This window comes from Apteryx rowi, unplaced genomic scaffold (genome assembly GCF_003343035.1).
Source record: "Apteryx rowi isolate R43461 unplaced genomic scaffold, aptRow1 scaffold_16, whole genome shotgun sequence".
In the NCBI taxonomy this organism is placed as follows: Eukaryota; Metazoa; Chordata; class Aves; order Apterygiformes; family Apterygidae; genus Apteryx; species Apteryx rowi.
Window position 1 is genome coordinate 1,515,179 of NW_020447863.1, and position 72,089 is coordinate 1,587,267.

Sequence of the window (72,089 nt, forward strand, 5' to 3'; positions counted from 1 at the left end):
AGCCCTCCCTGCCGCCTGGGAGTCTCTGCTAGGTGCTGAGTGTCTCTTCTTCACCGCTGTGTGGGCACAATCTCATCTGCTGCAGGTGGTCAGCAGCTTGAGGGATGCGAGTGGTTTTTTTTGGAAGCAGCATCTCCTGGCAGGGAGGGGTTCTCGCTTCAGTCCTTGGGTAAAAGCCACCAGCATGACAGTAACGACAGTGACAATGGCAATGGCTCACCCAGCTGCCTCTGGGCCACTTTCAGGTGTGCAGGTCTTGGAGGTGTTAGCAGAGCATTGGTATGTTGAAGTGGTGGCCTTTCCCTTCCAATGTCCGTCACTGAGATCATTTCTCTGTTTTTTTTCCCCAGAAAGAGTGCAAGTTGCTGAAGGTTTTGCACTTCCATTAGTTTCCTGAGTCTCAAAGAGAAAGTTAAGAGTTTTGCTCTTCTGCTTTGTTAGGGATGCAAAGAAAGACCTTCTTGCAGGCAAGGGTGTTAGTGCCCTTTGCTACCACAGAAATGGAGCCACCACAAAGGGAAGAGCTGAGCAGTTTAGTGAAGTATTCCTGGAGGAAAAACACGTCCTGAACAAGGCCAGCAGAGCCCACCCTCCCCTCCTGATAAAAGTGCCACTGGCCATTTCATGCCACAAGGCTTGCTGAAATGTCTGTGAAATTCCTTGCTCTGCAGTGTGACTCTTTCAAGAACTAATTAAAAAGGCTAAAAAGGAACATTTCTAAGTTTAATCTGAAGCACCATGTGATTACAAAACAGATTTACATGAACGTCTCAAGCGAGGAATTTTGAAAACACAGTGGGAGTGGGAGGAGGGAAAGCAGAGGAGACCATAATTATAGCAAAGCACTGACACAGATGCTGAGACAGATGCATGTGGGCCAGGAAGGAGGTCAAGCTAAAAGAGGATGGTGGGGAACTTCCTGTCACAAGGGAAAAGTACATGTGTCCTGGAAACCGAGAGTGGGAATGGCGGGGGGAGAGGACCTACCCCGAGACCCGGGAACGGCCTGAGMTGAGAAAGAGGATCTTCCCTTCTCATTGCAAGTGTGAGAGCTGCCCCCAACAGCAGTGGGTGAAATGTGCCTGTTGGAGAAAGTCAGAGATGGTTCTGTGAGCAAGGGACTGAAGGGAGCCTGATCCCGACAGATCTGTGTCTTACGGACTCGTGCTTGAAGCTTTTCCCGCAACGGGTGCATTTGCAGCATCCCTGTTCAGGGTGGATGCTCTGCTGGCTAATCCAAGGGCTGAGGTTCGCTAATAGGGCTCTCTCCTTTGCCTGGTGACTTATTTCCATGAAACATGTCAAAGTCTCTTGTTCTTGCCCATTCTGACAGACAGACAGTCTGAGACAGATTACCTAAGCCTCCTGTCATTTGGAAATCAGGTTAGAAATGAAAGGCGCATGTCAGATGTTACCACATAAAGTCTGGTCGGGAGGGACTCAGTGCACGGACACAGCGAGGAGGATAGCACAGGAGTTTAGACTGGAATTATTACGGGAGCTTTTCCGTGACATCATGACAGGCTTTCGGCATGCCTCAGGCTGCTGAGCACAGTGGAAATGGGAGCAGAAAAACCAAGCTGTCTGCCAGGCTGGGACATGGAGTTTGAGAGCCTCTGCCACTGTGTGCACTCATGCCTATGTGCATGCTCACATATGTATAGATAATAGCCTGTGTGTGAATAAATAGATACACCTACAACACATATATGCATATATTTGTATTTGTTTTTCTAGACACACACGTGAACTTGTGTGTGTTTTGTGCATTCATGAGAGAGAGTAAAAAAGAAATCTCCAGTTCCAAACTCAAAGCACAGAACAGCAAAACGCTTGTAACACTTGATTTAGCTTTTTCCTGCTTTATTGCAGTGCACAAAGAAGATCTCCAAATTCAGGCTATAGTTTCCATGTTGCACTGATGTCCAAGACTATGAGGACGCTTCTTTTCTTTAAGGCCTTAAAGTGTCAGGACCGAAAATTATGCATTCTCAAATCACCACCAGGATGAGAAGAACAATAAAACATCCCTGAAAGATGGTGGCATTCAGAAGAATTTGGTACTCCGTCCCATTAACAGCAGGAATGGATAATTAGGCTGGACAAAACAGCATAAAGTGTGCACCAGGGAGCCATCCTGAGAGGCAGAGAGAGGGACTGCATGATCTAAGAGGTCATTTCTAGCTGTAACAGCGATGAACCTGATGTTTCTGAGAGCCTGTTTTCGCAGCAGTGCTCAGTAGTGGGTCAGGGAAGGAAGACACATGATACATCTCCRACTAGCATCTGGCACCTCCAAAGTGGATTCCTTTTCTTTTTCCCTTCTCCCTCTTGCAAATGTTCTCAAAAAGACATCAATGGGTTTTTAAGGGAAAGTGGCAAGAAAAAATAAGAGACACCCGCTCTATGCCAATGGGAATGAGTGGAAGCAGGCCAGGAGATGGTGTCTGGTGTGCTAATTAGAAGATATCTCCTGCTATGGTGGTGCTGTTATTTAAAGGATTGAGTGTGATAGGGTGTGAATCAGTGTGATAGGGTATGAATGAGACACCCCAAACTGGGTGCCTGCAATTAGAGAAACTCTTTGATGTATTGTAAACCTGGCCATTAAAACCCAGTCACTTAGAGGATGGGGGCACATACGTATGTATATAAAGTCCTATTTACGCAAATACCTGCTGGTGTGAATAAATAAGCTGCACGCATGAACTCCCATGCACACGGCCTTTTGACATACAGATATGAGAAAACGTGGCTCTTTTCAGTCTTGGGTTTAGCCCTTTTCCTCCCAGGAAATGCCGGTCCCCTTTTAACACAGGAGCTAACCCACTTTAGCATCCTTTTTTAACCAGCACAGGATCCGCAGCTGCTGAGTTTACCAACCAGTGCAGCCTTCCCGGTGCGAAGCCCTCTGAGCATTCGGGCAGGCTCAGAACGAGGGGCCAAGTCTGCGCGTCTCACGCAGTCTGCTTGGCGGGGCTTGGAGAAAGCAGATGGCAATGCATGCCTCCGCAGGGGTCATAAATCCACGCTGAACAGGCCTTGCCACTTGGAACGACACCCTGTTCCTGGAGCTGGGGATTTATTTGCTGCATTTTACGCATTCCTCATGTCACTGGCACAGTTAAACCTGTGCAGGCTGGCACTATTATGAAGTACCCCGTTGGTTTGTAGTTAAAATTGGGGTTCGGATCTGAAAGGAGATTATGCAGAAGCAGCCTGCACTTGCTCATCAGGTCTGTTCCTTCTGGGTGTTCAGAGTCATAGCAGTTTTTGCTGCTAATTAATACAAGCGTATAGTGCTTTTGATTCCCTTTAGCACTGTGGAACTGCCATTGTGATAGGAGCATGAGCTGGCATCCCATCTGCCCCATTTCCCCGAAATTCTGTTTGGAGGGATAAATCTGGCTTAACATTGCTTACCTGAGGACGGATGCAGCAGGGAGGCAGATATCTGCTGGGTTTTTGTGAATGATGATCACATGTGATTAAAAAGAAAAAAATTAGTTCCTTTTCAGAGCCCAAACACTGAAGCCAGTTGTGGGAGCAGGTTTTTTTCCATTCCATCCCAGTTGGAAGAAACCAGATTAGGGAACTATTATGCATGCAGTTGTGCTGGTGGGTCTGGAGAGGGGGTGTTCTCCACCGAGGGTAGTGAGGATGGCTGTGGGTATTAAGGGGGAGGCTGAAGGGCTGTAACCTCAGCCCAGTTCAGCTGTGTCCAGAGGAGTAAGTCAGACTATCGCCCACAGGGAAGTGCGGGGGAATGGCTTTTTATGTTATCTGAACCCACATAGTCTATTCTTACTGGCAAATGATTCCTCATTAACAGCAGAGAGCAGGGAGTGGGTATCCATTTAGGTAAAAAATGATGCTGGAAGGAGACTTGATGTCTTGTCATTCTGCTAGAAATACTAAGAACTTCCTTTCTTGCTCATGGGTAAGGCTGATGCAAAAAAAAAAAAAAGGGCAGCTGCTGAATCTCAGCACCCCTCCTAGGGAAGGATATAGCCCTCCCTCGACTGTAGCGTGCAGGACTCCTCGGGGAACACAGATATCAGCTGCTCTCTCCCTGTCTGAAGGGTAGCGGACACGCGCATGCCTGCGAGAGGTCACCCGTGCGCAGGGCCGGTGCGGCCCGTCTCCTGGGCTGAGATGCGGTTTCCATGCCTGCTGCAGAGCCCGGGCCGGGTGACACGCAGCCGTAGCAGTGCCCGCTGCAGAGCCCCCCGCACCTGCCTTTCCATCCAGGGCTAATGTCGCTGTTCGGAGCGGTGGTACTGCCAGGATATGGAGACGCTCGCTGGCATCCCGAACAATCCCGGTGCGTTATGTCCTGCAAGGCCATTCACAGGTTCGCAATGGAGCGTGTAAAACACGATTCCTCGTCCTTTGCTCCTGCTAACAAAAAGAGCTGCTCTGACTCCGGCTTGCAGTGTGTGTGGTGCTAAGTCGGCGGCAGGCAGTTAGCGCCGGGTGTGGGATCCAGGAGACTTTTCTTTTTTCCTCCCAGGTTGCCAGGTGCTTTCTCACGCTTGGAGCCATGAGCCGTGCTTGCAGGAAAAAAAAATGCCCGGCTTTCCCTGGCCTCTCCGCAACCTCAAGGGGGACCCGAATGACCCCTTCCCCTTGCGCAGGGCTGCTTCCTGCTCGTTGATCAGACTTTGGGCCGTTACGTGAGTCATTTGATGTAATTTCTTGTCTTCTTCTCTGAAAGGAAGAGACAGACTTTGTTAGATTAAATGTCTTTGTTTATGGAGTCTTTTTTTCCTTCCTTTTCTTTCTCTCCTTCCCTTCTTCCCTTGATTCTCTCTACCCTCCCATCCTCATTTTCTCGCAGAGTCAAGCTACACTTCCTCATCAGGGAGGCTCTAATGGGATTGCATTTTTGACCAGCTGCCAGGGAAATTTCTAGTAACCTTTGAAACCCTAAACATTCCGTTTTGGAGGATTACAGGGAAAATGTTTCATCTTTCTGATAGAGAAGCACCAAAAATTGAGAGTCGCCAGCTCATCTTCTGCTGTTCCGATGGAAGGAGCTTGGGCGGACTATTTTTAGGTTACAAAGCTGTACTTTGCTAAGATAAAAGCTGGGGCTCTTTCAAAGCAAAAGCCTTAAAGTGTGAAATCCATCAAGTCCGTTATCCCGGGGAGCGCTGCGACATCGTTAGGCTGCGGCGGTAGCGAGCAGATGCCTGGGTGAATGTAAGCTCCTGCCCTGCGGAGGCTGGAGTCTCTCTCCTTGGCACAGGGATCCTCTTACCCACTTCTGGCAAGCCTCTGACACTCATTTAGGAATATGGTCTTGGAAATCAAGGCCTGGGTTCTCTCCCCATGAAGAGCGATGACTTTTGGGGTTTTCTTGCCTGCCACCCTTGCTCTAATGCAGAGAGCGTGCACGGCTCCTCGTCGGGGCCCTTGCAGACTGGGAGCTGATGGTCCACATGGTTTGGGAGCTTCTGCTTCTTGCTAGGAAGGAAGGAGAGGCACACATCCAGGTATTGCCTACCCAAGGGAGACTCCTAATTAATTTACGGTACATATATGAAGATTAAATCCTGTGGGAAAGGACCTATTTAGCCCCTCTGAGTGGAATTCTGCAATGAATGTGTCAGTACTCAGTAGGGATGGACTGGGCAGGCAGGGGGTTGGGGGAAGATAGCGCTGTGTGGGGGCTGTGTGAATATACATAGGTAACAGCTAACCTGAGAACATTTAGCTTTATTTACACTAGAATTTCTGATGTCTTTTTTATCCCCAGGAAAAAATCTGTTTTGACAAGTTTATCAATTCAACAAACACTAAAAATATAACTTCCCCAAACATTTTGAAATTGTCAGAAGTGCCCCAGTTAGGCAGTTTGTGAACAATAACGTATTCACATTTTTTTTCATTTTGACGTTGTAGTGAACTCAAGGGGGAACTGCAAAACAAATATATGGTTCTGAAACAATCTGACCTGACCTGACCCATTCTCCTCCCCCTTTCACAACCAGGTTCAAATTTTCGTTCCTGTTCACACCAAAAGATAACGCTCTTCTCCTGTATAACCTCAGAAACGCTTGCAGCACAGGACAACCGCTTTCCAACTAACGCTACCCTTAAATTGCCCCATCCCTAGATTCGCTCTCATTTAAAAATAAGACCGCTTCTTCTGGAGATGGCTTCACTTTATTTCTTACCATCTTCTCGCACGGATGCAGGATAAGCGTTTTGCAGCCACCCACACCCAGTCTGCGGCGCTTGGCTCGAGATCTCAGCCGCAGCACCCAGCTCTGCGTCCCCGACACATCACGCAGAGCTGCTGGGAACGCGCGGCCCCAGCTCTGGCAGATCGCTCAAGCCTTTATGTACAAGTAACATATGTGACATTTGCATTCTCTCTCTTATCATACGGCTTTGTACTTACGTGAAGATGTCAAAGCACTTTATAAATATTAATTAATGGGTGCTAACGGCCTCTCAGTGTTTTACAGATAAAGGAGGCTGAAACAGTGAGAAGCAAAGTGGCAAAGTGAGACGTGGCCAGTGAGGCACAAAGCTGGCGAAAGATCCTCAGGTACTAAATTCCCAAAGTGCCACTCCAAACACAGAGCCAAGGATGAGCAAATAAAATATTTTGGTTGCTATGAAGTGAGTGAAATGTAAACAGCTCAGGTAACTGTGTGCTCCCTCAAAAAGGAAAGAAAATAAACAAATTGCAATGATTTATTTAACACTCATGTCAGAAACAGAAAATAGAAAATATGTTTTTCCTACGGAAATACAATTATTGCTTATTCTGTTGAACTGATTTCATGTCTAAATGAGGGTCACAGTCCTCTGCCTAGGAGAAAAAAATCCTTCCAGAAATGGAGTTGAAAACCAGCAAATTACAGAAAGCAGATGAAGTTCTCATACGACTTAAGCTTCAAGGATGGGATTTTCTAAAGGATTTAGCAGTCTGATTTCCCAATTTGAAGCCCAATTGTCCTTGAATGAGATCTCCCATGGTCTGGGGGAAATAGATCTACTGGAAAGGAAAAAGAGCTGCCAACTCTACAAATAGGCCTATAGAAAAAAATATCTTCTAAGTAATGAGGACTTTCAAGAAGCTATGATATGTTACACAGGCAGCAGCAACAGATAAAACCCACAAGCATGTTAATTTAAAACATCAGTGCTCAAGAATGAGCTAAAAAGGGGGGGTGGGATGCTGTTCATTTCAGCTGACAACATCCAATAATTCTAAAGTGATAAAAGATCCTGAAACGTGGCAAAGCTATTGCTAACTTTGCTTTGGGGAAAATTCTGCTATCACTGACTTACTGGTTAGAAAGACATATCTGGGACCAGGATTTGAGGGAGGCAGCCCCCACATTTAGGGGACCTCTTCCAAGAAGTCTCACTAAGATTGTTAGGATAGGTTAAAGGAATCTTCTCCTATAGCTGCTATGATAAAACTTAGTCCTGTGGCCCTGACTGAAATTGCTGACTTTTTGATGACGGGTGTTTTATGTGGAATGAGTTAGTGACAGAGTCCAGTTTTCACTCTTGATGCATGTTCAGGCCTTACAAGTCTCTAAAGATGAAATATAAGAGCACAAAAATGCCATCCTAGGTCAGGCCAAATGCCTATGCAGCCCACTGTCATCTCTCATGTCATGCAGGGGAGACTACAAGAATAGAGCAATCTTGGAGTGCTGCTTCCCCTCTGAACTCTTCCTGCTGCTGGCAGTTTTCAGCTCAGAGTCTTCCTGGGCTACATGTAGGCTCTTTTTTACCTAATAGCTGTTGATAGATTAATTTTCCATGGACTTATTCAGCCCACCCTTGAACCCATGTAAACGTGCAGCACCCACAATGTCCTGTGGCAAGGAGTTCCACAGCTGAACTACACACTGTGTGAAGAAAATGTCCTTTTAGGTTTTTTTCAACTTCTGCTAGTTTCTTGTGTCAAAAGAAAGAACGAACAACTGACTCCTGCCCACCCTTGCCATGCCACTCAGAATTTTGTAAACATCTCCAGAATGTTTTTGTGCCGGGAAGTACTCAGATGGTGGAGGTCAGGGTGCTTTCCTTCCATTTGCTTTTGAGCCATCTCCTCACCCCGGTGCACAGAGTTGCTGTCCCACAGGCAGYGTGAACCGGCAGAGTCAGGTCCATGGGCTTGATAGCATCCAGGGGATCGATCCTTCTGTCTCTATTAAGCCAGTTGGAGGTGCACTGGAGGGGTGTATGGGGAAGAGGAATCCAATGCCACTGCTGGTACCAAGCGTATGGGGAGATGAGTGTGCTGAAAGTCTCATTGCAGTGACTGTGGAGCAGTGCTAAACTCACATGTGGATCCCGGCTTTCTTTTCTCCCTAGCCAATGCCCACACACGGATCTGTGCCTGTGCTGGAGACATGGGTTTTGAGCTGCAAGCACGAAGCTTTGTAATTACACTGGGAATCTCATTCCAAAGGGGAGGAGGAAAGGGAGGCAGGCAAGGAAGGAACTGCCAAGTATATTATCTTGGGTTTTTTTGTTCTGTTTTTTTTTTTTTTGGCTATAGATGACAATCTACATGAAAGTCCCTTTCGTACATTCATTACTGGAGATTTTATAGCCTAATGAATGTGACTCATCTGCGTAATCGCATTGTTTTCCAGTACTCCAGATGTTCTGTGGAGCACCTCTGGCTCGTGATCTCCCATTTAAACATTTCTTGTAAACACCAAAAGCTGTTTGTTTGTTTTAATGTTCCATCACATCCCATTACCCAGTGAAGGTGAAAGATTGAAATGCAACATTGTCTTGCCAAGAGATTTTTTTCCCCTCCTCTCTCCCTCTGCTTCCCCTGATGTATCTATGTCTAGTGTCTAATTAGTATGCAATGGGATGCAGAGATTCCTCTGTTAAATAGCTTGTTGCTTTCTGCTTGCCTTGATCTCTATAGGCAGGTGGATGCTAAACAGAGATGTGGGGCCTTGCACATCTCAGGTGCTGAACAATTTCAGTTCTTAGTACTTTATGTGAGAGTTCAATATATCATTGCATGAGGGATACACTCCCATAGGACTCAGCCCCCTTTCTTGCATAGTTGTTCGCAGCCGGGAAGAATAATAATCAGAAGCAAACACTCCGGTCAGTGGCACTGAATATTTGCTGCAATGACAATAGAGTTTGCCTAGAGGCTATTTTCCATCCTGTAGGTCAGTCAAGCCAGCTTAATTCTGTGAGAGCTCCTCTTAACAACAAAGTAGATATGGTTTAACACCTTTGGCTGGATGTAACAGGTTGAATTATAACCGAGATGCATATAACTCAGCAAGCAAATGCTAAGCATAAGTTAATTGTAGGTAATAGCAGGATGGTGCAGCAGACTCTGGGAAACAAAGAAGGCTCCTGTTATTTTGCAGGTTAGAGTAGTGTGGTTGCTGCTGTCAAAGGTATCTGTTTATATCTATTACGGGTCTGAACCTGCTACAAATCTGATCCTTTGAATGACATGGGATCTCTGTGCTGTGGGAAGACATTTCTAGTTTTACAGGATTCAATGCACGGATGTCCAGCCAAAAGAGATTTTTCTTGTAGTCATCATAATAGTAGGTACTGACTGTAGTCAGTAGGTACCCAAAGACCATGGAGCATCAGGGACTGGTTGGAGGAAGGCAGAGGACACTTGATATGAAGTATAAAAATGCAGATGGAGAAATGTAATGGTAGAAAGGAAATTCTGAAGCAAATCCCAGGATGGGAAGCAGGAGCGTAGAGGAGTCTTTGGCCAAGAGACAACAGAACAACCTGGGAAAGTCTGATAGGGGAAAAGGGAGCACCAAAATAAGAGTCCAGAAAGTGCCAGGAGTGAGCTGGGATGGTTATTTCAGTGAAGCATTCAGAAGAGAAGCTTTAAATATTTCAAAATGATTACCAACATCTTAGGGATGAGAGATTGATTTAGTCTTATGTTCTTGTGAGAAAAATTATGAAAACTAATAGCAGGTCTAAAGTATGGTAAAACTGCACTGCTTGCTTCAGTCTTAACAGATAAAGCTTAGAGGATTGTGGGAGATTAACAGCTGATGAAATGGGTCTTCAGAGTCTGTCAAACATGGAGCTGAGAAGCCATCTGAGCTCTCTCTTGCTTAAGCTCTGCAGGGTTTTCACCAAGGAAAATGTGAATTAGAAGCCTAGGGGAATACTGTACATAGAGAAGAAAAACAGACTGATCCTCGGAGAACTGGCCGAGTAGGGAAGGGCAGGAGACACTGGGAATCTGATGTGTTACATGTATATAAAAAAAGGACTCTGCAGAAATCTTGTAGATTAAACAGGACACCATGAATGTGAAGACTGAACGAATTTATTTGTTTCTGAGAAGGAAACTGAGAGACTCCTCCCTGCAGCAATTACAAGAATTGTCTTTGTGCCTCCAAAAGTGGTTCCCATAGCCCGATCTGTCAACAGCAGCTGTGATATTCAGTAGTGATTTTGTTAATAACGTCAGCAGAAATGCTTATGACACAAGGTTTTGTTTTGTTTTTCCTGCCCATATATGAAAACAGTGGGTGACATATAAAAATGAAGATATATCTGCTTCAAGTTAAATGTTTCATGCAGTGGAGCTGAGGCAGTGAGTGTTAACCTTTCAGTTTTGGAGTTTTTTTAGAGATGCAAAGGAAATAATTTTAGATTTTTCTTCTAAAAGAAGTCTTCTAAAAACATAATTTGTAGTTATTCAGTGCACTATTTTTGATGTATTCCAAGTACTTTCTTCCAGTTTTGATATTTCAAGCATTACCAATCTGCATAAAATATTTTTAATGGAGTTGTTTCAACCTCCAAAAATTTGAAACATTCTGTTCTGATAAAGTTGAACCTTACTGGGAACACTTCATTTCAGATCTAGTTCTTAAAAAAAAAACACACTTAAATTGACATGTTCCCCACGATAGTTTGATTTCAATAAAATGCCATTTTTTGACAGAAAAAAAATATTCCAGCAGAACATTTTTCAACCTGCTCTAGTTATGAGCTATTGCACATATAATCACTGTTATAAAAGTTACATCCATGGTTACATTTTTAATCATTTCTTCTAATTTCATCCAACTTTTCTGAGGTACTTCAGATGTTAAATGAATGCAGGCAGATAACTTCCCACCCATTTCTTTTAACATTTTTAATCAAGTAAACCTTGTTTCGCTAGCCATTCCTTGGTTTTATATTATGTTGAAGTTCAGATTCTGTAGTTATTGGAATCCGGAACAAGTATTTGTATTATTTATAGTACTGTAGTACTAAGATGCAGCTGAAGTCTGGCCTTATTTTGCGATTTCTTTTAAAGAAATGTTTAGAATCCAGTAAAGTCAAAAAAAGCAGAAGAAGGCAGTATTGTCATCAGCATTTTGTATGTGGGAAACTGAGGAACAGAGAGACACGAGGGGTGGAAGTAATCACACCTAATTTTAGCCATCTAGAAGATATCTAGGCCAACCTAGTCATTTCATCTCCTGTTAGCATTAAAGAGAGAAACACCTCCAGAGTGTGAATCATTTCACATATCTTAGTCACGTATCTTAGGGTGGGGTGAAACTCTCTTTGGAGATCTCTCTCACACTCCATTGACTATAAGAGAAACCTGAGCAACTAACTTCTAAACATTTTGCATAGCTTATGTTAGACAAAATGAATCTCAGCTTTTGTGATAAGCCTAAGGCTTCTCAGAAAATCTGTGGTAGAGTCAGAAACTGAATGTACATCTCCTGAATTCAAGGCTAATGCTTTAAGCATAAGATGACACTTCCTATCATACTCCTGACTCTATATTATTTCAATAATTCAGCATATTTCCCTCAAAGAACAGGAGTAGGACATCTGTAGAATGCCAAAAACCAATTATTTAGTTAGGCAGCCAGATCATACTAAACACTTCTGCACACCAGACTTCTGAAACCATGTGAACTATTGCAAATGCTCCTGAGAGATGCCACAGGGAAGTTTTCCTTTTCAGAGAAATGATTTGAGAGCAGAAAGCATTTCACACAAGAGGAAGCAACATATGCTACCACAACCAAGAAATAAGAAGGGAAAAATAACAGGGGAAAAACAGACTCTTCTTTTGGTGGCAAGAATGGTACTGCCTGAACAGAAGAATCCCAAAACACAAGACACGTCACCTGGTGGCAGATTCTGTCATTGGAGAAACCACTTGCATCACATCTACTTCCTACATAAGTTTACATGAGGACTCTACAAACACACAGTCAAGTTCAAATGATGAATCCTCTGCAGACAGTCAAGGCCTCATTACATTTTTTACTTGCACATATTGCTAGTATCTGATGACTTTGACAGAAAATACATGGCGTCCAGGAAGATTTCAGTCTATTTAAGGGAGCTTCCCAGTCCCTATACGATGTGTTTTCTTCTCAATTAGAAGAAAACACAGTTCATATCCAAGTCAAGTTACTGCAGTAACCCTAGTGCACATCACTGAGGTATGATTTTACAGCACTGTTCATCTTGATTGCCTCTTGCTATAATTTTCATTCCTTTTGCTCAGCTGGTGCCTTGCTTACATGATATGTGAAAATATTAAATTAGTTCCCTTTACTGGAAATTATATTCCATTAAACCATTGTCATAGCTACTAAGAGACCTTTCAGCCTCCTGGTAGACTTTGTTTTAGAAACATCTGACAAATTCTATGGCACTCTTACAGAGAGTTCAAAGCAAAGGCATCATAAGCTTGGGCAATTACAGATTAAGTGGTTTAATATTGCAGAGAACAGAACAGGGAAAAGGACAATGCTTTGGATATCTGTGGCCTTCCCCAGGTTGTACTTTGCTAGGCTCTTTGTATTTGAACCATTGTCCCTTGCCTTTTACATCCATCTGCGATATTAAACCACTTAATATGGGCAGTAATTATTCGAGCTGATGATGCTCTTTCTTTGAACTCCTTGCTGGAGTGCCAAAGGATTTGTTAGATATTGCAATGATCTGGATCTGGTTTGAGGGACATTACTTTCACCCCCTATAGAGCACCCGCAAGACAGAACATAATTGGACTACAAACTTTGAACTTGCTGAGGTTTTTCATCTTGCTTTTGGTGTGCACAAGTGGCTATTAAATACTTGTCTGGATCATACTTCGCCCATGGTAGCAGAGAACAATAATAATATTAATACTTAGCTGCCATAGGATAATTTTTACACATCAGTCTCAAAGACTTCACAGAGTAGGGAGGGGTCAGTATTACTTTTTAGGGGTTAGTGTGAAGTTTTAAAAAAGTGGTAGTTTTGTAGCTGGGCTAAAAATACCCACAAAGATGGGTTGAATCTGATGAATAGTTCTGATCCCTCCCGCCCCCCTAAAGAAAGAAAAGAGATGGACAGAATTAATCTGAGGCAGAGAGAAGTCATTCTTTGAGACATTTTCAAAACATAACATCTCAATGGTCTAAAATGGCTTTTTCTTCTACAGGTTTACCAATATTTTGAACAAAAGGCAAGAAAAAATTTTTTTTCAACGATTAAGAGTCCCACAGATAAAATGAAATATTTAATCTGGGTTTAAATTAAATGATTTCATAAATGTTTTTCTCAGCCCATAAGTTCCCCCTCCCACTGTTTTTTCATTTCATCAGATACATTTAAAAGACAACACCCCCCCCCAAAACTAGTTTGTTTTAAGACAAAACCCACAGATTCTGTGTGCAATCATTCTTGCACATGGTGTTTGTGTGCTTGTCCTCCCTAGAATAACTTGTGAATCCATTCTCCACTCCCACCAAATCCACCAACCACTCCCACCAAATTGAGAGAATTGCTCAAGCCATGAAGACATTAAGTTCTTATAAATTTCCTCAAAGTAGGCAATTGGGCAGAGTGAAATACTGGAAGTGCCCTTGAAGGACAGCTGCAGTGTGAGTTTGTCGCTTATTCGACATATAGAGAACCCAGACACCAGGCCAGAGAAAGCGAGGCTTTGTAAAAAAACACTTGCTCAGTTGTCTGTCTCTTTGTTTTCATTTCTTTTAAATTTGGCCACTGCTCAGCAGCAGTCTTTGCTCATTTGTCCAAATCATTTTAGTGATGGGGAAAYTGAGGCACAAGACAGTGAAATTATTTGCCTAAGTTCAATGATAGGGTCAGGAATAGAGCTAGGAAGAAAACTCAGGTACTCTGAGTCCTACTCCAGTACAGCTGCAGTCCCAGACTTTCTCCTACAGTCTTCTCCCTACTTTTAAGTTGTATCTGTAGGCTGATTTTTAGCATGCGTTGCTTAGTGCATTGAAAGACAAAAGGATTAAATATTGCTCAGGTAATTTAATGTCATTCACTGAGAGTCAGATGAAATGGTGGGGATCATTTTGGTAATGGGAGCAGTGTGGGGAGCTGGGTTTTCTGAGCTGGTCCTTTTCCAGGCCATACTAGATTATAATCCATACCATGGGTACCTTTCAAAGCTCAGCGAGTGCTACAGGGTCTCYAGAGAACCCCTCCAGAGTTATTATAGAAGGGATTTAGTAAATGAACGCTGCAAGTATGGCTGAAACATTCCTTTCTGCAAGACGTTTGGGAAACTCTGTGCCTTGCAAACATAGCACAAAGACATACAAAGTTGTGCTAGAGAGACGTTTCCACCCCCCAGAGGAGACAAAGCTCAAGAGACCCAAAAATGTAGCCTACCTCTCCAGGCACAGAGTAGTGAGTTGGCACTGAGAGACATCCTATTCTCAGCGGCTCATCCATTTCACCTTCCTGTTCTACAGAGCTCTTCCAGCCTGATCTTCTTTAAGCACTCCCTTAGAAAACTTGTGATAGAGTTTCATCTACTTTACTTTGTAGCTAAGAGGCTAGCCAAAAAAGTGTAGGCAAAAGGCAAAAATAGTTCCATTTCAATCCTCTTCCCCACTAAAAGAAGAAAAAAACATGGAATCAGAAATATTTTTGTTCTATTTGAAAAATGAAGCTTGAACCTTAAAAATAGGGGGGGGGGAACTGATGATAAATTTAATTAKAATTCCTCCTCTCTTCTCTTTCTCTACTGAGTTTTCAGATTTTAAAAAAATTCTACAAGTTCTACTCATATCCTTTCTGTTAGCTTTTTTAACCTTAATTCGCCAAAGCACTTATCAAAATAGGAGACTGAGGAGTGACTTGATTAAAGTGTATAAGTATCTTCACTGGGAAAAAAATATTGGGTACTAAAGGACTCTAATCTAGTAGAGAAAGGCGTAATAAAAACCAATGGCTGGAAGCTGAAGCCAGACAAATTCAAATTAGAAATAAGACACATATTTTGTAAGAGTAAGGATAATTAACTATTGGAGGAAAGTACTAGCAGACATGCTGCATTCTCCATCCTGAAGTCTTCAGGTCAGTACTGGATACCTTTCCAGAAGTTTTGCTTTGGACAGGAAAATTGGCTGAAATTCTGACTCAGCAACATCTTTGCCATTGAAATCAGTGCATCTACATCTGCATAAATGGGCAATTAGGTTCCAATGGGAGAACTTGAAAAATCAGAGTTGAAATGAGACATGGGGGCCACATTAAAGAAATCCTCTTTATTTACCCTCTGAAAGGACAGCACCTGCTCTCTACTGAAGGCATAAGGTTGAGAAAGGGTTCCCAACTAACAAGATCTCTTGAGTGTAGAAAAATCTGTGGTTGATGCCACACATATGTTAGTGGTTGAAGGAGCAAATTCACTGGGAAAAGTCTGTGTAACTTAAAAAAATCTCATTCAAGTTGGGAGCCATGCAAGAACTTCACTTTTGATCAATGTGAAGAAAAAAAAATCCATTAAGCTATTCTTGTTGTTAATTTATGCTAAGTATTATGTTGATAGTTGTACTAAATCTTTGCTAGGAAGATCAATGTATAGATAAATAAAGCAGATAAATAGCTGGAATGGAAGGAGTACTGTTAAGCAATAGGAACTRCTTTAAAGCAAGTCCTGGTCTTGTCAGTTTTGTATGCTTGTGATTTCTGCTTCAGTACTGGATTCATCCCCTCTTATGYTAGGCCCTCCTCTGAGCTCTCTCTGCTGACAGCTCTCTGGTCATCAGTTTTTCTGCCTTATCTTCTTGTGCTCACCTAAAAAACAGTTTTTTTCTCCTCTGTCACTGACTGACTCCAGTAGAGATATGGAGAAAAAGAAGAAAAAATCCATCTTAGCTCATGCCCCTGCATGATTTCTGCTGTCTTCCTCTGTCTGACCATTGTTTTCAACCTTTGAAGATGACTCAGAAGGAGAAACAGTCGCCTGCAAGGAGACCCTGTCTGTCCTTACAGATGAACTGAAGTATGTTTAGGTGGCAGTGTTTGGGCAAGCTCCCTGCTCCTGGGGCAGGTGGGTGGCTTTCAGAGAGGTGGAGAGGAAAGGGAACATTGAGCTCACTTATCCATCTGTGGAATTTAAAGAGTTTACAGCACAAATTACTGCATGTAGTGATAGTCAATGACCATAAAGATCCTATACCTGCAGTGCTAAGAGCTCCGCTGTCAGAAATACCCTATGCAATACTGGCATCCAGTTGTGCATATACTGGACTGGTGGCTACCTGTTTTTTTCTGATGGTTTCACAACAGCAATGGCTGGAAGAGCTTTAATTTGTCTTGTCCACATGTTGCTGAATTCCTTACTGTTGGGCACAACTGAGTTCTTTTTGCTTTGTGTCTATGCGGTGAGGAGAGAACTAGGCTCAGGAGCATGCCCTGTGTGCTTTCTATCAACACTGTCAGTTTTGATATGGGATTAATGTGTCCATGCTGTGTTTAGCAACAGCTGGTCTCAGAATAACTTTGTATGGCTTGGACTGGAATAGGCATGGTCCGTGTAATCTCTCCTGTCCAGATCGCATGGATGAGAAGCTGAGATCCTCCTAAAACTGTTTTAAGGGATGCTAATGCTCCCCTCCACAACCATGATCCAGAACTGGGAAAGAAGTGTTTCACAGTAGAGGCTTGGAGGTTTCCTACATGGATGAGAATGGGCTCACACCTACACTTAACCAATTGGCTAGACTTACTTCTGTAATTCCAGGGGGAAGGATCACCCCTGGAGAGAAGACCTACACAAAGCATGTGATCTGCTTATTGCTGTGAAGTCTTACGTGTTACTGTGAAGTTCATGTACAGCAAGCTGGTCTGGAATGATCTGTGAGCAAGAGCAGAAAGAGAAATGCATCAAGGGACCACACAGGCTGGGGCAAGAACAGAATTAAAGGTTGTGATGCCTTCATAACTTCTGCTAAAGCCATCATGCAAACATATACATTGTAGGATCAAGTATAGTATATTTTTGCTAGGAACAGTAGTTTCTGACCTCCTTCCACAATGTCTGTGAAAGCAGAGGACTGAAATAACACATTTTCATTTGCAGGGGTCATTTCACTAGCTAGTGTTAGGCTATTCTTATGCAATGAAAAAACTCTCATTAATTACTGTGACTTCTTTACAATCATAGGATATACACATTTGAACCCCGAAGGGTCCTCTCCAGAGAATAACCTTTATTTGCTTGATTGCTTCTGTTCAGTTAATTCTGCCTAATTACTATTTTCTTCCTATTAGATCCTAATTATATACAGTATTTTCATTATAAAGTGTAATGTTTCCCAGAGAACCATGTCAATTACACAGACGATATTACCGGAGGTCTCATTTACTTCATTAAACCAGAGTGCAGTCTCTCCTCTGATTAAAACTGCAGTTGGAGGTATGGACACACTAATGTCCTACTTCTATAGTGTAGATATTAGAACTGATCAGATGATGATTGTAAAAAATATGATTCACATTTTTGTAATGGATAAAAATGCCTCACTCCGATTGCTGATAATTGTAAAATCGTGTTATTTATTCAGTGTGACTGTCTTTGCAGAAAAGTCAATTGTGTATCTTCAAAAGTTTCAGGATTTTTACTATGAATTAATATTGTGTAAAGCATGAATAAATATTGTGTAAAGAGAGATCAAAAGATTTGAAAAATTTACTCTCATTAGAAGAACTGTGTGAGCGAGCGCATAGTAATATGGTGGCAAGTAATGAGTGGAATACAGAAAATTTGAGAACACCTATTCTTCTGTCTCCTAGAAAATCAGTCTACTTTTACCTTGAAAGGTGGTAGAAAGATTATTGATATGAAAAGGAATACATTTTGATACAGTGGGTAATGAGCTTATGGAACTCATTGACGCAGGATCTCTGCTAAGCCAAGATATCTCAATCCACAAGGGAATGAGGACTTTCCATTTCCAAATGTGATAGGTATCTCATTCAAGGGAGTAAAAACCACCAGCTTATGATGAGTTGAGAGCTTTTATGCTTTGTTGTGTGACACCAGGCCTGTTTAGTTTCCTCAGAGCCCCAACATTAGCCTCCATCTGTAAACCAGGGGTACCCTTTCCCTTGCTGGCTCCTTTTGGTGTCAGAAGTTTACCACACTAATGACTTAAAATTCATAAACCTTGTTCAGATCATCACACGATGACGGAGCCATCTATAGTAAATGAAAAATATCATTCTCATGCAAAGGCTGTAGGTAATAACATTATATCGTAATTCAGTAGACTCTGTGCAACTCCAGCGTAACTCAGTATATAATCATATAAGCATCTAGCACACACTCGGCACTTCATAAATAATAAATAATAATATTAATAATACAACTGCTGGCACAGTAACTTTCAATAATAACTAGATTTTTAAAAAGTGACAGAGCCAAATGGGATACCCAACATGCCTTGTGTTTACCAGAGCTTTACAAGCTTTTCAGGAGACTATCCAGAAATCCCACTTCAGCCACAACTGAAAGGAAGCTTGGGCAGAGCTGGCATGTGAACACAAAGCAATTGGCAGCTCAGGTATCCCTGACAAATGCCACAGAGACTACATTAAGGTACCCATGAAGTTACAGACTTATAGAAAGCATGGATAGACGACATCTCAGGAGGTTACCTACTGTGTTCCCCCACCTAACGCAGAATTAGCTAGACTGTCTCCTTCCAGACTTCGATTTAACCAAAGACTTCCAGTGGTTGGAAGCATCCCCAAGCAATCTGTTCCAGTGCTTCATTACCCTCACTGGAAAAAGTTTTTCCTAATGTCTAGCATAAGTATCTCTGGCTGCAATTTAAGCCCAGTATTTCTTGTTCTATACCTTCGTCTGTGAGCCTTTATTCTTTGGCAGCTGATTACCTCCTGATTCTTCCTTCATCTTTTCTGCTAAGAAACCTTAAGTCCTTATGTCTTTCCTCTTTGTCTTTTGATAATTCTCATTGCTCTGGATTCTCTCCACTTTGTTCACATTTCCCCGAAACTCATTGCCAAATTTGAACATAGTGCTCCAGCTGAAATCTCACCAATACTCAATCTAGTGGAAGGACCGCTTCATTTCTCTCTCAGGCTGTTTTCTGGTTTATGTAGTCCAGTATATGCTTTGTCCTTTTTGTGTGGGATTGTACATTAATTTACAAGCTATAGATCTTTTTTTGCTTCCTAAGCACTTGACATTTTTTCCTTAATTTTCCCTGTTTTGAGATTTAAAGTCATATTTTGTTTTAATAACATAATTCGGCTAGCTGACGAATACAGATGTGTCTTTTTCACTACTAAGTATAAAAAAAAGTGTTGTTGTTGCAATAAAGTGCTCTTTAGCAAGTGAGTTTTCTTTTGGCTGGATGTTTCAAAATTGATAGTTTTTATACCTCCATAACTGAATAAGAATTAGAATAGCCCCCAAATAGTTCAGCCTCCAAAACGTAAAAATGCAAAGAAAAATGAGGCAAAAATAAGTGGAATTTGGGAAAAAACACAATTTTTATTTTCTATAAACATTTACTTTCTTGTGAAGATTCAACTGGGTGTTATTCTTCTTGACTGGATTATTGACAGAAGTTTAATGCAGTTAGATGTTATCTCACAGAGAATCAAATTCCTAAATCCACCAGGATCTTGGATTATCCTGGTCCTTTTATTCACATTGGCAAACATGTCTCTAAATGATAACAAGGCAGTAGAGCATCTTGCAATGAGATACACCTAAATACAATGAATTGTAAGATTTCATCTATGCATAAGGAGAATGGAAATGCTGCACAGTGGCTGAAATAATGTTTGGAGATGATGTGGAAGTTCTGTGAAGGATCTGGATCATATATCAAGGATTTGTGCATAACTCTGAACTGGGTGAGCAGTTGTAGGAACTATTTCTGGCCTATTTCTGGGGTGACTGAAAGAAGACCTTTGTCATTGTGTCACTGCCTTCTCACTGGATCTCGGAGTCCACCATTGTCTTCAAGTCAGGCTGTTCCTTTCCAGCCAGGTTTACAAGCAAAAGATTTGGGTTGCATCTCCAGCATCTCAGGAGCTGGCCATGTCACCTGGGTGGGCAGATGGGGACACTCTGGTGACAAGGTACCCTGTTTCATGCAGCAGCTTGTTATACAGGTTAATGGAGGTTTTACAGACCATTATAATGATCTGACGTGGATTTTAAATATGGAACACCATGGGGTACTCTAATGGCTTTCTGACCGTTTTTGCCTTTTTTCAGTGAAATCCCAGACAAGGGAAAGCCAGGCCCTCTGCCAAAGTATTATGAAAGCCAGAAAAAAAAGGGGGGATGAACAAATAAGCTCTTTCAGTATCAAAAGAGTCTGTGGTACTTCTGACGGGAATGGATAGTTGCCCACATAATTCCTGCTGCTTAAAATCTTTGTCTGTCCTAGTCCTTAAATGTCAGCATGTTAATGTTTATGGACTGGGACATCCCTGAAGTTCAGGATCTTCTCTTGCTTCATCAGTCCTGCCATCCTTCAGTCAAAACTGCAAAACTTTTCATCAAGCATTTATCTTTGCCAGTTCATTTCTGTGCTCAGAAAAGTACGATTGGTCTCCAAGTTTTTGGTGGATGTTCTGCTGGTAGGAAATTAGCTCCATGGAAGGGTAAATGGTGTTATCAAGGAGCATACGGGTGGCCAGATGGAGACACATAAACACATAGAAAAAGCTGGATGAAGAATAAGGCTGAGAGATTGTGTGGATGGATGGACAATGATTCACTATGGACAGATGGAAACTGAAGCTGTTTGGAAAACAGAATTTCTGTTCATCTGTGACACATTGGAATTTGTTTCCGTTCAGAATGGGAAAGAAGTCAATATGTTGGCATTTTTTTAACAAAGTGGGAATGCTACCCCCCCCCAAAAATTGCTTCAGAAACATAAACATATTTCAATAACATTAAAACTTCACAACATAACATGAAATATATTTATGATGTTAGAAATGCTAGATATAAACATGCCGTAATTAATATTCTCTATGATATAAAGGTTGACATGAAATAAAAAGCTGAAACTAAACGTGTTGACATCTGGGAGAGCAATGAGAAACATATATTCTATTAAAAATCAACACATTTCCAGAAAGCATTTAAATTTTTATGAAATTGTATTGTTCTAAAAGAAAAAGAGTTCCATTTCTAATCATTTCATCCTCCTCTAAAGGAATCATGAAATAAAAAGTCTGGAAAGAGGCAGGCAAGTATAGTGGTGGGTTTGAAGAGGCATAGAGGATGAAATGGTGGAAAGGTGTCAAAGATGTGTTACTGGAAGTGCAGAAACTGTCCAATTGCAGTCAGTGACAATTCTTATCAGCCTCGGTGGGAACAGCTGGGAGTTTGCCTGAAGTTGGCAGCATCTAATGGAAAAACCATAAGTCATCTCAGACTGTCTCAGCATGGGGAAAGAAGGTTTTCAGAGCAGATACCACATGCATTTTGGTGCCAGGGTTTCCAGATGATGTTCCTGAACATCCCTGCACTCTAATGCTTTGCAGAGAGACAAGCCAGGCTTCGTCTGCCAGAATTTTTTTAGCTTGACTTTTCCTTTCAGTGGGAATATCCTTTGTGATCTCCCTAAAACATGTCTGTGCTGTAAGAATGGCTGCTTTGCATGTAGGAGTCCTGATGTGGTAAGTTCTGCTTTCAGCTGCCAAATTGTTAAATGATCAATGGATAATAAATCACCCCCTGAACTGCACCCRAGTTCTGCTACTGCTGGTGATACTGTGCACTCTAACTTTGGTGCACAACTCATAGTGTATGGGAGAGACAAAGCAACCAGGAATCAACATCAGCCTGCGAAGAAGCAGTAAAAGGAAAAATTTCTGCTACATTCCATTTGGTCTGGAGCAAATCCAGCTATCTTCCCTTTGAAATGAAGATGCCTAGAGATATAGCTGAAGAAGTGGAGCCATAGAGGTGACTGTTGGTGAAGGGTGCAGAGCGTGAGTGTGACTGAGTGCGCCTCTCCCACAAAAAAGGTGTCCTGTAAGATGGAGCTGCTAGGACAGAGAAGCTCTAGCTCTCCTATAATTTGTTCATTTTTGCAGGAATCACGTGGATTTTTCATCCACAACCCTGCTCGAGTGGGTATGGAAGGAAAATCTCTGCCTATTTTGGAGCCAGGAAGGCTTTAACCCAGAGGGAGAAGCACTTACAGGGTAGCTGGGGGGCCTGAAGAGAAGACCAAGAGAAGCCGCGCATGGGGCGGGATCATGAAACCACCTCCCAGAGCAGCTTTGCAGCAACGACGCCAACACGTGATACATCTCTTAAAGGTTTATTCTGTGTTCTGCTTTTTGCTGATCCCTTGCAGGAGGCAGCTAGCTGCCGCGATTGCCCGGGAAGGAGGGCGCGTGAGCTGCAAATCGGCCCCTTGATGCTGAACTTCGGAGCAGCTGCTTCTCCCACGCCGTGGGGGGCCCAGGAGCCGCCCGAATCCCCATCGCGGTGTCGCGGTCTGCGGCAGGACTTGTTGCGTATTCTAATTCCCTCTCGCGCTCTGATTTAGTGCTACGGCTAATGCTTTTGATGTCAGCCTGAGTGAGATAGAAAGGTTTAAAAATTCATAGCTGACCTTTCACTGACACGTTTAGTTTCCGTTAGGCGAGCGCAGGTCTGGGGGAGGGGAGGGCGGTTTCTTAGCCTGAATTGCCTCTTTCTTAAGACAAGGGAAAGCGCTAGGGGTGTGGGGGGAGTTTAGTGCTTCAGGTCCGTGCAGGGGAAAAAAAATGGAGATGGGGATGAAAATTAAATCGAGGGAGAGAGGCCTCAAAAGCAGAGGACAGGCTTATGAAAAATATATACCTTCACCAAAGGAAGATGGAATACAAATTGGATCCCTTTTAAAAATATGCCTTTAAAACAGACGTTTTAAGGGGTGGGAAGGGGGGATGAGGGGAAGTGAGCTAGCGGGAGAGAGAGGGGGGAAAAATGTCTCTTAAATGTGTTCAGAACATTTCTGCAGCCTGCAGAGCTGGGATTGTTTATTAGAAGATAAGATAGTGAAAAATGTATTTTGCAGAAAGAAAATAGTAAAGCTGGTTTCCCAGCAGATAAGAAGCCAAATTTCTATTTTATGCTCAATTGAATGATTCAGTTACATTATCTGGGAGGCAGCAGTGAAATAACACCCTTCGGAAACGAGACTGCGAGGACACGCCGTTTGGAGGAGGCAGCTGGAGGACCGTCACCCCGCGGCCCGGCACGTCCCCGGCCGGGCCGGCTGCCGGCGGCGCAGCCCCCCTCCTGCACCGRCTCCTGCCGCGGGCCGCGAGAGCCGCGGACCGGAGGGATGCGGGGTTCGGGCCGGTCTGTTCACGCTGTCGGGYGGCACAAGAGGCCGCTTGTTTTGCAAGCGATGCTGCGTACTTAGGGGTGGCTCCCTCCCTCCTTGCTGCGACGCAGCCYAGCCCGAGGTTCGGAAGAATTGATGGGAATCGAGCGGAGATTGCACGGGACGAACCGCTGCCCGGCCGGCAGTGACGGCGGGATTGTGCTCTGTTTTTCTCTCTGCGCCGCCTTTGCGTTTCTCAAGTCTGATGTCCACAGAGGCAGCTACCGTCTTGTGCTACAGAACTAATGTGACATGTGCCAGGACATGTGTTTTTGCAATTTTACARGGAGTTCTGCAGCTTTGGGGATTTTCCTTAAAGCTCCGGCTTCTAGAAGCATGTGACTGAAAATGACAGCTTTTATTTCAAAAGGAAAAGGAAAAGGAAAAAAAGGAAAAGGAAGCTATCTGGCCTTCTAGCTCAGCCTGTTTACATAAAATGAGTACCCTGTATGGTCTAAAAATTCAGCAAAGAAATATCTATTGCTATTTTAAAATAAAAACTCTACCGTGCAAACACAAAATACATCCCCATGCTTTTTACCCAGTGATTCTTATAGGATGGACTCTCCACTTTTSACTGCTCAAGGTTGACAATATTATATATATTATATATATATATATATAGTTGTGGTCCTTTGCAGAGAGTTTACATTTGTTTGCCTTTTCTTTCCCTTAATGTAAACGTCATTCCTCCTTAAAACTTACGGCTCCCTCTGTAAATGAAGAAGCAAACGAAGCATGCGGCACATTAGTGCCCATCTTTTACTTGCAGTGGAGGGCTGGGCTTGCAACAGTGGTTGCTGTGTCCTTGATAAGTCCATTTTTTATTTACTGAGCCATTTAATTCATGATTCATGATTTCTATGGGCCTGTCCAYGCTGATCATCCAAAGAGAAATCCATTATTAAAGGACACGGCAGCTCTCTGCCATTTTTTTCAGGGTTTCTGACACAGGCTATCTGAGCAGCTAACAGAAGCTGCATCAGACTTTGAGATGATGCATGGGTTCAGGAGTTAAGTGGACTTTTTGGAGTACATAAACCCAAACTCCTACATTACTCATTGTGGAGGAGAACGCTCTTCTGGGCTGAGACCATAATGTGGTGACAGCCGTGGCCAGGAAGTAGTGAGGATGCTAGCAACAGGCTGGTGACTCAGTCTCAGAAGAGAGGGTTAAGAAAAGACTTCTTCAACCTGATGATGTTTTAGTGGCTTGTTCAAATGACTAATGATTATAGTCCAGGTATCAGAAGGCAGATACATCAAATTGTTGGCTTAAATGGGCATCTCGGATAATGCCATAATTTGGGAAGTTAAGAACTGAATGCCATGGAGAGAAAGGATTATTTATTGAGCAGGAAGTGTGTATCTTTGTAGAGACTCTATTGGCCAGAACTAAGATGAAGATTTAAAGAACGATTCGGAGAAAATATTCCTTCTTGATCACCACAGATCTGAGTATGCCTTGAGGGACTGTATKTGATTATCTGTATAATATTATGGTTTATTATATGATTTACAGCTAAGGGTTCCAGTTAAGACTGACTCGCCACTGCAGTAGGTAGGCATTGCTTAGACACATGAAAAAGAAAGTCCTTGCTCCAACCTTAATTTGTGAGAGAGGATAAATGATAGAAAAGGTTCAGGTTCATAGAACAGCTTGGTGGGGATTAGAACCCAGTTTCTTTAAATCACAACACTTACTAAAACTTCCCTGTCATTTTCAATACAGAGTTTCCTTTCAACAACACTCCTATGTATCAGTTTGATCCACAATTTTGACAACAACATGTCAAAACAAGTCCTTCTGAAAAGGTCTGAGGGAATTTTCACTTCTACTTTAAGGATATACTTCAATAGCGCCGAACTTTCCATTTCCACATTGTATTTTTTCATTATAGTGTAACATGAAATGGTGAGCTGATAAAGTTCTGTGGAGGCATGCCACACATTTTAATCTTGCTTAATGGTTTAATCTTTTCCATATGAAATTCTGCAAGTTTTGTTGTGCGGACAGTTTCAAAATGTTGATTTTCAGCGCAACAGGAATGCTGGGTGGTGGCCTGCTGCACTGCTTTCCCGAGCCAATTTTCCTCTTTCAAGCCCACATGAGGCTGCTGTTAATAAAGKTGCCTGACAGATTTTACTGTCACTCTCATTGCTTTCCTATCACCGTTAAAGAGCTTGAAATAAATGCTTATCCTTTCTTCTCCCCAATCTACTAATAAAATTAAAAGTTTTGACCCTATATACAGATTTTTCAGCTGAAACTCCAAAAYGAGGGAGTATTTAGAGAATGGAGATCTCCTAAGGGGAGGAGAGATTGAGAATTATAGGAATTATTTATAGCTTGCACCCTGCTGTGGAGGAGAAAGCACTGCAGTGCCTGAATACTCAGTAATTGTGAAACCGCTGTCCCTGCTCCTCAGAAACACAGGACGGGAAGGCATCTGAGGTGATCAGGAGAAGAGAGGTAATGTCTTTTAGACTGCACTCTCTTTACAGCAGACCTTGGCAGGTTTTTTTCTGAGTACAATGAGGTCTTTATCTGGTACTGGGACTCCAGAGCATTACTGCCACACAAAAAATAAACTATATTTTGAGCCTTTTAAGGTTTTCACCTCTAGGGCAAAGGCTGGACTAGCTTGTTAGGAGAGCCTGTTGTATACTGTAAAAATAATTGACAAATACTTCTGTGAATAGCCATCACAAACTCCCTTCATTACGCTTTGTGGTTCAGCCTCTTGGGAAACTCAGTCTCAGTGTGAAATTGCTGGCAAATCCTGAAAGTTTGGGGAAAGGTTTTCAAAAGCCTGTAAGGGAGTGAAAATCTCACCCTTCCTGAGCGTGATCTGATCAGACCATTCATGTATTTGTCTAAACACAATATCAAAACAGATACAGACATTACTGAAAATAGTAGCCCTGGGCAGGTAGAGAAGTGTTGTGCCTGTTCCCGTTGTGCAGAATGGGACATGGAAGTGCAGATGCATGCAAAGCTGCTGCTGGCAAGAGGTGCTGGTAATAGAGAAGACTGAGCTGATGTTGAAGGTGGTTTAATTATAAGCGTTGCTAAGTCTGAACTCTTCAAACCATGCTTCCAACCTGTCTGATCACCTGGAGGAGGTATATCCAAGGGTTTTTGAATTCTTTTGAAACAAATGCATGGTTTCTATTGATTTGCATGTTTCCAAATCTCTTTTGGTGTATATGCCCATCTCTAGTCATGACTGAAAGACTTTGACATCTGATGGATACTCAGGAGTCCAGAGTACTGTGAAGAGAAAATGGATTTTCTGTCCTATAGGAAAGCTGGATATTCTGATATCTGTTTTTCTCAGAAGCTACAATTGAAATAAAAAAAGATAAATTTTTATGGAACGAAAAGTTCTTGACCATTGTGTTTGAAGACTTTTATAATAYGCTTAATTTTGGTTCAACACTGCAGCTATGTGACAGACAGCAGTGCTCTCATTCCAGCAGAGGCCTCATTCCCATGTGCTGCTGTAAGGGCTAGACTACAGGACCAGTCTGCATCTGCTGTGCTGCCCCATGGCCTGGGGCTCTGCTGCCACGCTGTCTTCATCCTGGTCCATCCAACAGTGGAGGCAGACGTGTTCAGGGAGCCCAACCTATGGAGGAGGATAGGCTCTTAAAGCAACCACACTGCAGCTTCTAATGGCACCGCCAGAAAATCATGTCAACCAAAATCATGATGAATTTCAATTTTGCAGAAGCCAAAGCTTCTGCCCAAACACTGTKGAGAGAGAAAAGAATCCCAGTAGATGCAAAGGACTTGTTTGAGTACTGCTTTCAGGAGAGATGCAAAAAGGCAGTTTGTTAATGGTGTTCCTTAAGTGACCCCTCTTGTTGAAGGCAGAAGAACTCTTCTGGGAAAGGCRATGGGAGAGATGCACTTGCAATCCCTGACTGCGTCTGTGAGGCAGCAGTGGGATCCATGCATTGGGGTTGTCAGCTCTGCCGCTCCTTGCAGCTGAACTTACTGAAAAAAGAAACCCTCAGSAAAATATAGAAAGCTCTTGAGGAGAAGAGGATTATTCCAGGACATCTCAGTCCTCATTTGTCTTGTATCATAAGCACTGAAAGGAGAGGGGAGGCTACTTTCTTACATAGCTTTCGGGGGCCGCTATTCATCTTTGTTTTATAATTTCCCCGTTTCACCTCCTTGTGCCTAAGTGCACTGCCACTGCATCATTTTCAGCCCATAGARTTACAGAGCAGGATCTTTGCCCTTCTGTGTCATTAATGACATTAAGTCACGTCGCTCCGAGCATGACTTTCTTTTGCTCTGTTGGTGCAGACAAGGTGGAGTTCATGCAAATCTCAGATCTTCTTTTGGGATATTTTCACATGCACCTAAACTATCAACATGGCTGCGTTCATTTTTGGCTAAGATTCTGATCCCCATTGCACTGCAGTGGTGTGAAGGGACTTGCACAAAAAGAGCAGAGRGCAGGGCTGGGTGTGGGGGCCTCAGCACTATTTTGTCTTGTAGACTCTGCTGTACTATTCTCTGTTAGGGTTGCAAATAAAATATTGATTCARTCAAACAGTTGCGTTATGAGGGCCAAAGAACAGAAGGAAATTCTAGCTTGGCTTGAAACCGGGAAACAAATTCTTCCAAACCAAACAGGCACAGTAGGAGTTAATGAAAGGTTGAAAATAAAGCCATTTTTCTTAGCATTTTGTGTTGTTTTGTTAATCAGTAAAAGAGACATCATTTCTCCAGGCCTGTGGGGACTAAAGTAGAAGCCCCTGAGATGATTACATTGGATATGAGCTAAAGTATCCTTCCAAGAGATTAAAAAAATGTCTGGCTGACTAATAACTATGAGACAACAAAAAGAGAGAGAGGAAAAAGAAGAATAGAGAAAATGTAATGCAGTCAGAGTCACAGAGGTCTGCTGCGGGAGCATTTTAACATGCACACAGTCTCCCCTTCCACACACACACGTAACTGTCTCTGTAATGTTTCTGTTTCTCTCACTCGCTTTGTAAAAATACTGCTGTGAAAGTGGGAGAGTTTATTTATAGAGAGAGCACAAGAAAACAAATGTTTCATTTGCTGAACTCTAACCTCTTTCGATATTAATGTGTGTGATTAATTTGTTGGCTAAAGGCAGGAGATAAATGAACTGCATTTAGCCACCGAATTACATTCCTTGCTATCTTTCAGTGAGAAGAGCGACGGAAATGCTGGCAACTGGCATTTTCTCTGCACCACACCTAGCACATTATGAGCAATACCAGTGACTAATAACAGCAACTCTGTAAGCAGATATTTTACTCCCAAAATACCCTAAGAAGGAGCCTGCATTTCCTTCAGAAATGATGCTCAGCCTTGGGTTTTGATCTGCAGGCTGATCTGCATCCTGCAGCTACCTGGAGCCCTATAGACAGCAATCACACTCAATACAGTCCACCTGCCTGGATGAGATTTCAGGCTCTGCCTGTGAGAATCACATTGGAACTAGTCAAACAGCATTTGCCAGGTAATTTATTCCGTTGCTGTTATACTATTTTGATAGCATTATTTGCCAATTTTCGCCTCCCTCTTCCTCCATTATATATCCAGTTTATAGAATGGTGACGCAATTTGCAAATAAGTTTAATAGGTCAGATTCACAACACTCTGCAAAATGTTGTAGGAGTAATTTTCTTGCTTCTTAGCCAGAAAGACAGCAACAACTAGAAGAGAAAAGCTTTCTGGTTCTTATTCCTCAGTTCTAGTTCCTGTTGGGAAAGTATGTGCAGGTTTCTAGGAAGAATATACTTCTGCTTGCACTAATACTTCTTATGTGCAGATTAAGGGCCTTAAATAGTCTTCAGGATTAGTTCTCAAAATTTTAAAACTGACTAGAAAATTGATAGCAAATTATGTATTTTATTCATTTAAAATGTCTTTTTTACCACAAAAGGTGGTAAGCACAGGTGCATGAATGAACCAAAAAAATTGAAAAGATGATTTTTTTATTCATATCTGTAGCTATTGGAGACTGATGGACAACTAGGGATGTTTCTGAACTGGGATCCAGTACAAGGCAATATGAACTTTCTAAGTCCTGCTACAGCTCACATCACTTTCCTAGGGCAAAATTTGCCTCTCCACAATGGCCACTGTCTTTGACTTGGGTGCTGTTCCCAGGTCTGTTGGGAGGGTTTGACTGGGGGCATCTATCTTCACCTACATCACACTCCCAAAAACCAAAGCATTCATGCTTTTTTCTAGGACTGGGTGCTGGTAGCTCATTTATCCATTTGAGCTAAGTGCTGTTTCAAAAAGGGAGAGGCAAAAGAGGGACCAGTCGTCCTACGAGCTTTTCCACCCTTGATCCACTCGCAGAATGGACAATGGATCGAGGTGGGGGAGGATGCCTCTTGGATATGATTTCAGTATGATGAAAGCCTACAAACCCAGACTTTCTCCCGTGTCTCCAGCAGGTTCTGGGTCCCTCCCTGACACTCAGTACATCTGCGCTCAGTAACAGTGGTGAGGCAAGTTAAGAGGAAGGTGAGTTAAGCCATTCTGAGCTCCAGGTTGCAGGGCTAGGCTGCTGTCTGTAGTCAGCGAGCAAGAATAAACGTATGGTAGCTGTGCTTCTACACAGTAGTTTGTTCTCCCCTCAAATGAGATCATTCATCGAGTTCTAATTTTATTTTATTTTTTTCAGCTGATTTAGTAGTGAAATGGAACTTAATGAGGAAAGATCTAACTGTCTGAGACTGACGATTTTAATGGTGTTAATGCATCCTATAGAACTTATGCATAAAATAGACCACTTATCAAGGTCATTGTATATTTGTTTTTATGCAGCAACAACAGTATCAATCTTCCCTCTAAACCCAGAAGTATATATAAAGCCAAGTTAAGTATTTAAAACCTAACTTAGAAATATGAAAAGGGCATGTTCTCTCCAGGTACTCAAATGATTCTTTAGAATTAGTAGATGATTTAGTGACATTAACCTTGAAAGGCCCCAAATCTATCCAGCAAATCTAAAAGGAATGGAACCGATTTCTCTGGACTGGTGAGGTATAAAATTACATCATCAGTGTATAATAGCTGAAACTCTTTTATTGATGATTAACCACATTTATTAACAGCAGGCTATAATCCCAAGATGTTATTTGTACAATGACTGAGATGTAATATAGTGCTTTCTAAAGGACCAGATCATGAAATGCACCAAAGGTCACCATGAAAACCTGGGGAAATTAGAACATCAGTCTTGGAAGAAATCTACAGTTAGTCCTGTTGGCCCTTCTGTCTAGTGCAAAACAATTCTGACTGGTTGAATCCTCTGGAAGTTTTTTTCCTTTTAATTCAACAATTGATTGCAAGCTTAGATCGAGGCCTTGTTTATACTGGTGATTTTAGCTAACAGTGCAGCTAATGCTAATGTAAACTTCCAGGCTGGAAAGAGAAGCTTTGATGAGCCCTGGAAAGAAGATGAACTAGGGAGGTATACACTGCTGTTCTGACTCTCTGATTTTAGAGTTTTGCTGGTGCAGATACCCCAGGGACAGGGAATCTGTGGAGGGAGTCCACAGCAAGACTGTCATTGCCGCATCTTCTCCAGCTCTCCTCCTTGAAAACTTCCAAAAGGAAAAGTCTTTCAAAGTTCCAATCCAGAATATTTGCTCAACATTTTTTTAGAATCTATTATTCAAGTCTGTGTGCCTCATCTGTAAAATGGGTAGAATGATGAAATCCACTTCTGAGGACTGGTGAAGACTTGCAACACTCAGTGCAGAGGTATTTCAAGTGGGTAGGCAGCTTGAGGCAGGAAACAAAGCTTTCTGTTWAAGAGGACAGCCATCCAAGAGGACAGCACGACTAAGTGTTCATAGGATACTAATCACTGCAGAATATAAGCCCTGAATGAGAAAGAGAAGGAAATATGTACAGTATCTCTGAGCCCAAACTTATTTCAGTTAAAGCATATGGAAGTAAAAACAGAGAGGTCTTCACCCAGTAACTACCCACAGCAAAACAGTCTTCTCTCCCTCTCTAGCCCTGTATCATATACTCCTCTCAGAGGAGCTGACATCTTCACTGTATTGCCTAGGGACTGAGGGAGAGTTATCAACTGATATCAATAGGCAGCAGCCTGCGTCTCAGGTGGCTCCATTCATGGGGTAAGCTGAAAGTGTTCACAGATGTGGTTAGGATAGCAGCTGATGAACACCATCTCTGATAGCTCCTAAATGGTGCCACTGCTCCCCACCCTTGTTTGTTCACCAGGAGGACTTTGAGTAGGGTGCAATTAGGAGTTGGGSGAGAACAACTCTTCTGCTTATGGTCTGCTAGATGGGAGACGTTAAGTCTTCAGAAACTAGTACCTCTTAGTATTAGGAATAAAAGGTACAGAGTGGTTCTCAAGCAAATTTTCATTGTGGCTGTTTGGCCTTGGCAGATTCCCAGTGGTTTCTGTTCTTACAGTTTTGGGCTGAAGTTAGACAATGTTCTAGGTTGCCTCTAAGTAACCCTTAATCAAGGCTCCTTTTCTGAATCACCCTCTGGAGGTCCCTTTTGCTAGCTGCTATAAASGGATCACAGGGAAAACAGACTCAAAGTCTGGATCTCCCAGTTACGTGTTCATACCCTCAGCCTCCTCACCTCACACTACAAATAATGTCCAGATACAAATCAGTGATAAAAATRAATGTTTGCATGGTGGCTGTGGAGGAAAGTCATGGTGAGTATGTGCAGCTGCTATGGGTGCACTGCAGCATTATTTCCTCAGAACATAGTGTTTCTGGGCAAATTGTAAGGGCCAGTTTTACGTCTGAAGCCCTTTGGAAGCCTCATCAACTCCAAAGCAGCAGGTTTGGGCTGGCTTTKAGCCTTCAGCTGTTGCTCTTTATTGGACAGAAGTAGCAGCCACAGCAGTATGCACAGATGGCTTTGTGGGGAATAAAAGGAGATGCTTGATTGCTTAGACACCTCTACCTTTTGGTGAAGAAACAACAGGCCATGTAAATGGATATCTGAGCTGGACTTCTTCAGTTGAGGTAAGTGTGCCTGGACTTCTCTAGGACTTGGACTGTTTTCCATRAGCACTACAAATCCTAATGGGGGAGGGAAGAGGAGACTTCAAAGCATCCATCAATACTGCCAACTTACTTAGGTGAGGTTTATTTAGTCAGGCACTTTGCCAGGGAAGCTTTGCACAACACAGCAGGTCATCAGAAACAGAAATTTCCAGTTTTATATCTTTATTCTAGTTCTTTCCTGATTCCAAAGTGCCTGATGCTAAAATCTGAGTAAATGAATTCCCTTGCAAGTCATGAGATCTAACAAATCAGCTRGGGTGAATTACCTTAAGGCCCACTAAGTGGGCAGTTTCTCTCCAAATTTCCTTTGTGCTGGAAAACACATATATGTAATAGCAAATAACAGAAGTTTTACTGTATTCAGTTGCATTAAAGGTAATAAAAGACATTTATAATACAAAAGAACTACTAATAAAAAGGAATTGGGTTGTCCCTTTAACATAATTTAGGCAAGCTCAATTGCCAGGGCTGGTAATCATGCTAAGTCTTAAACACTGTGTAAGGGACCTAATCATTAAAGTGGATGGAAGCATCATTAGGGGATGTGAACCATTTGCAAGGAACAGTTGGTGAATGGGAAAGTGAAGTGCTTCTACCCTAAATGGAGTTTCATGCTGGGTAACTTTCAGCTGGATCACTTTCCCGTTCCTGCTGCTGTGACTGGCTRACCATGGGCTGAACACCAAGATTTCCCCCAAACATTTCAGAGGAATTGCAAGTAGGTAAAGTTTTGATGCTGGCAACTTTGTATTCGCCTCTTTAAATCCTCTTTCAATTTCAAATTAAACTCAAGACTCCTCAGTAACCCCCATGTTCACCCTTGCAAAGCATTGCTGTATTTTGGTCAATAACTGCCATGTTCCACCTCAGAGGTAGTGGCATTTTGGTATTATGATGTCTGCCCTCATGTGTGTTGTCTATAAATCACTGTTGCAGCTCTTAGGATAGAAGATTATTTCCAAATATGAAGATAAAATTACCATTAAAACACAAGGATATTCAGCCCACCTACCGAGAAAATACGTACGATGCTGGAGAACTGCATCTCCCTTTCCGCTCTATCCCTCTCTACCCGCAAGAAATTGCTAAGGCAGAGAAGAGACAATTTGTCCTGAATTTTAAATAACGTTCAATTTCAAAATGCTAGGGTTAGAAGTGGCAGCTAAAAGCTCTGCCTTGGTTTTCTGAGCTGAGGGAGAAATGCAGTCCAACCTACAAGATGTAAAGAAAAAAAATTAAATAAACCTAGTACTGAACTGTTCTCTTGAAAATCATTTCAAAAGGGCAAAGTATTGGAATTTGAGACAATAGGAAGAAAAATGATGTTGGTTTGGAAAGTCTGCTTGCATTCTAATGAGAGGTTATTCTTGGAAAAATAGGCACCTTTACTAAACTCCTTCAGTAGAATTCGGTATGTCAGGGACGGGTATCGTAATCCCTTTGACTTCCTTATGTTGGACAGACAAAAATGATAGTCGTTAGTTAATGAGAACCTCTGAAAGGAGCTAGTTCCAATAAAGGAGTCTATTAGAGCTGGAGGTGGCTTTCCTGATTCAAAAATATTGTGGAGAATTTGAAATGTTTTCCTCTCTTGAATTAAGACAAGAAGCTGACATCTTTGAAACCTTTGCCAACCTATAATCTGAAGAAAAACCTAATCTGAAAAAATATTTCATTTTGAAAATTTGAAACTGTTTTTGTCTGGTATTTGAACAGCTCCCTCCCCCTCCCCCCCATAATTAAATAGTTAAAAGGTAGCATAACTCTGTTTATTACAAAATTGTGACATTAATAATTCTGTACAAATTTAAAAATGGAAAGTCATGTTGAACTGGAAAATTGGCATTTTTAAGAGAAAATGTCAGAACAAAATGTTTTGACAACTCTGAAACTTAAAAAATATGTAGTTGAGGAACAAGTCAAAACCATTTCCCATCTTGCAAAGTTTCACCATCCTGATTAAAAATATTTTGGCAAAAAAAAAAAGTCTGTTCTAGAGCTGGCTGTGATTTGTGTGTGCTATATGGGTACACCCAGGCTCTAGCATAGCTGCTGATCTGAGGACCTCCTTCCACACRTAGGAGATATTTGCAGGAGTATTTTCATCCACATCTTCCTTCTCATTTCCTGCAYTTGGGACCAGGCTGAAAAATGCTTCCTGAAGAGAATTCTCCACTCCCAGTGCAGAGAGCATTTTACATCCACTTTTCATATTAGGCCTGATGCTTCTCTACCTTGGGTAACAACTACCTGAGCCCCTCACAGTTCAGAGCTACATAATTCCTCCCCACAGTCCTTCTGAAACCCCTTCTTTTTGCTCTCTATAACTCAACTGCTATGCCAATAATCCTCAGGAGGGAGGCACGCTCTCTGCAAGGACTGGAGATGGGAGAATGTCCTCCTCTTTGCTGCAATGCTCCCTAGTTAAGCTGGGCCTTGACCACAAAGATGAGAACACCAGCAAGCCTTCATGACTGCTTGGAGCTGAGCGTTTGGATTTTGACTCGCTTTGGTTCCTCGTGGCAAAACCTCAGCTCCTCTCTGTCCTTCCTTCCCACCCCATCTGTCTAAGAGGAGCGCCACAGAAAGATCTTTTATGCAGACCTGTGCATCTCTCCCTGTAGATTAGTCACAGTAGCAGATAAAGAGGGTTGAATGACTGAGTAAGGCTGCAAATGAACTCCCATTAGCTCGTGCTGTATATCTCTGGTGGAGGGGTTTGGTAAACAGTTAGCACTTATCTCTCTGCTCAGCATTTAGCTGATTTCCATAATGAGCTCCATTGAACTGAGAGGCCTCGAGGTGTCCCAAGGCTTCTGAGACGCAATGTGTTCTCTAAATCTGATTTATGTAAAGGTGAAGGCAATTGTGTTAACAAAGGAGAGGAACATGATCAACATGCAGTCTGCAGCAGCTGGGAAGACAGTGGTGTCTGTGGCTGGCGCTCTCAGAGAGGGGTCTGACAGCCGCTGGCCGCAGGCTGTGGRAGTGTTGAGATGCAGCCCTGGAAAACCCAGCCAGGAGGAAGATGCATGGKTTTTTTTTTGTTTGTATGTTTGTTTTTTTTGCCGCTCCCTCCCCCCCCGACACAGAAAAGCTGCAGCTCTGAGGCATGCAGAATCCATCTTCCAGGAGAGCGGAGGTGAGTCAGATCAGGGTAAGCCCATTGATTGCATGGTCCCCACTGAGCCACAGCGCCAGCGCTTGGTTCCAGCCTTAGTCCTATCTCAGCCTGGCAGGTTCAGCAGCAAAAACCTCACTTCGGGCCTGAGCACAATCTCAATTCCTCTTGTTCAGTCAGGCACAAAATCCCGCAAACTCCAACAGTTCCTTTTGTGGGCCCGTGTCTATCTGTCATAACCATGAACAAAGAAAAGAACATTCATACAGGCTTTTACAAAATCACTTATTTCTTTCCATCACCTCTGAGGGCCCTATTTCCATCCAGTGTCAATGGACTCCCTGCTTACGACAGGAGGGAATGACCTTTGCAAGGTCATGTACATCAGCAGTTACTTGGAGGCAGCTCAGAGAGATTTGGACCTTGGAGGCTTTTGGCTACAATTTAGAGACGACTATTAAACTTTCAAATAATTTCACAAGGGAGAAAGTGGAAATCCTGTCATTCAATAGAAATTAAGACTCTTGGAAAAAAAAAATCACAGGAAAAAGATGCTATCAGTGGGAATAATTCTACTTTGGTTGTAATGGGAGCTGCATGACTCAGTGGAGCTTTTGCATGGCTGGATGCTCTAAGCAAGGATAATCATAAAGAGAGATAACAAGAACATGAAGAAAAAAGCATCAAATACATATTTTTCTTGTGGTAAATTAAGAAAAGAGTGTAGGAGTGGAAATTCMGACAAGACAAATGCAATGGAATACCATCGCAACAGAACTAGCCAGCTGCCTCTGCTTTAATTCCTGCTCATAGGATGGAGATGACAATATGAGCATGTCTGTGCCTCAAGAAGAGGAGAGGTGTTTTTCTTCTAGTTTGCATTTAATTGTGTATTTTGCAATTTCTTACCACACCAGCTATTCTGCTAAACTTAGTTTAATATGCAACAAACACTAACTATATAAACAACACGTCTGTCCTAAACCCTTATTATAATTCCCAGAACCACTTGCAGGCTTTCTGAAACCCATTATTATAATTATAATCAAGAATCATAGGACACTGTGATTTGTGCCAGAAATACATATACACTGAATTGTTAGTACAGGCCACAGATAGAGCGAGTGAGAGATGGAGAAAAAGGAGAGAGAGAGAGAGAGAGATGCAGCTTCAGTGCTGTTAAATTCTGGATCAGTAACTCCCACCCCATTTAATTTTTCCTCTTTCGTTTTCTAATTTAACTTGTAGCTGCTGAAATCCAGGCTAATATTTGCTTTGTCCTCTGCGCTCTCCTTTAGCCTCAATCTGAGGAACCTTGAGCTGTGCCCTTGTTTACTGCGTCTCCGTCTCCTCCCAGCACGGCACCCCCTCCCCTGGCTCCCTGTGGCCTCTACCCCTGGGTGAGGAGGCAGGTTGGTTTGGCAAGATGCAGTGCTTAAGGCCTGTCAATCACGGCAGAGGCAAGGAACACAGCACTTTGGAAATTACTGCAACAATACTTAGCAGATGCAAAATGCAGGCAAACTCAGTGGAGAATGCAAATGCAGCATGGATCTTAGTTTTATTAGTCTTTTGCACACAGTTCTTTCCTCTTGAAACACTTTGCAATCAAAAGACATTGGAGTGGACTATTTTGAGCCCTGATTCTTCACGCTAAGAGGTAATGCTGATTAGGTTTGTGCCAGCACAAGACCCTGATATCAATATTCTTTCTGAGGATTTTCTCAGAGAAGTATATGAAGCCTGATTCTGATCTTCTATTAACATATATGGGGAGTAGCATCACCAGAGTTAAGCACTGGAACAGTTTTGATCTTCTCAGGTCTGTTTTAAACAAACAGTGCTTCAGTGTTTCTTTTATATACATATATATATATATATAAATATATATGCATATATATATATATACACACACGCACACATACATATTTTATATGTGTGTGTATATATATATTTATATTTATATAAACATCAGAATGTGCATAGAGAAGATGATGGAACAGAACCACACATCTCCTGCCATGAGAGCTAGGGAGTGCCAAGCACAGTTCTCGCTTATAATGCGGCTCCCTCTCCTGTCTGAAGAGCCATCTCTGAGCAGTAGAAATTCTCATGATGTGCTCCTCCATCCTTCCTTCTTCTGGTCCAATTGCTCTTTGGGTTCCTCTCATTCTCTCTGGTTTGTTCCGAAGTGCAATGTCTCCTCTACTTTTTATGCTCGCTAGGTGGTCCAGGCTAGCCCACATGCAGTTAAACCACCTCTTTTAGAGCATCTTCTCTTCTAGAGAGGATGGGGCCAGAATCTTTTCAGTAGTGCCCAGTGACAGGATGAGAAGTAATGTGCACAAACTGAAACACAGACGCTTCCATCTGAACATGAGGAAAAACTTCTTCACTGTGAGGGTGACAGAACACTGGAACAGGTTGCCCAGAGAGGTTCTGGAGTCTCCTTCCTTGGAGATATTCAAAAGCTGTCTGGACACAATTCTGGGCAACGTGCTCTAGGTGATCGTGCTTGAGCAGGGAGGTTGGACTAGATGATCTCCAGAGGTCCTTTCCAACCTCAGCCATTCTGTGATACTGTGATGTGCATTCTGTGGGGCTGGAACAATTTCCTAGCTGAAACTGTTAAGCATAAACTGTCAAACTGGCCTGCACACCTGGGTTTTCCTTTGCATGGAAACCAAGACACAGAGGTGGATGATATGTTTTTGGATCTCTTCCTACACATGGGGCTGGGATGCAGCCAAGGCATGCAACTGGTACAGGGGAAGTGAAATGCTTCTCTGTCTTAGATAGATTGACAAATCTTTAGGGTGTCATTTAAAGCAATGTCTTTTTTTCATGCTGTGTTTTATTCCTGGATGCCCTATGTTCTCCTGTGAATAATCAGGCTGTTCCCAAGCCTGTCATATTTCATTCTGAGAGGACCAGGTAAACGTACAACAAGCAGGCTTTGGAAATGCAAAATACAGCATTTACTTTTGATGTCCAACGYTTTCAGCACTAAATATTTCTCAATAAAATATGCATATGGACTCAGGCAACAGCTGATTTACTATGCATCTCTTGATGATCTTAACCTTATCCAAACTGTTTATAGTAAAACTCTAAACTAGCTATGCCTCTCCTGATTTTGGACTGGAATGAAACTCATCATTCAGTAAGAGTTGAAGAACCTCCTAGCCAACTGTGGGGAGGTTCAAAAACACTCAGAAAGGGAGTAACCTTATTTCAGTTCTGCTGGAACAAACCTTTCCAGGGAGGCTTCCCTCAAAAAGTTCAGCATATTGTTGCCTTATGCATTTGTTTTCTTTTGAATGTAGTTTGAATGCATTTTTCCCTAACCTGCTTCCACTAAATTCAGTCAGACACCACCATATAAACCTTTTCCTTCCCTAGATGTTCCAGGATGTTAAACTGGGCTGTTTTCTTACATCCTAATATAACAGGACTGGCCACAGGAATGGAGGCACTTTTCTGGTTCTGCTGCAGTCTTTCTCCCAAGGACATGCTAAGCAGGAGAGCTGGAGTACAGCAAACGTGTTAGTGGTCTCCCACAAGCTAGGGAGAGGCTTGAACCAATTTTTCTCAGTCTGTGCCTTGACGCTCAGAGACTGAGAGTAACCTCTTCTCTGGGACATGTATGGTCACCAAGGAATGAATGGCAATTAAAATCACTGTGCTGCACAGCACTGTGGTCTTTGCATTCCCGTGGCTATTTCTTCTGATTTGCTCATAGGATAAAACATGAGGACTCTGGCACACAGCTAAACTGCAACCATTTTCAGTACCAGACAACCAACCAGTATATATAATCATTTATTTTCTGAAGATTATTATGCTAGATAGCACACTCAGTTCAAAACCCCATTTACACCAAGGGTGGCTCAAAAGACACTGCAGAGGACAAAAAGTAGGACAATGCAGTTTGAGATCCTGGAGTTTTACATTTCTTCTCTTCAAGTCTGCAAAATTTCACAGAAGTCTATTGGCTAGATTCAGCTGCTGACATGCCCAGGCAGAGCTCARCTGCCTTCAGCAGAGCTGGGCTGAGTTACACCTGATGAGGATTTGGCCTTTTGTGTTTAATGGCCATTGACAACTCAGCCCCCAGAAAAAAATCACCCTGGCTGAAGCTAAGCCAAGATGACCAAAGAGGTCACGAAGCTTTTAGAATTATTAACTCCTGTTAGTRTAATAATCCTTTTTATGACACCATAAAATTACATGGTGCTTTTCAGGACGTAGATAAACTACATTTCCTGTGCTGAAGGGCCACTTCGCTCATAAAACATATAGAATTTCATGTGTCTGTAAGCCTCTGCCCTTTCTCCTGTCTGCCATTGAACTTCATCTGTTGATGAAACCTTCTGTGAGAAGAATCCTTTGGCCCTGAATCCCTGAATCTCCTCCCCCAAATTCCTCTACAAGGGTCTCAAGGGATGTGGAAAAAACACAGATTCTTTCTGTTTTTACCAATCTTAAAAGTGGAAAAATTTGCTATGGGCTATGGCTGCTGCTTCTCTGTTGTTCACAGGGGTATGTGGGGTACAATGGGAGTATGGAAGTTGTCTCGTTCTGGAAAATTAGGACAGATATAGTTTTTGCACCTAGCTTTCCTGTGAGGTGACTAGATGGTCTGAAGGATACTGCAGGAACTTACTATCAAGTGCTTATTAACATTACAAAAGTGGTGAGATTTTTCTAGTCCCAAGTACTGATGACSACAGGGAGGACCGTATGGCTGGAGTGGGATAGAAAATCTCCTGAGGCTGACAAATAATGTCACAGCAGAGTATCTTATTGCTGGACAAAGGTAAAATGGAGCTTCTAGGGAAGTGGCTCTTTCCCACACACCAAACTCTGGAAGACTTTAGAAATAAGACATTGACATTTTTTTCCTATTATTAAGAGGTAGAGATAGATGGTGTAGAAAGTGGAGTTTGTATAAGAAATGACTTACCAATTCATGGATCTCAAGGTCTCAAACTGTAACAAGAACCCAAATGAAACTGAAAAGGCATTAAAGTTTTCAGAGACCCAAGCAGTCTGTTTTTGCAGCTCATGTAAATCACATGAATAGAAAGCATCAATTGCTGTGCAGTCCTGCCACGTCAGTGTGTCTGAGTCATATGATGTAATATGTTACAATTTGGTGAGAAATTCAAGCTAAAATTGGTTGTTTTTTGTTGTTGTTTGTTGAAAGTATTTTAAACCTACATAATTACTCAAACATGGACTTCCGTGAAATGAATCTCTGTTGACTTCTGGGAGAAGAATCTTTGTTTATGGAGACATTTCAGGCTTTTTTGATTAGAAGTTAAAAACTGATTATTATTTGTGATGCAGACAGAGAATGGACAAAATTTTGGATTTCCCATCAAATAGATGTTATTTGGGAATTCCCAAGTTTAAAACTGCTACTTAAACACTTTCAATACTTATTCTTTCTCTGACTTGTTTCTGAAAATGATAGAATACTTATTTTTGATTTCTTTTTTTCTTATCCCCCTTCCACCTTCTCCCTACAATACAAATAGTGGCTTTGAGCAATTTTATTCTGGATATCATATCTTACTTGTTTCAATTAAAAAAAATCCCAATGCTTTAAAAGCACAGAAAACAAAAACCTCAATTTCACCAAGAATGCTGCTAAAGCAATAACAATGATCCCACCATTGACCAACACACACTTACACACCTCAACATCTGCACATACAGAACTCAGAAATCTCAGATTCTGGCTGATACTAAGGTGAAATAAAAGGGAGTCTCATTGGTTTGGATTTTTCTATCTACAGCGGAAAAGAAAAAAATCAGCACGTGCTTAATGAAGATGAATAGATACAGGGAAAATGGAATTTTCATGTTTCTAGGGATTTTAAAACAACATTGAGTAAAATCTTCCTAATAACATAATTTAAAAAAATAGCATGTGAATGTCAAATAAATCTGGGCTATCACTGCATTGACTTCAACAGGCTTTGGCAGGGAGAATTTAGTTTGTGGAGAAGTCCTGTGTATACCCATGCCAGTAGAAAGTGACTCTCACAGTCTGTGCTGATTTTGGTACAGGACTAAAACAACATCCATGTTTAAGCTCTGCTCCCTCCGTGCATATTCGGAGCATGATGGGGAGCCATGCAGTAAGTGAGCATTGCTGGGACATTATGTGCCACATGGGTAAGGGATTCCCTGGAACATAGGAGGTAGATCGTGTGTTAGAGCAGCCCTGACTATAGGGGTCATGGGATTCCCAGCTTATGGACTGTACAGAGTGATTTGTACATCCTCCCCTTTGTGTTTTCTGYTTGCTCCAAACACGGGGAGAGGACAAGAGAAAAGAGGAGCTGACTGTACATGGAGGCAGCTATTCCTATGAGCAAGATCACAGGGCAAGGATGCGTGTTTGGTTTCTGCTCCTTGACTCTATCTGTGGTTTGCTGTGTGAGCATGGGGAAATCACTTTATTTCAACTTCCCTAACTATAAAATTGGGAAGCAGAAATTTACCTTTGCTTTTTAACATCTGTGGATGAAAGGATATTGTCATGATTGTTTCACCAATGTGATGCTCTCTCCACCTTCAGTTGTACAGACAAGTGAAACCATTCTGCTGAACCAGAGAACAGTATCTCTGCTAGTGAACATTGTGTTTTAAATATCCCGTAAGAAAATATAATCCTCCAACAAGTTCTCTTTTGTAACTCTTATAGTTGGGGTTCCAGCTAGGTCTCATTGGCCATTTCCAATTCCAAGGCGGAAGTGGGAAGCGGCAGTAGGTTCGTGAGGAAATGTGTGAGGAGAAGTGAAAAGGGACTAGGTGGGGAGTAGTCACGTGGTGGAGAAGAGAAGCAGAAGGCAAAGAGATAGAGAAGGTAAATGTGGCAGCAGTTAGGTACTGTTGCAAAACATTTGGGAACCAAACTCTTCGACAGCGGCGAGGCTGCACAGGTACAACCCTGACCTCAGCAGCACGTACTACCTCAGAGTGTGGAAGAAGCTGGAGGCAGCTGAGAGCATCTCTGAACATGGCTTGATCCAGTTGCTGGCAGCAGCTAGTTCCTTGAAACACCTCTCCATCTTCCTGAAGGATTGTCTTAGCAAAAGCAGTGCTCGGTGTTGCCTGACACAGCAAGTCATATAAGGTCAAGCTCATAAGATATATGGCAGCGAAAGGGGGCTTCAGCTTCTCTAGTGTTATGGCACAAGGAACCGTTCTTCCATTACAGGGAGATCTATAAGGAATCGCTGCCATTAACAGACTCCATTAAATGCAATACATGTGGGAAAAATTGCAGTTTGATTTAGTTTAGCAACATGGAGATATTGGCAAGATAATCACATAAAAGTGACACCTTTTATGGCTGAGCTCTTTGATTTTATGTCAGTGCGTTTCCATTTCTCACATTTTTATGATCATATATAGGTCCTCATTTTAATGTATGCATTAACTGGCGTAAAGGTTAAATAGATTGTTTTAGCATTTTGGGATACAGATTGTGGATATGCACAAATCCTCAATGAGCTGGATGAGTTATTTTGGGTAGGCAGGGACTGTGAGAAGGGAGCAAGAATTATTCCTCTGAATTGGTCCCATCTGAAAAAAAAAGGAAAAAGAAAAATGCGAAAAAGTATTTTATATATATGTAATGTGATTTGAAGAGCAGACTTGCTGGCTTCTCAAGTACTGTCAGAAGGAGCAGATGGTGTGGGTCACCCTGCTTCATGAAACGCTACAAATATGAATTTTTATTTTTAAATGTAAAAAGTATCCATTCCTTGAGAGGCAGATTGTGATGTCCCTTACATCAGCGAAACTGTCTGAAGAAGCGATTGGCACTGGATTGATACTGAAAGTCCCAGAGGGCTGGAGTAGCTGAGACTATAACCTGGTCCCCTGTGGAGAAAGCCAATTTCAAGGTCTGGCTCTGTGGTTAAGCAGCTGAGCCTAATTTCCTGTCTTGTTCCAGCATTTCCAAAACCACAATATTATCCTTATAAAAATCCTGGTTGGGACAGTATTCAATGTAGATGCTGAGTCTCCTGTAACAAGTACTGGGTAAAGCAGAAATAACTTCATTTATGTCTATCTGAGCTCTTTAAAAGCATTTCACACTTTCCTGTAGTGTGAGGCAGCTGACAGAAGTTTGCTATCATAGACCAGGCTGATGCAGACCATTCCTCATCATCATATTTAGCCTGGGCCAAACAGACATCTCAGTGAAGTTGTATTTCAATATTTCTTAAATCACCTTGGTGCATTTAATCCCCCAGTTCATTTTTTCTTTATATGTCCTTAGTTTCTTCTCCAAACCCTCCTCCCCATCCCTCTGCTATTTTACTAAGAAGTCTTTGAAAGACTAATATTATAAGTATGGAGTCTAATAGGTAATTTCTTTTTCTTTCTCTTGCTCTCCTTTTTTTTTTTCTTCATTTTTAATGACATCTGAAAATCTTTTACCTCTATCAGTTTCTGAACCTGGATAGATTACTCTTCAGTTCATGAAGGGAAATCAAGTTGTCTCTTTAAATCTTCCTCTTCCCCCACCTCACATATTCCCAACAGCTTCACATTTCACCTCATTTAACTATTCGGCCCAATTTCTGGGCTTAATAATGATGAATAAGACTGAGATTAGGATTTAATAAGAGTGTTAAGGAAAGATTTGTCATCCCAATGGCTGTAGGTCTTGGCTGAAATTGGATTGGCATCCAGCCTCTGGGCATGAGCTGAATGAAGCTGTTTGCTAGATCCCATAAAGGTTTTCTTCATAGCTAATGGTCCCACCAGAATCCTCTTCCTTGGTTAAAGATCATTTGAGTCAATGATTAGAAACCTTGGGAGATCCACGTGTAGGTCTCAGGTCTTGGCTCTCTCCATTAGTGCATTTCACATTCAGGTGTGATTTGGATAGCTGGATCAGTGGTTTCTAGGGCCTAAATTCCCATCTTGGAACAGAGATGAATTTCGGTGCCAAAGCCTTAATTTACAACTGAATCTCAGACCAAATGTCAGCAAGACCGGGTCCTGTATTACTGTTTGACCTGTGTGGAGCTGCAGCCTTCACATCAAACCTCAAGGAGGATGCATGTGTGATGGGCACACTAAACTGCATTATTCATTTACAGAAGTCTACTAATACCATCAGCTATGTGCCAGGTGAGCTGAGTATCCCTATTGGGACCGGCATATTAGGATCTGCAAATGGTCACAGTGAGCTAAACAAAACCCCTCTAAACTTGCATGCCCGTTTGCTTGGTGCTCAGGCTGAGAGTGCTGARACTTGAGACCCCACAGCCTGAGGAGGCTTGGTGCAAATGTGGTGAAGGGTGGTACTGAGGGAACAGGAGCATGCCAGAATTTCTCTGAGAAACTGCTTCCACGCTGAGCTAATTTTCTACTATACTGTGCCATTAATAGAAGGGTCTGGCTGCAGGAGATCATTTATGTCTTCTGCTAAAAGAGGCTGTTTGTGAAGTGTACCCATAGTAAGTCCAAAGCTTGAGGTTGCCCCAAAGCACCTTGGTGCCTCTTTCTTCCCGGGGAGCAACTCTATGGATTGTGCTAGCTGCAATACTTTGGGCTGTACACATTAAGGAATCACTATAGTTTAGCATTTGTAGAACGACTTTGAATTCTGTGTGCTACGAAGTCTGTTGTGCACAGACTCAAGATGTTGTACTGGTACCGGCAGCTCAAACTGTTTTAACAAGGACTTGCTGGAGCACCTGATTGCCTTGTGCACACAAGGTCCCAAAGTGGCTTAAGGCTTCTAAAGTTTTAGGGTTGGATTCCTGGCAGAAGAAAACTGCTGAARGTCTGTTGAAACCAGTGGGCTTGCTCCACTTTACTCCAGGCAAGGGTGCGGACCTGAGGGGTGCTCTAACTGCTTAAATTGCTCTGTGGTTTTAGGGGGTTTACAGTAAGCCTCTTAAACTTCTCTAAGGGCTTACAGTATCTTAAGCCTCTTAAATTATATTAAAAAAACTTACAGTATTTGGCAGAATCTACAGTTTGGAAAGATTCAAAGTTAGAAAAAATCAAACTTGGCTTGTTTGGTAGATTTTATTGAGAATAAAATATGTCTGATATTGTTTTAATAATTATAAAATTATAAACATGCAAAATTATTTTGTCAGTGTATATTAAAGAAATTGCTCATGAACATACATTAAAAATATTAAAACTGGGAGAAAATGCCATAATTTGTAAACTCACGATTTCCTGTTTAAGTGTTATTAATTTTACAACCACTCAACCAATTTTCTTCAAGCTTGGCTTAGCTTTTATGTCACAACTACCTTTACAAAATAGGAGTTTGACAGGCTTGACAAGTCCAGCTTGATCTGTTTTTGAGAAATCGAAGGGCAAAATGTCTGATCAGAATATATGAGGAAAGTACATTTGTTTCCAAACTCAAATAATTCAAAAAGAGATATGCTGGCATTCCTGAAAATTGAATAACAAACAAAAAACAAGCCCTTTGGGCTGACTCTAAATTGAGCAGATTTCTTCATGCACAATTGAAAGGGGAGATTAAAAGAAAAGAAATTGGAAAGTTAATGTGACTACAGAGATGATAATATGCTTGTCCTATCAAACTCATTAGCTACTGAATTTTAATGATTCTTTGAGCATGATGATTTTTTGTGACATGAGAAAAAATATTTATCTTTTCTATGTTTCATCATAATTCAAGTGAATTCGGAATATACCAATAGAAGTGCCATGTAACTGTCCTAATACGCACACACACACACAACTGATTTTTATGCTTTCATTCTCCTTCAAATTTCATCAATAAACAGCATCTCTCATCTTCCCCATCTGTGTGGCATAGAAGGAAGTGTTTGAAGAAAAGGCCACACATCTTTCCCATGGAAATCTTGTGCCACCTACTAGAAGGATCTCTGGCTTTAACAGCACTGGTGCGATGTCTGGAGTCTGTCCACATGAACAAATGGGCACCATATGTGGTTGACAAACAGTTCCTTCAATTCCAGCAAAGCCAATTGATTTGAGTACACCAATTTGATATAGGTCTGTTGGGAGCCATCAGACAGTCTTTGATTTTGACAACTCAATCAGCAAGGCTGTGTTCCTCTACAGGGCAAGGGATAAAGTAACTACTAACCTAAATCTTTAGGCTAGACTTGCATCAGATGTGAGCTGAATCTTTTCTGAAGCTTGATAAGCTGATTCATTCGAAAAATGAACATGTTCTGATTGTTTTGAAACCCAGTGCTCAGTTACAGGAACTGTGAACATAGTCAGGATCAGAAAGAGATCCTGGAAAGCTTGTGTTCGGGACAAACCTAGAAACAGATGTGCCAAAAAGGAATGAAATTCTTTGCTGCACTCAAATGAGGGGTGGGGACGTGTCTTCTGACACAACTTGAATCTTTCAGCTTAGTTTCATGGAGTAAAACAGTTGTATCATTTTTGCCTGAGGCATCTGAAAGCCTGAGTGCTGCTTGGCAACTAAACCTCCAAAATTGTGATTTACCTTTGAAAAGTTCCTTTTTCTGCAGGACAGAAGAAAAAAACCTGTATACAGATACAGTTCTTATGTCTAAGCATTTTCTTATTGTTTTATGTTGCCATTTCTTTTCAGGCTAGTGCTGCTTGTTGCATTCTTGCATCTCTGCTCTTCTTACATACACACAATATGGTGAATTCAGAGCCTTACAATGCCTTTGGTGTGGCTGAAAGTCAGAAGACCACCACAAGCTCTGGACATCGCTTACAAAGGCCTTATGAGGCCTTCTAGGTTAGTTTTTTTGAATTATTTTCATCTATACCCCTGCGGTCACACCTTCTCTATGCATCTTGCAAGCTTCAACACCCCTTCTAAGCCTGTATTTTTGGCCATTTTGTTGTTCATCTCTCCGTGAGACCTTGGCACATCCGTACCCCAGCCTTTTTTCCCCTAGGAAATGACTGAAAATAGCAGTTGTTAGTGGGGTGGGGTGGGGTGGGGGAGAAGGGGAATTGTTTCATGTTTATCATTATTATTTTGTGGACATTTTTGTAACATCTTTTAGAGATTACGTTCAATTAGGAAACAGATGGCACCAAAATATCGTCAAACATTTCTGATGGGCAGCAAATTACTGACTTAATTATGTAAATAATTAAAATTTATATTTACACCTGATCATCCAAATGAGGGTGAAAATACCAATTTCAGGGTTTGTTATGATTGCTGGCAGGGTGTCAACCTGTGAGAAAGCCGCTTCCCTTTTTCAGCTTCTGATGTCTCTCTTAGATCCCAGAACAGTCAAAAAAAAAAAAACCAAAAAAAACCAAAACCAAAAAAAAACCAAACAGAAAAAGAAAGAATGAACAAAGACTCCCGACTAAGTTTCTGCCTTGTAGGTGCTCTCCTGACTKTAAAAGGAATCCCTGTGTTGTGAGGGAACATTGTTATTATTGGCATGTACACTACCACTGCATCCAGAGGTATCAGCTAAGATCAAGCTGCCCTTGTGCAAGGGCCAGCACATCTTCTATAGAAAGGTACTATGAGAGACATTTCTTGGGCTGGAGAGCTTATAGGCCAGATAAACAGGGCTGACAAGCAGGGAGAGAAAGAGTAAGAGACAGTCGGGCAGTTTTATTAACTTCTATATTACAGATGCAGACTGAGGCACAGAAAGATAAAATGTGTGATTCTCATTTGCACTAAATTTGCTTTCCACTATTCTGGCAGCATAAACGGGCCATGAAGTGGGTATATATTACATTTACACTCACTTTTCACTTCTCCTGTGATGTTAAAATTCTTCAGTATTAGTGAATATCAGACCCAATATGCTTTCTCTAAGATCACAGAGGAAATCGATGCCATTGAACCCACATTTCCTTAGTGCCACTTCAGAGCCTGAGTTACTTGACAACCTTTCACTTTGTTCTGGGCTACAGTTCTATATACATAGCTACACATAGCCCCAAGAGGAAGGATACCGTTATTAACCCTGTTCTGAAGAGCAACATTTCTGGGGACCAACAAGGAACCAGAAAAATGAGTCAAGTTTTCCTTCTCTCCTTGCCTTTTGCTTATTCCTCTAGACCATGATGGAAAAGAAATAAGAAATGAATGAAAAAACTGAGACACTGTTGATCATTATGCTGACTTCTAACCTGGAAATTTTCTAGTTTTTCTGACTTTCACATCTCAGTTCCTAACCTTTTTCTAGACACCGTGACAGAACCAGTAAAAGCCATCTGGAACCACTCTATGTTTTCTCCAGTATCCTCTCACTGGGAAAGATATGGCAGCATAGGGCTGGGTTTGTCTTCATAAAACTAACACCCTGGCTGTTTAGGGCATGAGTTTGCCTCATTTTACCTGCTCCAGAAATTGCGATGGGTAAAACAAATACAGCCCTATGGTTTTGTTTTTGACCCATCTTTGAAGGTCAAAATTGGGCTGTTTTGGTTCTTCCTAATTTTTGTGTTATGGGTTCTGCTTCTGCAATATTAAGATTCCTATCTTGGCACTATTTTATCAGGTCTATTCTCCCATCCCTAATTTGGAGCCAGTGGAGGTGGGGAGGGGAGGGGTGGTAGGGAGGTCAGATAAATGCTGCTATTGATATCACTGTAATAAAAAGAGCTTTATTTTCCCTTCTGCTGATAGCAGTCAAAGGAGCTTTGCTTTTGATAAAATTAACCTTGGAGCCAGAAACAACAGAAGCTGCTCTGATTTCATCAGCCCTCCTATCTGAGGAGACGTGATCACTTACTAGGAATGAAAGGGGACATGTCGCCTGCACAGACAGCTAATGTAATAAGGCAAATTCCTCCCCTTAGCTCAATGCAGTGGATCCCACCTCTGATGCTCTCTGCTCAGTTTTGGAGCTTTGTCCTGCTGCAGGCATGGAGAGAGACAAGTAGAAAAACAAGGCATTCATGTTGGATCCTCAGCAGGTGAAACATGCTGTGCACAAGCTTGTTCACTCCCACTTAAATCTTCACATAGACATGCTCAAGCCTCATCCTCATATCTCTAATAGGACGTTTGCTTTAAATCAACACGCAGCTTAAAGCTACCCATGTGCTGAAGTGCTAAGCTGGATCAGGGTCTGAAAGGATATTCTCCTGGGAAGACACTGGTTGGAGAGACAGGTGAAAGGAAGATAGCCTTGTCTCTGACCATCCTCAGCACTACCTGAAAGTTGGGGATGATTCTGTCTCTTCAAACTTGAAGCCATGCTGTTWTCACAAGCTGGTTTTATGGCTGAAGTGTCCCCCAACCAACCATTTATCAAATGTTTCCCAGCTCTAAATTCCTTATTTAATGTGTTAGTAACCACTTTGAAAGAGTACCTGTGCCCCATAATACTGAAGTACTTCACCATAAAAGATAACGATTATGATTATGATCTACATAAGCAAAGGCCATTGCCTGGTCTATGCTGATGGTATAAAGGGATTTGCCATACTTCCCTCTCCCCTCAGAAATGTTCTCCCATGCACCCAGAGCTGTTAACACCGCTCTGAGCTGTTGCCACATGCGACTAAAATGACTCATAGTCACAGCTGTTATTCAATGGCAGAAATAAAGCCTATTAATTCTTTTGGAGGCTGCGTGTGCTTCCCAGTGTGCCCTGAAGCTCGTGCTTGCACAGTGCAATAGTGGTGGGCCTGAGAGCAGGATGAGGTCCTCAGGAAGGGGGACATCTTTGGCCCACTTCTGTATCTCTAGGAAGTGCTGCTCACAGGGAGACTGGCATGGGCTCAGGAGGTGGTGGCTTGTGGAAAACAGCGTTAGGAGCAGCAGCGACCATGAAGTGCTCCCCTTTCCCTCCACCGCCTCTTCTTGCAGCTGCCCCACGGGCTGCTTGCAGACTGTGTGTACATAAGCTATGGAAATCTTGCCCAGGCTGCTGGCTGCTAAGCTGGTAGGTGTTTTAAGATGTGTGGGATCTCCTGTGCTCTGGAGTGTAGTTTTTGGTCAGGCTTGGAGCTGTGCTCAGAGCTTTGCTGTCTCTGTGGACAGYGAATTTAGAGTTTGAAGGACAGGACCCAGCGTGCCAGCAGGGTGCCAGGAGGGCCTGTGCAGTGGTTTTTCAGCCTGTACTTGCATGTGTCCATGAACCATGGACATCCTGTGTGGAGCTGAGGTTAGGGGTAAAGCTCATGGACCTGGGATAAACAGCCAGTTTTGGGTTCTCATCTAAGAAAGTTTTAGTGAAAGAAGGCTTTAGCCCAAGCAGAGTTATCAGTAGACATCAAAGGTCCCTGCCCCTGCTCAGCCTTGTTAGAAACTCTCCATCATTCCCTGGCTGTGGACAGATCCCTCCATGAAAACCTAGCTGGCAGAAAAAATTATGTGCTCCAAAGAGCTGAGTCTCCTTTATCAGGCATGTCAGCATGCTGCCTTTGAATGGATGGCCAAAATGGTAGCCACGGGCCCAGAAATACGCTCTTCCTCCCTCTTCCTTTCTGCTGGAGCAGGGGGATGAGGAGGACATTTACATTCCCTGGGATAAGGAGCTCCGCAAAGCCCTGCTGGAGGAGGCTTCCGAGGAGCTTCCAGATGAAAGCGCTGCCAGTTGAATGCGCGGTCGATTAGAAGAGTGTTTTAAGCAGCCCAGGATAATATTTCCTCAGTAGACAGCTGTAAATGCTCATTGTCAATATGTACAAATAAATATTTCAGGTGAAACAGACAAAGACATAATGGCTCGTGTCTCCTCTCAAATACACTGTGTGCTTTTTTCTTTTTTTATACATTGGTATAATTCCAGTGAAGCCCTGAAATAAGTGAGATTAGGATGTAACTGGGGAACGTAGCTCTTCTGTTTTTATGCAGCTATTCTGCCCTGGCCAGGTTCTGCTGCATGGCAACTTTGTCTAGTGATGAGAGCACAACTCGAAAGAAATGGTTACTACTTCTGCTCTGACAATGCGACCCCAAGCAGGTTACGTTTGCTCTCTGCCTCTTTCTTTCTTCCCTCCTTTTGCTCCTCACTTCTCTTCTCTTTTTTCCTTCCTTCCCTCCTTCCTTCCTTCCTTCCTTCCTCCCTCCCTTCCTTCCTTCAAAAAGTGTTGTCCATTTTGGATGAATCTGAAAAGAAATCCAGGTGCAGTGAGGATTCTGGAAGCTGTTATAATAGAAATAAGAGTTTTTAAGCCCCCCACGGCCAATTACTTACTTACATTGCTAAGTTGCGGATTGTACAATTAGTCCTACTAACTCAGCAGGGGGAGTTGGAGTTTCTCAAATTTACTTCCATTTTTCTTATTCATTTTCAAAGGAAAGAAAAAAGCTTTTTTCTGTACGGGTGAAGAAATGTTAATATCTTATTTGGTATTTTCCTACACARTTGAGGATTGAAATATGCAGCCACTTCACTGGTTTTAGAATCAAAGCATTCCCTCGATTATGTAGTTGTGTGAGAGAGAATTGAAATTTCCACACGCCCATTCGCATCCTAATTGATTCTTCTAACCATAATGCGATTTTTCCCCCTGTATCTTTTGGACAAAGCATTCACAGTGATATTGTTTTGCTATAAGCCCACACCGATGCTGTTAAGACATTTAGAGTGAGGAGTTGGGATTCTGGAGAAAAACAACAGCAAAACCATCACGCTGGTTATGTGYAGTTTCTGGATGAGCAACAGTCTGACTGCAGGTGCCTGGTCTTCTAGGGCAGTCATTGTTTGGAAAAATGTATGAAGCCTTCAAAATCCAACTGGCCCAAATTTTCGGGGCAGAAAAGAAGTCATCTCCAAGAAAACTATAATACGTGCCAGCCTGCTTTGTAGGGTAACAGCACAGTATTTTTAGGATTATAATTTGCAGTTGAGATAACTTGTGCCTCTCTAAAGAAATATCATGCTTGAAAACAGGTTTTCTGGTAATCCACATCCCAGGTAACCCACGTTTTTATGTAAGCTCTGTAAAACCAGAGGTAGAGRCAGGGACAGACAGAAGCAGGGAAGCTATTTGGAGAGAAGGAACAACATATGGGCTATCAGGGATCAGGAAGCCAGCAGAGAGAAAAAGCTCGGGATGCAGTGTACCTTTGTGGTACTCTCACTCACGTATAACCCAGACTGCTGCTAAATTACACATTTTTGGTTGGGTGGTTGGATTAATAGCTAGCCTACTGCTATGCTGCGAGAATATGATATTTAAATGCAATGAGCTACTCTGGAGAAGAATTTTGCTTATAGTTCTGACTGTAGGAATGTTGTTGCATTCATTAATTCAGAAACCAACATCTATTCTATTTATATACACACCTGTATCTATTCTTTCTATACATGAACAGTCTTGCAATGAATTGGGTGAGAAAATATCTGAGTTAGTTGAAGATTTATTGGGGAAGCTGTTGAATTGTCTTGCTTTGTCTAAATTGCTTGTGAGGCTATTACAATTTTCACCTACGTTTAAATAGCTTGACTAAGATAAATATGGCCTGATTTTCACCCTGGATGTTTTCTGTGCATGGCGTTGGTCTTTGATGCATACACAGGGTAGTAATTAATTTGTAGTTTCATTCGCTAAGAGAGATGTGAAATGAGAACGTCTCTAGATAGATAGCAATTGCTGTTTTACAGTACACCAGAAGATTTCTAAATGCGACGCCATCTCTTCGTACAAATTGTTTTTCTAAAGATCAGAGTTGGCCCCTCTACCCCGCTATCTCTTTCTCTGGAGTTTGCCTGGTAACTCTCTCGTGCGATGGGAAGAGGAGGGCCTTGCAGAACGACAATCTGTGTCTTACTGCACTTGAAGCATTTGTAAACAACTCACAGTGTTTGCTCAGAGGTTTTTTTTTTTCCTGCTGTATTTCTGATGAATGCAATGAAATGTGAGGGAAATGAAGGTCTCCTAAGTACATTTTAATTTAGATGAAAAATTATACATTATTATACCATACTGGTGATTGTTCTGACATAATTGATTGGGAGGGCCATCCACAAAGAACAGCGGAAAAGCTTGACATTGAGGAGACTACAGAAACTGAATTAACCATTTAGAAGTGGGATGGAAAGCAGCTGGATCCAGCAGCCTGGACTGTGAGAGAGAAAACTTGGATTTCAGTTCCAGCTTTGCCATGCACTTCCTGTACATCTCTCTGGGAATCACCTCCTTTTTCTATGCCTCGGTTTCCCTATCAATAAAATGAAAATAGAGATTTTTATTAATTCTTGATTCTTGAGGTAGCAAATATGAGGTTTACATAGTGGAAGGAGACTTTTTGCTCCGTAATATCTACGAAGTGTGTGATGACATGTATAGGGGAAGGTCCAGCTCTGCTTGTCCCCTCATCCAGTCTGGGACCTGGATTGCTTTGCAACCATCTTTTAATCCTCTCCTCCTACTCATCCAGGCACTTGCTTGGATTAACGATTGCAGCCTGCCCCGATGCAAAGGCTGGAGCCAATGGATTTGTGCAGTGCTGATCCTGAGTCTTTCAGAGATGATGTGGTGAAGTCTCTTAGGTGCAGCGGCCTTGTCTGGCTGTTCTCCTCCTAGTGTTTTACCAGGCAGACATCCATGATGGACATTGAATGGAGGGAAAGGATTTTCATCCAATAGACCAAGGAAAATGTCATAACATGTAAAATAACTGTGAGATATTCCTAGCTAGTTTTCTCCTTTGAAGAAAACTCTTGTATCATTGAGCTATGCAAGCCAGTATCTTAATAAGAGTATACTTTAGCTGATGTTGTAGAATAAAGTAAACCACTTGTTACAATAGCCCATAGTCTCTTTAACCAGTTATGCAGTAATAAATTCCTTCCTGACCACTAGAAGCAATCAACATATACTCTGAAGCATAAGGTTTGATTATCTTTAGGCCATTTTTCTGCTTGCCTGCTTGCAAGTGGTATTATTAATAGTTATACAATAACATTTGCCAGTGTATATATGTTTATGTTATACCTCTTTAAACCTGCACTGCCAGCTTACAAGGTGCAAATGCAACAAAATGAAATGAAAGCAAAACAAGCAACCCATCCCACTCCCAATCCACCACTGCTTCCTGGAAGAACAGTTACTGTGTTGCCAAAGATTTTTCCATGGGATGTCGGACAAATGATTTCCCACCCCCTTCTAGGCTTTTGGGTTTTTCACAGATGTAATTGTAATTCTTTTCATATTCCCTAGAGAGATCGTCTTATGTTGTAAAGACAGTGTGCAATGAGAGACCTTACCTGTAATGTTATTATTGTTACAATAAGCCAGCTATGCTGCTGTTAATTTCCACCCACAATGTGACAGCAGCCCCTGGTAAATTCTGCTCCCGAGGGTTTTAACCCTGAAATATTAGTGACAGAGAAAAACATGTACCCGGGACTGGGGTTTGCAACTCCCAGGTTGCAGGGGTTATGCACTGCAATGGGCACCCAGAAGGCCCAGCTAACACCCAGGCTCATCCGTACCATGGCTGCACATTCCAGCCAGGCMTGATCTAAAAGGACAAGGCAAAGACAGTGGGAAGCAGAGAGAGGAAATGACTTGTTCTTGATGAGGATTAAACAAAACACAAGACCAGATCTTCACAGGGCTTTCTAAGATAGCAGTGCCATTGGTCTATAGGATATTGTGGGAATTACAGATATAGAAGCAGAAGCTGAAAATAATGGGAACACAAGAAAGAAAGTTAGCTTTGGGAAGAGTTTTGGGCAAGCGATATGTATTACTCTGAACTGCCTTCCCTGTGCTGCTGAAATGCCTTATCTGCCTGCAGGAGAATCTGCTATCCAGAGGTTGCTGTGAAATAGAAATGATTCTTGTAAGTGTTTGTTAGGACAGACGGGGATATATCTTACTTGGAATTGTGCAATCCAGCAGAGATCCTCAGTTCATTCAGATCCTTATGAAATTGATGCCATAAACTTGTTCTGAGCTGAGTTAGAGGATGCATTTCTTTGAATGCAAAGAATTTATACTATCTGCAGAGAACCAGCTGTAAGTTCACACCCTACATGGTCCTCTTGGGCAAGAAGAACAGACAGCACTGAAGAATGTATTTTGAGACAAGACTGAAGAGACCATCACTGACTTCTGCATAGCTCAGGCTTTGGGATCCTGCTCAACAGGTCTCAAATCAAGCACCTAAGTCTAGAGGCAGCTGTAGCAAACCTGTGTAAAAATGTCTCATCTTGGCATGAAGTGACGGGGTTTTCGCAGCCCTGCCAGTAGAAGAGGGCCAACACAAAGGCTACGTACGTCTTGCATTGTCAGAATCAGTCTTAAGAGGTCTTTATCTGATGCATGAGATGTATGCTGCTTGCTCTTCACTGGGCTAAATGTCATCCCCATGAGAACAAATGCTCTAGCTCACCTCTGCATTTTATAAACGAATGCATGTATAATAATCACTTCTACTCTGGGTTTCACTTCTTTCAGATTGCATGTATCCAGTTCCCTTAAACTCTTCTCATGAGCATTAGTTTCCTAATCCTTTTTACATATGAATTCCCATGAACTACTTCTTTGCCCCCCCTTGCCTTTTTTTAATATGTATGTGTATAATAAAACGCTGAGCTCAGAACTGAACACACTCTTCCAATTAAGGCCCTACCAGAGCACAGCTGAGTGGAATAATTGCCTTGCTTGTTTTACATAGAATACTCTATTAGCAGTTTGATCTGGGACTCAACATTCACCTAGAGTATTTGGTCTTTTCTTTTTTCTTTTTAGCCCTCAGCAGTACATGAAAAGACAGGTGTAGACTCTACCTGGCCAAGTCTCTGAGACTCCAACAAGCTCTTGGTAACAGGCAGCATAGTCTATTTGTTTCATCTTTTCCATTCCTCTTTTATTTGGAGGATTTTGCATCTGCTTATTTTATTACCTTGACATCTTTATACCCATGGAAGGTATATTTTTTTCCTTGAGCTTTCCACTTAGTTGCTGCATAATGTGTAATGCGGTGCACAAGATGAAAGCCGTTATCTGATTTGAGTTTAATGTTTGAAAGTCCTCAAGCTGGTTTATCTAAAGATCCTCCCTGTATAATTGTATACTTAGAATTCAGCTGCAGTGTAATAGGGTGAATGCTCTGTGTTCTGTCTGGAATTACAGAAAAGATACTATTTATTTTTAAGCAAATAGGAATGGGGAAAAAAGTTAAAAAAAATTACAACATAAGAAAATTTATTCAACCAAGTTTCAGAAAAACCTACCCCAGGGTTTGATGTGTGATGGAATTAGATTGGATTTAAGGGCAGTGAATAGGAGAAAAACCAGCAGTCTGGAGAGATGAGGATTAAAACTCAAAAGTAATAGAAAGATTTTAGGCGGCTCTAATCATGGAATTGAGCCTTTTGGTCTAGGTGCTCTACAAAGTTTCAAAGTGATCCTGGGATTTGTATCTAACTCCTGTATATATTTCCCTTTGGATGCATTTTCCAGCCACTTTATTAACATAATAAAAGCAAATTACTTAAACAGGAAAGTGAGTTAACTGATTCTAAACGATCTAAGTCAATCGATTCCTTAGTGGAATTGTCATTGTGCTGGTTCAGGATCCATTAAAATGATCTTCAAATCCAAGACTAAATGTATTGCTGTTATGGAATGTATTTACAGCCTCCAGCTCAAATACACAGTGAAAACATGGCAGAGAAATAAAACAAATAAATCATAAAGACAAAGAAAGAGGAGAAAGGAAGCTCTATTGTGTCATTTTATTGGGGGAACTGAAACACAGAGAGATTAATGGTTTCATTTGAAGCTACAGCACAGTCAGTGACAGGATCAGGAACAGAATCCAGGTCTTTTGTTGAAAATTGGATTTTTGATGAAAAACTTCATGCACTCTCTAAAATTAGGAAAAATTTGCCTCACTTCAGCTAGGAGTACCTTCTGAGAGGGGCTGGAAGCTGGAGGCAGAAGGAAGAAAGCTTCCTCTGTAAACGCACATCAGTTTCTGTCTGTCTATTTTCACTTTGTAAAAGAACTCACTCCAGCTTTGAATTCAGTGGCTAGCTGATGAAGCTGATATTCAAGGGTCAAAGCCAGGGTGTCAGGCCAGGAGGTAGTTCACAGAAATTTTATCAAAAGAGCATTACATTAAAATAATGTGAAATTTTATGCCTTTCTACTGGAAAATATCAGCCCTTGTTCGAATGATAGTTAAAAAATTTCTGAGATATAGCTTTCTCATTGACGAAGATCAGTTTTCATACAAAACTGTGAAACTCTCTTAATTTCACACCTGTCAATACCAAAACACCATCCTCTGAAGATTTTAGCAGAGAAAGAAAAAAAAAAACATTTTCATTAAGACTTTTGGAACATTTCTCAAGCAGCCGTGAAATGTCCTGGGGTATAATTAAGGAAAAAAAAAMAACTTCATGACATTTTTTGGGGGGGAAATATATATTCAACTCTGCTCACACAGTTTCAGAAAGGAAATTAATTCTACATAAAATGCTAGCCTCCTTAGACTGAGTGATGAGAACAACTGTCTATTACAGAAAGCCTGAAATAACAAAGAGGGTTGGTGCTATTTTAATAGCCCAGCTTTGCTATTCCATTCTGGAGACAGAAAAAAGAAAAAATCCCAGAGTGGGAAGCTGAAGAGCCCCTGAACTGACCACATGAGCCTCCTCCACGGCTGACAGAGACCTTGACACCTTTCGTGACAACCCACTTCCCGCAGGAGCAGGGAGCAGGCGCAGAAGGGCTGCTCGGATCTACCAGCATCACGGTCTGCAAGCAAGCGGCATCAGCCGGGTTAAGTAGAAGATGGGAATCAGTGCTTAGGGTGCAATAATCGTAATAAAGCGTGACTAAAGGCTGACATTGAGCCAGCATAGCAAAGGTAGGCTGGTTTCCATAGTCAGTGGTGCGTGGGGAGAGGAGTAGTTAGTAGCATGCTCCTAACTCACCAGTCCGACTAACCTGGTGCCCAGTTATCTATGAGGTGTCCGAGGACAGCCTGCAGCACAACTTCAGAGCAAGGCTTGAAGTCACTCCTTCGAATGGCAAGACATCTCACAGCCTTTGGTGCCAGACCCTACAGTTGTGCTATCCCCCTCTGTATCTTCCTGTCTTCCTCTGGGTTCTTGTTACAGAAAAACCTTCGCCTATACTTTGGCATAGCCTGTTAGCGCTGAAACGTGCCTGTACAGATGGGCGCCCACATGCATAGCACTGTCCATGCATGCATATTTGCTCTCAAAGAATATTGCCTTTTTTTTCTTTTTTTTTGTAGAAATCACTTGGCTGCTGAAAATTCRTTGGAGTTTTTTTTCCTACACTTCTTTTTGCAGCAGCAAGGGCATAAAGGTGCCAATGGAAAATTGCTTTGGTACCTTGAACTGTAAATGATGCTGTTTTCATGATTCATCAAATCCGTCTGAAGCAGAGGTGGCGTGTCAGCAGGGCTAGGCAAAGTTTAGAACATAATAGGGCCCAAGAGGTGAGAGACATGTCTTTCATTTCAGTGGAGCATCTTTGAAGTGACTGCTGGAAATAATTAGGTTCCTTGATTTCCATTGCCATTTGGTGCTCTTCACGCTAATCAGAGTAACTGCACATTTGCATCAACTGAAGGGAATAGAAGTATTTCTTATTAGAAAGAGCCTATAACAAAGATAAAGGTCTGCTGACTTCAGAATTCGTTGTGCTTGCAATTTGCCACCACACTTCATTCCTGGCCAAAAATGAGGTGAAAAATGGATATTTAATATTTATTAAAGAGCCTTAGATCTTTATAATCTTTAAACTTTGGTCCCGTTAAATATTCCAAACTCTTTTTATTTATTAATAAATGTTTCATTCTGTCTCTTCCAAACCCTGAATGAAGCTCTTAGGTCACACAGCCTGTGAAATGAATCACAGAAGGGAAATTGAATAAAATCTGATTTCTAATCACTTTGAAGGATTTTTTAAGGACTTTAGGGGTCCAGTGTTTAAAGAAGGGAGTGGGAGTTGTGATGTCTGACCTTTTCTTTCCAAACTCAGCATTAATTTATAGTTCCTTTATGATCTTGTGCACATCAGCTTCACCTCTCTGTATCTCATTTTATCTATATGTAAAATTAGAAGAGTAGAAATATGACCCTATCTTACAAAGGTGTTACAGGTCTTAATAAATTCCTGATACTAAACTGCTGCAAAAACCTTGCTTTATAAAATACAGACTATGTTTTCAAAAGAGCTCAGCTCTTATTTAGATACCTCCATGAGATCTTGGGACATTGAGTATGTCTTATGGCCTGAATCTTTGCAAGTATCTGATGTGAATCACAATGTTCTCTGTGGGAGGCTGAGCTCTTAAGGTAATCCAGATTTTACTAATATGCCAGAATTGGAAGTAAGGTCCTTTGGAAATTTGTCCCCAGTTTGTGGAATCTGCATGTAGGGGAATTCAGTCCTGAGAGCTGTTGATCTCCTACATGCAAATCATTTGGAAAAGGGACTCTCTATAGGACTTTAAGTATATGGAGGATTCCTGGTCTCACTGCTGACTTAAGAGCAATTTGGACGAAGACTTCTCCACCAAGAGCTGGTACCACGGTGTTTACCTCTGGCCATCCTTGCAGGATCTCTAATGCATGTGCTAACCTACTTTAGACTCTAATTTTTTTACAGCCCTAGCCATGCCTATCCAGCCCTTAGGAGGACTGGGCACAGAAATCAATGTGTGTTCTATTTTCTGGAGAATGAATGAAGGCTTTTGAAATACGAGTATCCCAATGATGCTGTATTACCTATTTATGTATTGCACAAACCTTAAAAAAGTGGGGGACAGATGGCCATCCAGGTCTCCTTTTCCTTCCTTGCTCTGAACATGAATTCATAAAAACTCTGTGATATTTGGGGACATAGTTATACAATCATGCAAATCTATGGCAGCTCCACTGGAKCTGGCACAGTGTCTGAATTTTAACTGGATGAGTGAAATAGATATCTGCCTTCAAGTTTCTTACAATATTAAGAAAACATTTTCAATGAGACCTAAGTCTGTATTGCAGGATGAACAGGGGCTGGGCAGAGGGGATAAAGCTCTAGAAACACTCAGTGCTGASCCCTGAAGTTACTGAAACTCTGAGAAGCAGGACGTGCAGGGCACTCAGTGAGCAATTGTCTTTCAGGAGGCCAAAGTATGAGAGGGTTTTAAAGTAAGAAATATTGTTCCAACCTAGGCTTTTCTATGACTCTATGATTAGCATCCAGTGGCCCTAGCGGAGCTGTGAGATATGTGAATGGATAGTAGGCTCGGGATACAGCCACRCTGTGATAACATGACTTGCTGTTTAAGTGAGATTCATCTCATCTTACTTTAGCCATGTAAAAATTTTGGTGTTTTACCTAACCCAGTTTCCTAAGCTCTTTCTACACTCAATGGACAGATAGGCAAATTCTCTAACAAAGCTGTTTAAAATAGGATGAACAACACTTTGGAGGTGTCTGTCTCTCTTTACACAAATACTAAAAGGAGCCAGGATTACTACTTTTAACAATTCACATAATTTCAGATTRCTGAAGTGAAATGTGTTACATGCTAACTGTATCAATTGTCCTCCTGTTGGAGACATGCAAAATTACAGCATCTGTTTTCACCAAATCCATGYGCTCCAGCATTCTCTGGGTGGCTGACTTTTAAGCTCATTTAATGGTTATTCCATCATGTTTCTTCAAAAAGAGAAAACCCTTTATTTTTGTCCATAGTTAACCTCTTATCAGRTTTACAGTTTGCAAGAGAAGCACTGAGCTTATGATAGCTGGAGGGAACACTGTTTGGTCGCCTCAGATCACCTGTCTGTGACCTATGAGATTTCTCCTTCCAAATTCAGCTCGATCCACAGCTGACCCGAAGATGATGCATTAGTCACAGTTCTGGTTCTCCTGGTGCAGATTGATTTTGGAGAGAATCTGTTCAGCCTGGAGCGTGACTATTTTTCAGTGCTTGACTATGTGATTTCAGAAAGTTTTCCCTTCTTTTCCCCCCTCTTTTTGAGGGACAAAATCTGAGGGACAGCATCTTCCTGMGCTCATATTATTGTTCTTAAGAATTCTTGATGGATTCTTTATAGTTAATGGCATATCTTCTCCCCAAATCCTCTAAAGTGTATCAAGATGAGCACCCCTTGCCAGAGTAATCTTTTGGCAGAACCATCAACTCATTTTTAGGAACCTATCGGAGGGGGTTAATAAAAAAAAATGCATTCAAGAGAGGAAAACTGTATGCAAAACACTTTCTTCTTTCCATATCCCAAAAGAGAAAAAAATTCTTTGCTCCAAACCATATTACACAAGCTTTTTTTTTTTTTTTTCCACTCTAAGTTTCCAAACTCTCATGCAGTGTCAGTGAAATTTTAAGAGCCTTGAAGCTGTTGCTAGTGAACTGCATGGGGCTGTCTTGATAGCAAAGTTCGTTCACCAAGCAGCCCGAGGGAGGAAGCCCTYTCCTGCTAATTTTATTCTTCTGAAGGTAGAACAGAAATCACAGTGAAAGGAGAACAAAGCTTCTGGAGGTCCCTGCACTTTTTCATTTGGAAACAAAACATTTATAAACTTTTGATTTAATTCCCTTAGATCTTAGTTTTAACTTTTTGTAACTTTAAATGCAGAAAATGTAGCTAAATTCAAAGGCGTAGTGGAAAAGAGACATAAGCTTGAACCGTAGGCATTGTAATTTCTGATAAACAGTTCTCCTTGTCACCAGTCGTAGGCTTCCATGGCTGAATGTAGCCTAGGGGTTGCTTACTAACAATCAAGACCTTTTGATCTCTGTAAGCTGACTCCCCAATTACTTCCTATTTAGGAATTAAAGAGGGGAAACAAAATAGCTTTGTTAATTAAGCAGGAAAAGTCCTTCTCTTGACCTGGGCAGGTGCTGGGATGCAGGCTTCTTCTTTACACCTGCAGGATTTCTTCAATAGATTTATGAGTTACAAGACTGACTTCCAGCTGCTAAGGAGTGCAGTTTGATTTATCAAGGTGGATGGTTCCCTTACCCCATGGAATCTCTTTTCATTTTCTTACAGGTGGATTTTTCTCCTTTCAGGCAAAGTTTTCTTCTTAAACAGAAATTACTGAAGACTGTATTACACATCCAAATGGAGAAGGGCATTATCAGGGGTGGGGTGAGAATAATACTAGGATTCTTCACATTTCTGATGGCCTCTGTACAGGTTCTAGGTGAAGCTAAGCTTTGCGGGTGACAGTGCATGTGATTTTCGCTCCCTATGAATGGAAGCTAAGTTTCTAGTTCYTCTTTGCATGCAGGCTGTTGGGTACTGGGTGCTTCATGACTAAAAGATGTGGGATCAAGAAGTAAGACTCTGATTCAACACCAGGTTGCTTTTTAGCCAAGCTCAGCTGTCTGAAAGAATCAGGTTGTATGGATAGATAGATGCTGGGAAGGAAAGGTCAGATTAAATTCTCTGATCTAGGTCCATCTGCAATATCCAAGCTGCCTACCAGTTTGGTATTGAGTCTGGGATCTCTCCTATTTCAGTAAAATAGAAGTGAACATGTTAAATCATTAGCTATCTCTATCTGAGATCTTAACTCTCCCAGGACTAATTCTCTCTTGGAAGAGGAAGCACTGAGCTGCTCTAATTTCTCAGTGGCTGCTCTCCATAATATTGAAATGATGATTTTGGACCAGGTCTCCATGGACCTGCAGTGGGGCCATATTGGGCCCTGGCACTGGTTTCCAGAGACATAGTMCCCTGGCTCCCTGATTTCCAAGACAAGGGATCAGCATGCATCACCTTTTCAACACCTACTTAGCCCAGTGCTAAAAAAGGACCTAAAGCTCTTTTCTGCCTCTGACATTCTATTTTTAGGAAAATGTGGCTCCAAGTGGATGCATATGGGAAGAAGTCTCCACACACCTCTGCAATCAGAGGATACAGTTCTTAGTGAGGGGTGCTTACGGGAGGGAAGGAAACTGTACTCCGTGTCAACTGCTTTCCTGACAGAGGGTAAGGGTTCAGTTAGTCCTACGATCTTACTGTGCCTTGATAGCAGACAGCGAGCCATTATCCAGGGAGCGTGAATACTACGGGAAGGAGCATGCCGTGCACTCCTTACCACCTGGGATTATCTAACAACGAGCACTCTCTTGTGGCTAGAAACGTGGCCAATTTGGGGCAGACTTTGTGCACGCCATACCTGTCCTCTTGAGCATCTTTTGCTCAGTCACGGATTTCATCCTCAAAACTCCTCCACGAGGTGGGAAAGTGTAACTGCTATCATTTTGTACACGGGGAAAGGAGACACGGTGAGACTCCCTGACCTGCCTAAACCCGTAACTGTGGCTCGTGGGGGATGGGAGGAGGCTGTAGTTGAACAAGGAGTTGATCATAAGCCTTCTGATAGCACCCTGATTATTAGACTAGCCTGCTTTATCCGTAGGTATAATTCCACTCCCTTTACACAGCCTTTTGTCAGCCGTGTCTTCCGAGATAGCAGGCTCTTTAGAATAGGTACCATCTGCTATCTTATACAGCATTTAGAAAAATAGAGTCCCAATGTCACTGGGCCTCTAGGCATTACCACAATCAGCGCATTAGGGGTCATTTTTTCAGTGAGAGCTCTGAAAATAACTTTGAGGAGTTTTTTGCAATGGAAGTTTCCATTTGCCACTCTCTGGAGAGGAGGTGGAGAGAGGGAATTTAAGTTTCTCTCTTGTACACACTGAGTAGCACATCTATATTGAATCTTGAAGAAGAAGCAAGTCTCCAGCTCCCTGAAAAGAAGTGGAGCCTTCTGGGTATTTTATAGGGRAAAAAAAAATGTTTTGAAATCGCCAAGATATTTAGCTTTGAAAATTAGCTACTCAGCAGGCCAGCATTAAAATTAATTTAATGGAGTGTAAATTAACATACTTGACACTTTTTTGATCATTTTTTATACACAGTGCTGACCGATGGAAATAAAAGCTTTCTCTCCCATGAGGTTAGGACAAGGAAACACACAAATTTACCACTCCCACCCTGCAGGGTGCTTTCCTCTTCAGGAGTCAATGCAGTACATCAAATTTAAGAGTCTTTAAATATTAGGCATTGGCATGAGCCTTTGCATATAATAAACTGACTTTTCAAATAATGTTTCATTCACTGACACTGGAATGTGTAAGGAATTTTCCTTTCAAATACACTGTAGAAGTTAATTAAGTTCACTCAGAGTTTTTAGCAAGGATTCTCTAAAAAGTACAGAGGAATATTTATAACTGAGTCCAAAAATGCAACACGGTGAAACTTGTGATATGTTGATAAGCGATAAGAATGTCATTCGAGGATTATTTTTTTAATAATAATTTAATTGTCATTGTAAAATGCCTCATAGTTGGGACAGATTAAATTGCAACAAAACCCATTACTGAAATTCATAACCCCCCATAAATGTAAAGTGTTTGCTGCTGCGCCATAAATAACTGTACTCATTCCAGGAAAATGAGGTGCGGGAAATAAATTAACAAAATCCAAACACACAGGACATTAGGTTGCAACAATCTGCTGTAGATGCTACTGATGGGAATTCAGCTGAGCCCAGAGGAGAGGCACATTCAATGTTTAATTATGGCCTCAGTAAATCATGTTCCTTCTTTGTGTTTTGCCATATTGACGTGGTTCAAAGATTATTTCCAGTCCAGTTCAATAGCAGTAGCAAAATATGTACATTTCAGATGTCATTATACTTGAAAAGGTCTGAAGAGCACAATATTTCTCCAGAGATGTGTAGAATCAACTCATGGTTAAATGAAAGGAGGTAAATGAGTTGGTTTAGTCTCATGCAAAAGGCTCTGGATCTGATTTTCCATCATTTGCACCTTGGGTGGTCAGCTTAACATGTGTTTGGTGGGAGTGAAGATACAGTAATATTTCAGAACATCTTTCCATCAGTATAAACGGCCCCACAAGGTTCAGACCTCTGGCAGATTAAACCTTTTAACTGGAGTGTGGCATCAGCTTGGAAAAGGAATTAGGTTATGATGATGCATGTTGGAAAGAAGACGGGTAGGCTGGGGAGGGACATAGCGGGTGGGAAAAGGAGATTTTAAACAACTTAATTGTCACACGGAAATGGCATCTGTAGTAAACATATTGAACTGATAAACAATGCAGCTGCTACAGATTTCACACAGAGAAGTAAATGCCATGGCCATATGCAATTCATTACCTGCGTTAATTAGAGAATGAAAAAAGAGAAAGAAAGAAATTGTAGGAAAAGGGGACAAATTGGATCACCAGCGAGAATCTGTGTCAGCAGACTGCACATCTGTCCTGTCCTAGGATCACTCACAGGTTCCTCCTCTGCTCTCACTTCTGGCCAAGGCAAGGAAAATGCCAGCGCCTCTCGTGCTCCTGGATAATGCACCGTACACTTCCATTAACTTGTTGACATTCTCAGGAAAAACAAACAAGCAAACAAAAAACCCAGAGAAAGCCAGAGAAAGTAACTGTTGGGAAATGCCTGCTCTGGATGCCTACCCTCACCTCTTTTTCCAGCCACATTTCTCTCTGCTGGCCGGAAGCAAAATCCCACAGGCTTTATGCAAAATCAGGCCTCTCTGTATGACACTTTTTGATTTCAGGCGCATCCCCCAAAAGGCAGCTGGTCCAGGGTTTTGAAGCTGGAATAGACTCCAGCGCTGATTACAGGCACGGAAGGCGCTTTGGAGCATGGAGGGCTACTGGGATGGAACATTTCTGCTTCATAGCCAATTACCGCCTGAACCCACCAAGTTGGTCTCCCTACTGCATTTAACAAACGCAGCGGGAACTCACCTTGAAGAGACTTCGGATTCACTCCTGCAGACATGAAATAAAACTAAAGATTCCTTATTAGTGAGTTGGAAACTCAGGGAAGGCCACTGAAAAATAAAAAGTTACAAAAACTCAGGGCTTTTAAATAGGGTTTCATGTTAGTACTGTAAATTAATGTAAATGTCACTTTAAAAGAGAATACTGAATAAAAACCTAATAAAGCTGCACAGCACTGCAGGGGTGGTAAGTAAATTGAAGGAATATTTGATTAGATTTCAAATGCTGCTCTTTAATTTGTATGCTSTCACTTATTTCCCCTCTGCCCCTCCCCACACTTTCCTCATCTATTATGTCTGCTGGAGCACAGTGAATTTTACAGTCCTACCTAAAAGGTCTCTCTTTGCTGTATCGAATCCCACATTAGCTAGGACTCATGTGGCGACAGCTTCCTCCAGGCTGTGCCCCCATCCACAGAAGTGGAGGCACCAGCAGCGAGAATTTCCTCCCAGCAATGCCTTCCCCACGCCACGTTACGACACTAGCCATGGGGACTCGTTCAACCGTGTGCCCTTTGCGTGCTGAAAGTCAGGGAATAATTGCAGCCCCCCAACATCCCCCGAGCCRTACGCCTGCCACGGGAAGGCAGGTTGGTAGCGGGGATTCCTTAAAGCAGCTGCATCTCCCTCCTTACGGCAGAGGCACGCTGAGATTAAGTAAGGCCTTTACCTTTCAGGGTAAACTATATTGGTAAAGCCCTGCAGAATCAAATGAAACACTGTACTAGGCAAAGGATGCTTTTGAATTAAATCGAATCAAGAGACTTAGGAAAATTAAATCAAGAGACGTGGTGAAAGCTGCCTTGTGTTGGTTACCCACAACCTCAGCAGTGCAAGCACCCTGCTGATGGTACTGGCCCTGCAGTCCTGGAACTGGGACAGCCCTAGGTGAACACCGGCAGCAACCCAGTCACAAGGGTTAAAAAGATCTCTGGATCTCCTGTCCAGATCAATAAAACGTTCAATGATTTGGGTCCCTCCTGAATAACAGTGTCAAGAAATGAATGCAAGGCAAAGAATCCTGGTAGGGATGTGCTGTCCTGCATGCAGGAGCTCTTACCCTGGCAGAAAGCTATGCTCTGGGTTAGCAACAGCAACCGTGTAGTAGAGATAATGATCTGAAATCTCTGCAGCCATTAGCTACTTCTCTTTTGCCTGGGTGAACTGCTATTGCGGAATCACAGTGCCTGCAGACTGTTCTCCTCTGCACTGGCCAGGCTCTTATCTTCCTTCCCTGTGCATTGGCCAGACTTGCAGGAGAAATGTGCTTAAAGGTTCGTCTTCTGCCTCAGCCAGAGCGTTATCTTGGCATTGCTGAGCCTTTGCTTCTCTCTTCTCAGGTGGCATCAGTCACATCCTTGCAGTTTGAAGCTAGAAACGATCTCCTTCATCCCTGTACATATTATTTCTTGAGTTGAGCAGAGATTGACCTCTCTGTGTCCTCTCTAGTCCCCTGCTGCTTAACAGACTGGCAGGAAGTGATGGACTCTTTACTTTCTCTTAGATATGTGAGGGCCAGTCACTGTGTGTCTATCAGCCTGAGCTGTCGATCTGTGTGCTCATGCTTGCTCAGATGATAATACTAACAGCATCATGCATGTGTTTCTCAACCCCCCACCTGATAACATTTTCAGCATTCACTTCCTTTTCAAATCCATTCCTGCCAGGAAGGCAGGAAACAGTGAGACGGTAGAGATGAGAATAGTCAAGGTGAGGCTTCTTAGCAGTATTTCATTATTCATTATTAATTTCTTCAGCCACTGGAAAGCRGTGAAGGAGCATATAAGAGTGCCTTCAAAAGCAGGCTGACACTGGACTGTATTGAGGAGTCAAAATTGCATCMTTATGGTGAAAAAGCAAGGAAAGATGGAGGAAATTCCCATTAGGAAAATACGCAGCCTTAATGAGCTAGCAAACCTGTCTCCTTTTCAACAATGCTGTATCTCTGTACCTCAATACCTATGTGGGATTTTAGCTTTAGTGTTTGTTTCTGTTGCTGTCTTAAATGTCTAGGGACAGATAAGAATGACAAGCAATGTAAATTAATGATGCAAGGGCTCTGTTCTGTTTGAACAGGAGAAGAGATGGGAACAGGGAATAGGACAAGGGACTTTGCATTTCCTTCAAAGCAAAGTTTGGCCATATGACACATCAATTTTGCCTTATAATACTGTTATAAGAGCTGTGATAAGATAATGATTCAGTAGAGCAAAGACAAGACTGACACCTTCCCTATGCTCTTACCCACACAGATGAAACAAAAGTCATCAGACACTACTGAGTTACTCTTGAAGGAGCACTACAAAGTGCTTAAATGACCAGTCTACTGCTAACACACTTTTTGTGGGTATTACACCTCCCCCCCCCCAACCCTGCACCCCGCCAAAGTTATGTAGTATTGGTAATACTAGCTGTTTGGCCATGATTCACTTGTTTTACAAACCATTTCCGGAAACTGAATTTACAGCGACTGAGAAAGGGTCAGGACTTTCAGCAGAAGCGGCTTGAAGAAGAAATTTCTAATGAGTTTTTCTTGGAGACTGTCAAACCATCAAAAGAAACCTCAAAGGAATCAAGTGAACAGACAAAATGTGGCTTTCCTCTGATGTTATCCTCTACGTGGCTGTTTCGAGGAGTCTCAAGATTCTCAAAGGGAAGATCATTGAGGAATGGCAGCAAGCAGTTTTTCTTCCCTCTTACCTCAGAGGATGGACCTGCTGTCAGAACAACCCTTGCATGGAAAACACAATGTTCAGCAAGAACCTAAATGCCTCAGCTCAACATCTTGCCACTGTGCTGACAGAGAAGGCCATTTGGGCCCAGGGAGGGCCCTTGTTTCATATCTATATGTAATAGCTTTTCAGAAGCTTTCCATAAGTCCCCAGGGAACTGTTCTACTCTGGGACTGGGACCCTTACGACTGTGTGGCACAACTGTGCGCTTTGGTGCTCTGTGTTCGCTTGTCCCTCTTTTATGTCTCCTGATTCCACAAAATTTCCTAACCCTGGGCAGGAAGAATCATAGCTGTTGTACGGCCTCTTACATCCCTCCTTTCAGCTGTTTCTGGGGACTCCCAAGTTGTAATGGATCACTGCCTTTGCGCTCCCGTTGTCCGTTATTTCCAAGGACAGTACACTGCTTTTTCTTCTCTCTTTCTTTCTCCCTTCTCTCTTCTTCAAAAACTAGCCAATCAGTCCAAATTGTTGCAACAACAAGTGGTAAGCCTTTAACCTTGTTGTCATTGATTTGAATAATGCAAATATTAATGAGTGGAAAACTCATTAAGGGGAAGCAGGAAAATTCTTCATGACAATCTACCTCTGCTATAATGCCAAGTCAATCCTGGCTCCAAACAGGGAAAAAAGATCAAGCTTTTAATACCAGCTCCACTCACTCCCTTATATCTGCTCTGCTGCCTGGATAGTCCRTGTCATCCATGTGACCATATATTTGAGAGTGATGCTCTGTTTGCGTGTTCTAGACAATACCTTTTGAAACTTATTAATCAGGAATTGTCCAATCTTTTTATGCTGAAGCATCAGTAAAACAATTACTTCAAGCTTAAATGAGGTCCACTGAAGAATCACTTGATTAAAGTGAGAATTTACAATAAATAAATACTTCAAATATTTCATTATTGATGCTCCAGGGGGGAAACAACTCTGATTAAGTCAAGAAGGGAAAAAATATATAAATTTGAATAAGTATGATGGACTAGTTGTTGTGCTGGTTTAAATCAGCATAATTCCAATGAATTCATTATGTCTATGTCAGTTCGAGTGAGTTGAGTATTGGATACAGTGTATTGCTTGTCCCTCGATTCAGTGGCGATAATGTCTAAAAGGGACTGGAAAGAAAATCTTTGTATTCCATTCACAGCTGTGACATTTTCTTGCTGTGTTTCTTTGTGGAGAATCACTCCGCATCACTCATATTCAGGTACCCATCCCTAAATCATAAGATTTATATGTATCACAAGGTGTTGTGAATCTTAATGAACAATATTCAGGAAATGTCATTTCTTGGAGGTTGATGCYCAAGCGCAATGGATAAGGCAGTACAGCAGAAGTATGTGCAATTTCTTATTAACACTGTATAGAAGAGATAAGGAGTAATCACTAAATACAAACATTTATTTCAATGCAGACTTGAGGTGGATGCCGTCAACACACAAGAGCCAGAACATTTCACAAGATGAAGGGTGAACTTTTCCAAGCTTGGAAGTTTTATGCCTCTAAATCCCAGTTTGGAGACCAAACACACTGTGACTCAGTAACACAATACCTAGGTTGAACACCCACAGATCTTTTTCCCATTCTGTTTTTCTAGTCCTTGGACATTTCTCATTGCACTGTGATTCAGTGCAATACAGTATCTGAGACAGATGGACTAGACATGTTATTGAGTTTAATGATTTGCCAATGACTTGCCAAAAGACTGTAAACAAGCCTCCTGCTCTCTCTGCACCTCCTCTTYGCCTTCTGACTTGATCTGCTTTGCCTCTACAGCATTTAAGCTACTGGGGGCAAGACTGAGTCTTAAAAGGTTTTGTTTTGTGCCTGGCACAGCAGGGTCTCAATCTTGACTGGAACCTCTTGACATAGATCATAGTAGAAACAGCAAAAATACAGACATGACAAATCGGGGAAATGTGATTACAGGCCATAACAGCACAGGAAATTGTAATAAAAGACAGCATGACATCTATAGGTTGGGAAAGCAACACTTCTCAGGGTATACTTCTGCAGTCAGTAAACTGGGGAACTAATTTTTCCGCCTTTCCTTGTAGTGCATCATTGTCAAAAAATTATGCTAAATCGAAATGTTGGGCCTTTATACAGTGATAGTGCTGCATAAAAGCAAAGACAAGTGTATCTTAAGCCATTAATGTAGGAAAATGAGTTGGTACTCTCAGTCACAGACAAAAAMCCCCCAAAACATCAGAACAATTTTCTCAATGTCTGAATAAATTCAGCTTTTTATTTCATGCACAGATAACTTGAAAGTGGCCCACTACATATATTTACTAAAAAGGATGTTTCTTCCCCTACCAAACTGAAAAGAAAACCTCTTTTTTTTTTTTTTTTTTTTCTGGGAAGAATCTTGACACATTGTATTCTCAAGAGTATGTTCAAAGAAAAAGTTTTAATTTTCTATAATTGGGGGCTGGAATTAAAATGCCTCCTCCACCATAATTAAAGCCTAGTTTCTCCGTGCTAGAAAGACATAAACCTCAATACTTATGTTCACTATAATGTACCTAAAACACATAAATAAGTCTTGGTGTCACTGTGGTAATAGTATATTTTGCTCACTAAATGAACTAATGCTCTTTTTGTCTTTTTCATAGCAATAGAGGTATATTACATTTCTGCTTTCAATATTGGTCGCATCATTGCATTTTTTATTAATTCGATGGTGAAGAGAAGTCTTGTAACTGGAGGTGCCATCTGAAAAT